The 72089-nt window shown below is 38.0% G+C and overlaps 1 protein-coding gene, 1 non-coding gene and 3 pseudogenes across 2 annotated transcripts; 1 reads left to right on the top strand and 4 right to left on the bottom strand.

The window, feature by feature from the left end:
* Nucleotides 1–12412: 12412 nt before the first annotated feature.
* Nucleotides 12413–13437, top strand: LOC141416152 (olfactory receptor 7A17-like; annotated as a pseudogene).
* Nucleotides 13438–23979: 10542 nt separating this feature from the next.
* On the bottom strand, nucleotides 23980–24948 carry LOC109674486 (olfactory receptor 7A40-like). Its single transcript, XM_020151437.2, has one exon. The coding sequence runs from the start codon at nucleotides 24946–24948 to the stop codon at nucleotides 23980–23982; it is 969 nt and encodes a 322-aa protein (XP_020007026.1).
* Nucleotides 24949–33244: 8296 nt separating this feature from the next.
* Nucleotides 33245–34178, bottom strand: LOC109674485 (olfactory receptor 7C1-like; annotated as a pseudogene).
* Nucleotides 34179–46979: 12801 nt separating this feature from the next.
* LOC141416962 (U1 spliceosomal RNA) lies at nucleotides 46980–47145 on the bottom strand. Its single transcript, XR_012441609.1, has one exon. It is a non-coding gene; the product is annotated as a U1 spliceosomal RNA (small nuclear RNA).
* Nucleotides 47146–49653: 2508 nt separating this feature from the next.
* On the bottom strand, nucleotides 49654–57621 carry LOC141416151 (olfactory receptor 1571-like; annotated as a pseudogene).
* Between the last annotated feature and the right edge of the window lie 14468 nt (nucleotides 57622–72089).

The raw sequence follows: 72089 nt of genomic DNA, 5'->3' as shown, positions 1-72089 counted from the left end.
TATTCACTTATTGGATGAGAAGCTGCCAAAGATTTTCTCCCATTCTGTGGGCTGTCTCTTGAGTCTGGTAACTGTTTCCTTTGCTTTGCAGAAGCGCTTTAGTTTGATGCAGTCCCATTTGTTCATTGCTTTTCTTAAATGGCTGAGACTTTTGAGTTCTGTTTAGGAAGTCATACCATTTATCTATCTGTTCCAGTCTACTTCCTACTGCTTCTTGGAGTTCTTTCAAAGTTTCAGGCCTTATATTAAGGTCTTTGATCCACTTTGAGTTGATTTTGGTCCTGGGTTAAAGACAGATAACTACTTTCAGATTCTACATATGGATATCCACTTTTCTCGGCAGCATTTGTTGAAGAGGCTCTTTTCTCTTTATTGTGCTTTGGCCTCTTTGTAGAAGATCAGTGGACTATCAATACATGGCTTTATGCCTGTGTCTTCTATTCTGATCCATTGGTCATCCTATCTGTTTTTATCACAATATCATGTTGTTTTTATTGGTTTTTTTTCTTTTTATTTTATTATTCATATGTGCATACAAGGCTTGGGTCATTTCTCCCACCTGCCCCCATCCACTCCCTTACCGCCCACTCTGCCCCCTCCCTCTCCCCTCAACCCCCTCAATACCCAGCAGAAACTATTTTGCCCTTATTTCTAATTTTGTTGTAGAGAGAGTATAAGCAATAATAGGAAGGAACAAGGGTTTTTGCTGGTTGAGATAAGGATAGCTATATAGGGAGTTGACTCACATTAATTTCCTGTGTGTGTGTGTTACCTTCTAAATTAATTCTTTTTGATCTAATCGTTTCTCTAGTTCCTGGTCCCCTTTTACTATTGGCCTCAGTTGCTTTTAAGGTGTCTACTTTAGTTTCTCTGCGTTAAGGGCAACAAATACTAGCTAATTTTTTAGGTGTCTTACCTATCCTCACCCCTCCCTTGTGTGCTCTCGCTTTTATCATGTGCTCATAGTCCAATCCTCTTGTTTGTGTTTGCCCTTGATCTAATGTCCACATATGAGGGAGAACATACAATTTTTGGTTTTTTGAGCCAGGCTAACCTCACTCAGAATGATGTTCTCCAATTCCATCCATTTACCATCGAATGATAACATTTTGTTCTTCTTCATGGCTGCATAAAATTCCATTGTGTATAGATACCACATTTTCTTAATCCATTGGTCAGTGGTGGGGCATCTTGGCTGTTTCCATAACTTGGCTATTGTGAATAATGCCGCAATAAACATGGGTGTGCAGGTGCCTCTGGAGTAACCTGTGTCACAGTCTTTTGGGTATATCCCCAAGAGTGGTATTGCTGGATCAAATGGTAGATCAATGTTTAGCTTTTTAAGTAGCCTCCAAATTTTTTTCCAGAGTGGTTGTACTAGCTTACATTCCCACCAACAGTGTAAAAGGCTTCCATTTTCCCCGCATCCTCGCCAACACCTGTTGTTCGTGGTGTTGCTGATGATGGCTATTCTAACAGGGGTGAGGTGGAAACTTAGTGTGGTTTTAATTTGCATTTCCTTTATTGCTAGAGATGGTGAGCATTTTTTCATGTGTTTTCTGGCCATTTGAATTTCTTCTTTTGAGAAAGTTCTGTTTAGTTCACTTGCCCATTTCTTTATTGGTTCATTAGTTTTGGGAGAATTTAGTTTTTTAAGTTCCCTATATATTCTGGTTATCAGTCCTTTGTCTGATGTGTAGCTGGCAAATATTTTCTCCCACTCTGTGGGTGTTCTCTTCAGTTTAGAGACCATTTCTTTTGATGAACAGAAGCTTTTCAGTTTTATGAGGTCCCATTTATCTATGCTATCTCTTAGTTGCTGTGCTGCTGGGGTTTCATTGAGAAAGTTCTTATCTATACCTACTAACTCCAGAGTATTTCCTACTCTTTCCTGTATCAACTTTAGAGTTTGTGGTCTGATACTAAGACCCTTGATCCATTTTGAGTTAATCTTGGTATAGGGTGATATACATGGATCTAGTTTCAGTTTTTTGCAGACTGCTAACCAGTTTTCCCAGCAGTTTTTGTTGAAGAGGCTCCTATTTCTCCATCATATATTTTTAGCTCCTTTGTCAAAGACAAGTTGTTTATAGTTGTGTGGCTTCATATCTGGGTCCTCTATTCTATTCCACTGGTCTTCATGTCTGTTTTTGTGCCAGTACCATGCTGTTTTTATTGTTATTGCTTTGTAATATAGTTTGAAGTCAGGTAATGTGATACCTCCTGCATTGTTCTTATGACTGAGTATTGCCTTGGCTATTTGTGGCCTCTTGTGTTTCCATATAAATTTAATGGTAGATTTTTCAATCTCTTTAATGAATGTCATTGGAATTTTGATAGGAATTGCATTAGACATGTACATTACTTTTGGGAGTATCGACACTTTTACTATGTTGATTCTACCAATCCATGAGCATGGGAGATCTCTCCACTTTCGACAGTCTTCCTCAATCTCTTTCTTCAGAAGTGTATAGTTTTCCTTGTAGAGGTCTTTCACATCTTTTGTTAGGTTTACACCTAGGTATTTGATTTTGTTTGAGGCTATTGTAAATGGAATTGTTTTCATACATTCTTTTTCAGTTTGCTCATTGTTAGTGTATAGAAATGCTAATGATTTTTCTATGTTGATTTTATATCCTGCTACCTTGCTATAGCTATTGATGATGTCTGGAAGCTTCTGAGTAGAGTGTTTTGGGTCTTTAAGGTATAGGATCATGTCGTCTGCAAATAGGGATATTTTGACAGTTTCTTTACCTATCTGTATACCTTTTATTCCTTCTTCTTGCCTAATTGCTCTGGCCAGGAATTCCAGTACTATGTTGAATAAGAGTGGAACCTTGTCTGGTTCCTGATTTTAGAGGGAATGGTTTCAGTTTTTCTCCGTTAAGTGTAATGCTGGCTGTAGGTTTGCCATATATAGCTTTTATAAAGTTGATGTACTTTCCTCCTATTCCTAGTTTTCTTAGAGCTTTTATCATGAAATGGTTTTGGATCTTATCAAAGGCTTTTTCTGCATCTATTGAGATGATCAAGTGGTTTTTGTCTCTGCTTCTGTTAAGGTGGTTTATTACATTTATTGATTTTCATATGTTGAACCACTCCTGCATCCCTGGGATGAAGCTACTTGGTCGTGGTGAATAATCTTTTTGGCATGTTGTTGAATTCGGTTTGCCATTATTTTATTGAGGATTTTTGTGTCAATGTTTATTAAGGAGATTGGCTTATAGTTCTCCTTTTTGGAGGTATCTTTGTCTGGTTTTGGGATAAGTGTAAAACTGGCTTCATAAAATGTATTAGGCGGTTTTCCTTCCTTTTCTATTTCGTGGAACAGTTTAAGGAGGGTTGGTATTAGCTCTTCTTTAAAGGTCTGATAGAATTCAGCAGAGAATCCATCAGGTCCTGGACTTTTCTTTTTGGGGAGACTCTTGATTGCTGCTTCAATTTCATTTTGTGTTATAGATCTATTCAGGTCATTAATTTCCTCTTGGTTCAGTTTTGGATGATCATATGTATCTAGAAATCTGTCCATTTCTTTAAGATTTTGAAATTTATTTGAATATAGGTTCTCAAAGTAGTCTCTGAAGATTTCCTGGACTTCCATGGTGTTTGTTGTTATCTCCCCTTTTGCATTTCTGATTCTACTAATTTGGGTTTTTTGTCTCCTCATTTTAGTCAGGTTTGCCAGGGGTCTATTGATCTTGTTTATTTTTTCAAAGAACCAACTTTTTGTTTCATTAATTCTTTGTATGGTTTTTTTGGTTTCTATTTTGTTGATTTCAGCTCTCATTTTTATTATTTTCTCCTTCTATTTGTTTTGGGATTTGCTTGTTCTTGTTTTTCTAGGAGTTTGAGATGTATCATTAGGTCATTGATTTGGGATCTTTCAATCTTTTTAATATATGCACTCATGGCTATAAACTTTCCTCTCAGGACTGCCTTAGCTGTGTCCCATAGGTTCCGGTAGGTTGTGTTTTCATTTTCATTGACTTCCAGTAACTTTTTAATTTCCTCTTTTATTTCATCAATGATCCATTCTTCATTAAGTAATGAGTTATTTAGTTTCCAGCTGTTTACATGGTTTTTGTCTTTACTTTTGTTGTTGAGTTCTACTTTTACTGCATTGTGATCAGATAGTATGCATGGTATAATTTCTATTTTCTTATATTTGCTGAGACTTGCTTTGTGCCCTAGGATATGATCTATTTTGGAGAAGGTTCCATGGGCTGCTGAGAAGAATGTATATTGTGTAGAGGTTGGATGAAATGTTCTGTAGACATCAACTAGGTCCATTTGATCTATTGCATATTTTAGATCTTGGATTTCTTTGATTTTTTTGTTTGGATGACCTATCTATTGATGACAATGGGGTGTTAAAGTCTCCCACACCAATGTGTTGGTGTTTATATATGCTTTTAGGTCTTTCAGGGTATGATTGATGAAATTGGGTGCGTTGACATTGGGTGCATACAGGTTGATGATTATTATTTCCTTTTGGTCTATTTCCCCTTTTATTAGTATGGAATGTCCTTCTTTATTCATTTGATCAATGTAGGTTTGAAGTCTACTTTGTCAGAGATAAGTATTGCTACTCCTGCCTGTTTTCGGGGGCCATTGGCTTGGTAAATCTTCTTCCAGCCTTTCATTCTAAGCATATGCTTATTTCTGTCAGTGAGATGGGTCTCCTGTAAGCAAAAAATTGTTGGATCTTCCTTTTTAATCCATTTTGTCAAGTGGTGTCTTTTGATGGGTGAATTAAGTCCATTAACATTAAGCGTTAGTACTGATAGGTATGTGGTGATTCCTGTCATTTAGTTGTCTTAGTTGTTTGAAGATTTGATTGTGTGTACCTAAATTGAGGTTACTCTCTACTGTCTTGCTTTTTCTTTTCCTGTGGTTTGGTGCTGCTTGTCTTTTCATGGTTAAGTTGGGTTTCACTTTCTGTGTGCAGAATCCCTTGCAGAATCTTTTGTAGTGGTGTCTTTGTGGTCACATATTGTTTTAGTTTCTGCTTATCATGGAAGACTTTTATTGCTCCATCTATTTTGAATGATAGTTTTGCTGAGTAGAGTATCCTGGGGTTGAAGTTATTTTCATTCAGTGCCTGGAAGATCTCACCCCATGCTCTTCTTGCTTTTAATGTTTCTGTTGAGAAGTCTGCTGTGATTTTGACAGGCTTACCTTTGTATGTTACTGTTTTTTCTCTCTGACAGCCTTCAATATTCTTTCCTTAGTTTCTGAACTTGTTGTTTTAATGATGATATGTTGTGTGGTAGTTCTATTTTGATCTGGTCTGTTTGGTGTCCTGGAGGCCTCTTGCATCTGTATGGGAATATCTTTCTCTAGATTGGGAAATTTTCCATTATTATTTTGTTGAATAGATTATGCATTCCCTTAGCTTGCACCTCTTCTCCTTCTTCGATGCCCATGATTCTCAAGTTTGGTCTTTTGATGGAGTCAGTGAGTTCTTGCATTTTCTTTTCACAGGTCTTGAGTTGTTTATTTAATAATTCTTTGATTTTTCCTTTCATTACCATTTCATCTTCAAGTTCTGAGATTCTGTCTTCTGTTTGTTCTATTCTGCTGGATTGTCCTTCCGTTTTGTTTTGCAGTTCTGTTTCGTTCTTTTTTCTGAGATTTTCCATATCCTGGGTGGTTTCCTCTTTAATGTTGTCTATTTTTGTCCTGAGTTCACTTATCCATTTATTCATCATGTTCTCTCTTTCACTTTGGTGTTTATACAGTGCTTCTATGGTTTCCTATATTTCTTCTTTTGCTTTTTCAAATTCTCTATTTTTGTTGTCTTGGAATTTCTTGAGTGTCTCCTGTACATTTTGGTTGACCCTATCCAGTATCATCTCTATAAAATTCTCATTGAGTACCTGTAGTATGTATTCTTTTAAATTATTCTGTTGTTTTTATTGTTATGGCTCTGTATTATAATTTGAAGTTGGAGATTGCAATGCTTCCAACATTGACTTTTTGCTCAGAATTTCATTGACTATGCCAGGTCTTTTGTGTTTCCATATGAATTTCAAGATTGTTTTTCTATCTCTGTGGTAAGGTTTGCATTTAACATGTGTGTTGATTTTGGTAGGATGGCTATTGTCACAATGTTGAATCTATTTATCCCTGAGCATGGAAGGTCTTTCAACCTTCTGAAGTCTTCTTCAATTTCTCTCTTCAGTGGTTTATAGTTTTCATTAAAAAAGCTTTTGGTTTATTTCATTAAATTTCTTCTAAGGTACTTTATTGTTTTTGAGGCTATGGTTCCCCTGATTTCTTTCTCAGTCTGTGTGTTGGTGGTATATAGAAATGGTACTGATTTCTGCATGTTAATTTTATATCATGCTACTTTACCAAAAGAATTTATTTCTAGTAGTTTTCTGGTGTAGTTTTCTGTATATGATAATGTTATCTGGAAAAAGGGATAGGTTGGATTCTTCTGTCCCTATTTGAATCCCTTTTATTTCTTTTCTTGTCTTAATGCTATCACTTGGAATTCCATAACTACAATGAATAGGAGTAGAGAAAGTGGGCAGCCCTGTCTCATCCTGACTTTAAGAGGAATGGTTTCATTTGTTCTCCATTTAGTATGATGTTAGCTCTAGCCTTTATTATGTTGAGGAACATTTCTTGTATTCTTAGTTCTTCAGAGCTTTTATTATGAAAGGCTTTTGGAATTTGTCAAAGGCTTTTTCTGAATCTTTTGAGAGGATCATATGGTTTTTTTTCCTTGCTTCTGTTTATATTCTGCATTTTGTTCAATATCTTTTTGTCTATATTCATTAAAGATATCCTTGTCAATAAAATTTTGGAGTACTCTGTGACCATTCTCAGTGTTTTCCTCTTCTTGAGACTATTTTCTCTTAGTCTAACATTACCTTTTCCCTGAGATTTTCATCAGTCAGGGACAAGTACAAAGCCTTTTTTACTTATGAATCTCCCCTCTTGTTTCTTTCATATAAAATGCACTGGATGTGTTATTCTTCTTTCCATTATTTTAAAAATAAATCTGATAAACTCAACTTTATTTTTTTTTATTTTTTTAATCATTTTGTAACATAGATTTCCTTTTTATTTTTTTTTTCATTTTTCTTTTATTATTCATATGTGCATACAAGGCTTGGTTCATTTCTCCCCCCTGCCCCCACCCCCTCCCTTACCACCCACTCCACCACCTCCCGCTCCCCCCCCCAATACCCAGCAGAAACTATTTTGCCCTTATCTCTAATTTTGTTGTAGAGAGAGTATAAGCAATAATAGGAATGAACAAGGGGTTTTGCTGGTTGAGATAAGGATAGCTATACAGGGCATTGACTCACATTGATTTCCTGTGTGTGGGTGTTACCTTCTAGGTTAATTATTTTTGATCTAACCTTTTCTCTAGTACCTGTTCCCCTTTTCCTATTGGCCTCAGTTGCTTTAAGGTATCTGCTTTAGTTTCTCTGCATTAAGGGCAACAAATGCTAGCTAGTTTTTTAGGTGTCTTACATATCCTCACCCCTTCCCTTGTGTGTTCTCGCTTTTATCATGTGCTCATAGTCCAATCCCCTTGTTGTGTTTGCCCTTGATCTAATGTCCACATATGAAGGAGAACATATGATTTTTGGTCTTTTGGGCCAGGCTAACCTCACTCAGAATGATGTTCTCCAGTTCCATCCATTCACCAGCAAATGATAACATTTCGTTCTTCTTCATGGCTGCATAAAATTCCATTGTGTATAGATACCACATTTTCTTAATCCATTCGTCTGTGCTGGGGCATCTTGGCTGTTTCCATAACTTGGCTATTGTGAATAGTGCCGCAATAAACATGGATGTGCAGGTGCCTCTGGAGTAACAGTCTTTTGGGTATATCCCCAAGAATGGTATTGCTGGATCAAATGGTAGATCGATGTCCAGCTTTTTAAGTAGCCTCCAAATTTTTTTCCAGAGTGGTTGTACCAGTCTACATTCCCACCAACAGTGTAAGAGGGTTCCTTTTTCCCCGCATCCTCGCCAACGCCTGTTGTTGGTGGTGTTGCTGATGATGGCTATTCTAACAAGGGTGAGGTGGAATCTTAGTGTGGTTTTAATTTGCATTTCCTTTATTGCTAGAGATGGTGAGCATTTTTCCATGTGTTTTCTGGCCATTTGAATTTCTTCTTTTGAGAAAGTTCTGTTTAGTTCACATGCCCATTTCTTTATTGGTTCATTAGTTTTGGGAGAATTTAGTTTTTTAAGTTCCCTGTATATTCTGGTTATCAGTCCTTTGTCTGATGTATAATTGGCAAATATTTTCTCCCACTCTGTGGGTGTTCTCTTCAGTTTAGAGACCATTTCTTTTGATGAACAGAAGCTTTTTAGTTTTATGAGGTCCCATTTATCTATGCTATCTCTTAGTTGCTGTGCTGCTGGGGTTTCATTGAGAAAGTTCTTACCTATACCTACTAACTCCAGAGTATTTCCTATTGTTTCTTGTATCAACTTAAGAGTTTGGGGTCTGATATTAAGATCCTTGATCCATTTTGAGTTAATCTTGGTATAGGGTGATATACATGGATCTAATTTCAGTTTTTTGCAGACTGCTAACCAGTTTTCCCAGCAGTTTTTGTTGAAGAGGCTGCTATTTCTCCATCATATATTTTTAGCTCCTTTGTCAAAGATAAGTTGCTCATAGTTGTGTGGCTTCATATCTGGATCCTCTATTCTGTTCCACTGGTCTTCATGTCTGTTTTTGTGCCAGTACCATGCTGTTTTTATTGTTATACTCAACTTTAAATCAAGGTGTATTCACCTTCCTCCTTGGTATTTCCTTTTTCCTTCAGATTATTTTCTCTTTAAGATTTCAAACTTTCTTTGACAATAGGCTAGTTTGAGATTGAGAGAATGGCTCTGAGGACCTCAAGTGATATTTCTGCTGCTCTGTGTTGGAATTCCTCTCAACCATGTGACAAACCTACACCAGACAAATGGAGAAGGAAAAGGACAATAAGACAAACACAATGTCCCAGTCAAGAGATTCACCTGCAGTCAGCTGAGTTCCCAATATATTAGAAAGCTGAAACGTGATCAGTAGAGCTGATCTAGGTGACACACAGCTGACAGAGAAAAAAGATGAATTAATATTATCTACCCAATGTTAGCCCCACTGATAATGATGGTATATTAACCCACATGCTTTTAATATTTATTGTTATGTAATGACAGATAAACATTACAATATCTAATGGGAATACAATTTGGAGTTTTACTATTCAGCTACTAAGTGCATTCGACCTTTGCTCTGATATTTATTACCAACACCCTCACTACCCATCATTGAAATAACTGTATTTAAAAATGATGACATGGAGATTACTTTCCAGGGTGACTATGCAGGAAGTTTATAGGATGAAATCACATTACTGCTCAAGAATTGAGGTTCATTTGAAATTTTTGCCTTGATCATGAAGATTGAAATGATTCCTGATTGTGAAATAGATACATAATGAATTATACTGGTATTCCTCTTTCACTATCCCTCTAGTGATTATGGGAAAATACCAGAGGGAATATAATTCATTAGAAAAATGGAGAGATTCGTGTTTTCTATGTGGCACTGGTAGTTTTCAAGCAGAAACAAAAAGATAATTCAATAATAAATCATAATTCATGCCAATCAATCCTTATTTTTTGTTTTCTTTTTTTATTCTTTTTAAATAGCATATTATATTATACTTGTAACTGGGGTACACTGTGACATTCACAAAAGTGCCTACAGTATATCTTAGTTTTACTCCCTACATCTTTCTCCTTTATTTCCCCTCCCCCTCTCTTAGAACAATTTCAGTAGGTCTCATCCCATTTTCACACATGTGTATTTAGTTTTCACCCAATCAATCCTTATGGAATAACTCTTTTTGCATATGTCCAGCAATCTTGCAAAGGTCATTGATTATATTTACAATATGACAAAAATATACACATTTATCTCATTATATTTCATGTCCTCCCTAATTATGTGATCAAGTTAATTAATCTGTGAATTCAAGTTTGTCTTTCCATGTATACTTCACTTGAAAATACAAATTTGATAACCAATTCTTGCCCATGACTGTAGTAAGTACTATGAACATGAAGCAGAATAAATAAAAATGGAATAATGATTATGAGAAGAAAGATGGATGACTAGTTATAAAACAATTTTCACAAACCTACATTTTCAGGAAGAGTATTTAAGATAGTGATGCATGACCCAAAAGAATGTGACTAAAGTTACTCCAGAGGCACCTGCACACCCATGTTTATTGCGGCACTATTCACAATATCCAAGTTATGGAAACAGCCAAGATGCCCCACCACTGACCAATGGATTAAGAAAATGTGGTATCTATACACAATGGAATTTTATGCAGCCATGAAGAAGAATGAAATGTTATCATTCGCTGGTAAATGGATGGAACTGGAGAACATCATTCTGAGTGAGGTTAGCCTGGCCCAAAAGACCAAAAATCGTATGTTCTCCCTCATATGCGGACATTAGATCAAGGGCAAACACAACAAGGGGATTGGACTTTGAGCACATGATAAAAGCGAGAGCACACAAGGGAGGGGTGAGGATAGGTAAGACACCTAAAAAACTAGCTAGCATTTGTTGCCCTTAACGCAGAGAAACTAAAGCAGATACCTTAAAAGCAACTGAGGCCAATAGGAAAAGGGGACCAGGAACTAGAGAAAAGGTTAGATCAAAAATAATTAACCTAGAAGGTAACACACACACACAGGAAATTAATGTGAGTCAACTCCCTGTATAGCTATCCTTATCTCAACCAGCAAAAACCCTTGTTCCTTCCTATTATTGCTTATACTCTCTCTTCAACAAAATTAGAGATAAGGGCAAAATAGTTTCTGTCTGGTATCGAGGGGGTTGGGGGGGAGAGGGAGAGGGCAGAGTGGGCAGGGGGGAGAAATGACCCAAGCCTTGTATGCACATATGAATAATAAAACATTAAAAAAAATAAGATAGTGATGCATGAAGGAAAAATGGACCCAAATGGCAAAACAATGGTCTTACAATTTCTTCTAACATGAAATTATATAAATAGTCATAAATTCAAAATTCCAAATGGGTATTTTTTAATAGTTGGAGGATAAAACATGTCTATAATTTTAGTAAAAACCAAACAAAAATAAATCCCGTGACCTGTGTCATTTGAGGGGAAAATACTCTTTTTCTGAATTATGTGATTAGTTAAATATTAGCTAATCATACGTGGTCTCATTTTGTTGCATCATTAGCAAATACTGCTTACAGAGTATTCCTTTGTGCTCTATTTTTTTAGTTATTCCACTTCAAAAATCAAATCAAATCAATGTTTGAAAATTTTAAATATTTTGACTTATCATACATTAATAATCTGAGATTTTATTGTTGTAATACCACACATGTTAACAGTATACTTTGAACAAGTTCATCAACTCCATTATATTCCTCCCATTTTCTGTTAGTGTTTGGTTTTTATTTGCTATCTGCATACATACGTGTGCTGTGTACTTCCATCCTCTTCACCCCATACTAAAAACTGAATCTATTTGAATAACTGTAGAAGAATAATTTAATGAATAACCAAAAACATTTCTTCTCTAAAATTTGTCTTTTTAGTTCATTTTTCCTAATTATTCCCCCTAAAATACACTCAATAATATCTCTCCATTTTTCTTAAGTAAAGAATATGCTATGTGCCATAACTTTCAGCAAAAGTCTTTTAGAAATCATAATCAGGCACCTCTTAGCTGAAAATTTTTGTCCTACTGTGATTCCCAATGTACTTTCTTGTTTATTTCTCCCATTTTCTTTCAAAGTCCTAACTCTCCTCACATGTTACCTAATAATTTCTTTACCCAAATGTTTTTTTCTTTCAATTCTTATACTGTTTGTCTCTTAGTAGATTTAAAATAATTTCCTTTTTTTGAGTGTAGTGACCTCAGCAGTACCTACAAAATGATCATCACTATATTACATTCCACAAATATATGGAAGTATTTGTGTTTAACATTTTGAATGCATGGCCTAATGGAAAGAGACAGAGTGGAGAAGAATTCCAAATTAGAGAATGAAAGTGGATTCCCTACAGAGGAGCAAATGCCTATGAAAAACCTGTGAATTCAAGTCTTTACCAAAAATATGGTCAGGTAAGTACTGAATAGTTGTGTCATACATTTTTTAATCTCTCATTTTTGTTAGGCACATCAGGCACATGGAGCCCAAGAATGAAGCAAGGATATAGAATTTGTTCTTTGGAGGATTTCAGAGGACCCTGGTTTGCAGCCTGTCCTCTTTGAACTATTATTTTCCATGTACCTGGTCACTGTGCTTGGCAACCTGCTCATTATCCTGGCCACAATCTCAGACATCCACCTGCACATAACCATATACTTCTTACTCTCCAACATGTCCTTCATGGGTATCTGTTTCACCTCCACCATTGTACCAAAGATGTTTGTGAACATCCAGACACAGAACAAGGTCATAACTTATAAATCCTGCATAACCAAACGTATGTTTCTATTCTTCTTATAGAGTTGGAAATTCTTCTGTTGACTGTGATGGTGTATGATGGCATTGTGGCCATTTCTCACCCTCTGCATTACTCAGTCATTATGAATCCCTGTATTTGTGGGTTGCATGTTCTGGTGTCCTGGATCATAAGTTTCCTGATTTCCACCTTACACAGCTCAATGGTGTTGCAGCTGTCTTTCTGTGATAGTGTAGAAATCCCACACTTTTTCTGTGAACTTAATCAGGTGGTACACAATGTCTGCTCTGACACCTTTCTTAATGATGTTGTGATGTACTTTTGTTTCTGGCTGATGGTCCTTTTGCTGGCATCCTTTACTTTTACTCCAAGATAGTTTCTTTCCTATGATCAATGTCTTCATTTCAAAGAAAGTACAAAGCATTTTCCTCTTGTGTGTCTCATCTCTCAGTTGTCTCATTGTTTTATTGTATTGGTCTCGGTGTGTGCCTTTGTTCTGTTGTGAGCAAAACCTCCCAGCCAAGTGCAAGAGCCTCAGTGATGCACACTGTGTTCACCCCCATGTTAAACCCCTTCATCTACAGTCTGAGCAACAAAGACATTAAGAGGGTTCTGGGAAGACCTTTTGAGAAACAAACTGTAAGAGAGCCAACTGTCCTGAGACTACAGGAGTGCTCAAGATTGCAGGGCTCATACTCTCAATGTCAGACCTGGGAATCTTTGATCAGATGGTGGAAGAAGAAATTTCTCCTTCTATGTTATTATGGAGTTTTCATTTCTCTGATTTCAGCTTCCATATGCAATTCAAATACCCAGCTCACTTTTTTCCCATTTCACCTCTCTATGATATCAAATCATCTCTATTTTGTAATTTTCAATTTTCTTAATCAATTGTAATAATTCATACTTTCTATTTTATCAGGAATTGTTACACATGTAGGACCATGTTCTGCATGAGCATGTTTAATCCAGGTGATATGCTCTTTATTTTTTGACTTTCCAAATTTTTTTATTAATGTTATACTGGGGGTACATTATGACACAGAAGTTTTAAAAATATATTACAGTTAAATTAATCCCCTCTATCATTCTCCATTATTTCCCCTCTCCTCCTTCCTGGAATAGTTTATATAGCTCCCATTTTTATATTTAAGTACATGAGTTCATAATATTTTCACCATATTTACCATCCTCATCCCTTTCCTCATATTCTTCCCCCTATCAATGGCATGTACCACCAAACAGGTCTTGTTTTGCCTTCCTGTTCTCCTTTTTGTGAAAAGATGACATTTTTGTTCATTTAAGACAGCTATACAGGGAGTTTAATTGTGACATTTCTACATATATAAGTATTGCAACATGAATTGGTTCATTCCCTCTAATTTTCTTTGCCTCAGAAATGCCTGGAGATTACCATTTATCTAATAGCACGTATTTGTAGGAATTATTTCATCTTAATTGACATATATCACACTAAATAATTTTTCATTAAATTTTACTAGAAATTGCCATATGGTACACTTCTTTGGGAAGGATTCCATTTGGTAATGCACCCCATATCTAGATTATAGTGCAAAACTCTGAGACTACAGTTTTTCACTCTGAGTTTTCAAAACCTTGGTGTTTAACTTCCAAGAAGACTTTAACATGGTACAATGTTCTATACTTACTCACAAGTTTTCACTTTCATATTAAGATCTCTACTATATCAACAGGAAGTTCTCAGGGCCTAACATAGTCATTGGCACATATGCCCCAAAGTTATCTTCTTTTCTTCCTTTCCTGGTAGATGTTTTCATAATCTGGATAGTATTTTTGAAGGATAACAATATATAAACGATGAATACATTGGTTGATCAGGCACTGAGGAAGTAGTGAAAATGTGGTAGTTAGGAATGGATGGCACTATGGTACCTTGAATTCAAAGAACTTTTCTGTATTATATATTTCATTTTACTTTAGATTAAGATACATTAATTTTACATATGAATGATATTTAGAGGAATATTTCCATTCATGCAGTGATCAAATCCAGCTTCCATTTATTAAACCTCTGCCTATCCCATCCCACCATCTGGCAATCAATAATATATATTCAGTTCACCTTTAAAAATTTTACTGTGTAAGTGACAGAACCTGTGGTACTTGCATTTGTGCTTCTAACTCATTCACTTAGCAGAATGTCCTCCAGTTGCATCCAAGTTGCCACAAATGACAGAATTCCATTCTTTGTTAATGACTGAGTAATATTCTTCATTCATTCATCTTGTGGTGTACATTAGGTTGATTCTATTTCTTATATATTGCTAATAAACATCGCTGTGCATATTTCCTTTTAGTCTGTGAAATTCCTTTCCTTGTTACCCATGTTAATATCCTGGGTGTGATGTTCTGTCATAGTTTTCCCCCATGCTATCATTATGGAAGCAGTGTAAGGTGTACCTGGATCTCTCAGTGTCATTTATTACTATTGCACATTAATCTACAATTATCTCAAAATAAACACCTTAATTTTATTCAAGGAAAGTAAAAATGTTCAGGACAAGTCAGTTATAAGGAGTTCAAATGTTGTCGTGACTTCCTTTTCCTATTCAACTCACCATTGTTTTTACTTTCTCCCATATAAACACATGCTGTCATAATATAACTGTGTTAGTCAATTTTTTGATTGCTATGATAAATACAAGTGAGTGTGGCGAATAAGATGCAGAAGCAGACAGCATGAGCTCCATGAATCAAAAATCTTGCTGAGATGCTGGAGCCACACTTGATGGAAATAAAGCATCAAGGAGAATAAAAACTTTGACACCCTGTACCTCTAGCCTGTAGAAAGCTTCTCCACACCACGTTACACCAAGAAAACAGGAGGGCTCCCGCTGCCACCAGATGCTGGCTCCAAACCTGTTTGGGAGACATTCAGCAGACTAAACAGGTGAGTGCCAAGCATCACATGGTATTCCTCCAACCACCCAGGAATAAACCAGCATAACCCACTGGGCATACTGATCCCCTCCCCCAGAAAAAACCTGAGTAAACAATGAACTGAAAACTAGCACACAGCAGAGGGGCCAGGAAGTTGAAAGCACCAGAGAAGCGGGGAGGGTCAAGGAGCTGATCTCCATGCAAACTTTCAGTAAACAGAGCCTGGAAAGGCAGGAGTGCCAAAAGCCACTGCATGAAATAGGGTAGGTAGTGATCCACAAAGCTCATCTCCTAAGCCAGTGAGAAACATCCAAGCTCAAAGGACACTGCAAAATGGAAAAAATCAGAAAAACATCACAACATGCTGACAGCAGGGGGTTGACCTTGCCCCAGAGAAATGGGACGAGGCAAAGAAAGAAGCCCACAATAATCAAGAACAGTGAAAACCCAACTCCAAAGCAGGACAGCTGGTGGGCTACAGAGTTGATTATGGAACCTGAGGACAACATGCAAACTTAGACTGCCACACCCTACTGAGGGAAGAGCTGACCAAACAGCTGCTGCTGAAAGACAGAAGAAAAAAAAACAAGCAAACACTACCCAACCACCTGGTGAAAGTATGACAGAGATTCTGCTTAAATACTAACACCAGGAACCTTCTCCAAAGCAAGCCACAGCAAATGTAAGAAAAAAGAAATCATCTCAAGCATTCTATCTAATCACAATGCATTAAAACTAGAACTCAAAGGGGGTGGGGGCAGGGGAGAGAAATGACCCAAGCCTTGTATGCACATATGAATAATAAAATAATAAAAAATAAATAGATAAGTAAAACAAAAAAAACTAGAACTCAACAACAAAAACAACAGTAGAAAACATGCAAACAATCGGAAGCTAAAAACATACTGCTCAATGATCAATGGGCCATTAATGAAAGAAAAGAGGAAATTAAAAGGTTCCTGGAAGTTAATGAAAATGAAAACATGACCTACCAGAACTTATGGGACACAACAAAGGCAGTCCTAAGAGAAAAGTTTATAGCTATGAGTGCATATATTAAAAGGACAGAAAGATCTCAAATCAATGACCTAATGCTACATCTCAAACTCCTAGAAAAACAAGAACAAGCAAAACCCAAAAGAAGCAGAAGGAGAGAAATAATAAAAATAAGGGCCAAAATTAATGAAATAGAGACCAAAAAACCATAAAAAGAATCTACCTTGAGAACCTACTTTTCAATGAATTTGAAAATTCTGAAGAAATGGACAAATTTCTAGATACTTATAACCATCCAAAATTGAACCAAGAGGATGTTAATCACCTGAGTAGACCTATAACACAAAATGAAATTGAAGCAGCAAAAACACAAAGTCCAGAACCTGATGGATTCTCTGCTGAATTCTATCAGACATTTAAAGAAGAACTAATACCAACTCTCCTTAAACTGTTCCACAAAATAGAAAGGGAAGGAACACTGCCTAATTCATCCTTTGAAGCCAGTATTACACTCATCCCAAAACCAGACAAAGACACCTCCAAAAAGGAGAACTATAGGCCAATCTCCTTAATAAACATCAATGCAAAAATCCTCAATAAAATAATGCAAACAGAATCCAACAACGTAACAGAAAGATCATTCACCACAACTAAATCAGCTTAATCCCAGAGATGCAGGTGTGGTTCAACATATGAAAATCTATAAATGTAATACAGCACATCAATAGAAGCAAAGACAAAAACCACTTGATCTTCTCAATAGATGCAGATAAAGCCTTTGATAAGATCCAGCACCACTTCATGATAAAAGCTCTAAGAAAACTAGGAATAGAAGGAATATACCTCAACATTGTAAAAGTTATATATGACAAACTTATAGCCAACATCATACTTAATGGAGAAAAACTGAAACCACTTTCCCTAAAATCAGAAATGAAACAAGGGTGCCACTATACCCAATCCTATTCAACATAGTCCTAGAATTCCTACCCAGAGCAGTTGGGCAAGAAGAAGAAATAAAAGGAATACAAATAGGTAAAGAAACTTTCAAAATATCCCTATTTGCTGATGACATGATCCTTTATCTTAAAAAACAAAAAAACTGTACCCAAAAATTCATAGACACAATAAACAGCTACAGTAAGGTTGCAGGATAAAAAATCAACTTACAAACATCATTAGCTTTTTCATACACCAACACCGAACAAATTGTGAAGGAATATATGGAAACAATTCCATGTACAATAGACTCAAAAAAATCAAATACCTAGGAGTAAACTTAACAAAGGATGTGAATGACCTCTACAGGGACATTACAAACCCCCGAAGAAAGAGATTGAGGAAGACTACAGAGGATGGAAAAATCTACTGTCCTCATGGATTGGTAGAATCAACATAGTAAAAATGGCTGTACTACTGAAAGCAGTCTACATGTTTAATGCAATTCTTATCGAACTCCTAATGACATTCATCACAGAGATTGAAAAATCTACCCTAACGTTCATTCAGAAACACAAGTTAACACAAATAGCCAAGGCAATACTCAGCAAAAAGAGCAATGCTGGAGGTATCACAATACCCTACTTCAAACTATATTACAAAGCAATAGCAATAAAAATGGCATGGTACTGGCACAAAAACAGTTATGACGACCAGTGGAACAGAATAGAGGACCTGGATATGAATCCACATAGCTATGCCCACCTTATTTTTGACAAAAGTGCCAAAAACATACAATATAGAAAAGACAGCCTCTTCAACAAATGTTGCTGGAAAAAGTGGTTATCTGCCTGCAAAAAACTGAAACTAGATCCATATTTATCACTCTGTACTAGTATCAACTCAAAATGGATCAATGACCTTAATATCAGTCCCAAAACTCTGATGTTAGTACAGGAAAGAGCAGGGAATACTCTGGAAGCAATAGCTATAGGCAAGGACTTCCTCAATAGAACTCCAGCAGCTCAGCAACTAAGAGAAAGGATGGACAAATGGGACTACATAAAATTAAAAACTTCTGCACAACAAATGAAATGACCTCTAAACTGTAGAGACCACCCACAGTGTAGGAGAAAACATTTGACAGCCATACATCAGACAAAGGACTGATAACCAGAATATACAGGTAGCTCAAAAAACTGAACTCTCTCAAAATCAATGAACCAATAAAGAAATGGGCAAGTGAACTAAATAGAACTTTTTCAAAGAAGAAATTCAAATGGCCAAAAATCACATGAAAAAATGCTAACCATCTCTGGCCATAAAGGAAATGCAAATCAAAACCAAACTAAGATTCCACTTCACCCCTGTTAGAATAGCTATCACCCAAAACACCACCAACAACAGGTGTTGGCAAGAATGTGGGGGAGAAGGAGCCCTCGTATACTGCTGGTGGGAATGCAAGCTCATACAACCACTCTGGAAAATAATATGGAGCCTTCTTAAAAAACTAAACATAGATCTGCCATGTAATCCATCAATCCCACTCCTAGGGATATATCCAAAGGAATGTGACTCAGGTTACTCCAGAGGCACTTGCACACCCATGTTTATTGCAGCACTATTCACAATAGCCAAGTTATGGAAGCAGCCAAGATGCCCCACTTCTGATGAATGGATTAAGAAAAATGTGGTATTTATACACAATGGAATTTTATGCAGCCACAAAGAAGAATGAAATCTTACCATTCACAAGTACATGGATGGAACTGGAGAACACCATCTTGAGAGAGGTTAGCCAGGCTCAGAAGACAAAAAAATCCTAAGTTCTCACTCATTTGTGGGATATTTGTGCCCTCATTTATATATAGGGCAAATACAGCAATGTGGTTGGACTTGGGTCACATGCTAAGGGGAGAGCACATATGAGAAGAACGGGGATAGGTAAGAAACCCAAAACTTGAAAGTGTTTGATGTCCCCACTGCAGAGGAACTTATACAGAAACCTTAAAGTGACAGGGGTCAATATGGGAAGGTGACCGGGAAGTAGTGAAGAGGTCAGGTACAGATGAATCAATTCAGACTGTAATACACTTGTGCATGGAAGCAATGCTAAGAATCTCTCTGTATAGCTATCCTTATCTCAACTAGCAAAAACGCTATGTCTTCCTTATTATTGCTTATGTCTTCTCTTCAACAAAATTAGAGAAAAGGGCAGAACAGGTTCTACCTGGAAGTGATGGGGATGGGGGGAGTGATGGGGTGGGGAGCAGGGGGAGAGAAATGATCCAAACAATGTATGCACATATGAATAAAGAAAATAAATAAATAAATAAGTACAAGTGAGAAACAACTTAAAGGAAGAAGATTTACTTAGGATCATGATTTTTTACATTTATGTCCAAGGTCAGCAGGCTCCATTTTTTCTTGTCTGTGATGACAGATAACAAAAAATCTTGGAGCAAAGCTGCTTATCTCATGCCAGGAAGCAGGATGGATTGAGGAGGAACAGGGGACAAGACGCATCTTTCTTGGCTGCATCCCCAATTACTTACCTCCTCTACTTGTGTCTCACTTGCCACTTTTGACCTCCTCTCATTAGTGACAACATCTTAGGAATCCATCACTAGATCACTCAATTGATTAGATCAGAACCTTCAGGATCCAATCCTAAAGCCCATCACATTATAGCCAGGTAACAATGCACGATTCTCTTGGAGCATTTTCTATTCAAACAACAGTAATATTCTATTTTAAAATTACTTTAGCATACTATTCTGATAAAAACAAATAAATAAAAAGAATGAATTTATGTTGATAATTTTATTCTGGAATTTTGAAATTAAATACTTTTATAGCAGTCTGCTAGGTACCTTTTTTTGTTCACATTTATTTTGATATGGTGATGAGGAAATTAACAGAATTTAGACTGCACCAAATGCCAGCACTTAACCTCCCATTGATTTACCTCCATTTGCTGTGGAGAAGCTGAGACAGACTGTAGTGCAGTTGTAATATTGACCAAATATGTTGATTTTATATAAGTGAATATTTTCTACCTAATATTTTCTATATAATAGGGAAATAACACACTTCATATAATCTTCCTGATGTCATGAAACTCACTCATTTTGATACCCTCATCAATAAAATTATGGTGTATTCTATGATCATTCTTATTGGTATTTCCTTGTCCTGGAATTATTTTCTCTTTGTCAAAGATTACCTTTATCCTGAGAATTTCATCAGCCAGGGACAAGTACAAAGCCTTTTCCACCTGAGTCTCACCTGTTGTTGATCTCATGTTGGATGATATTGGCTGTGTTAGTGCTAAATCCCTTATTATAAAAATTTGTCACAAACAACCAACTTTTGAATTGAGTGTATTCTGTGACCATTATAAATGTGTTTCTCTTTCCTTGGGATTATTTTCTGTTTGGATTTAAATTTTTCTCTGACAATAAAAGAAGTTGAGATAAACAATGTGCCTCAAGGGTCCTTAGGTGAAATTTCTGCTTCTCTGTTGGAATTTTTACTTACTCATGTGACAAACCCACACTATACAGATGGAGGAGGAGAGGACAATAATGCAAAGACAATGTCCCAGGCAACAGATGGGACAGCAGTCAGGTGAGTTTCTAACATATTAGAAAGCACAGTCATGACCAGGAGAGCCTCTCCAGCTGACATTTGATGTAGTCTAAATTCTGTTAATTTGCTCATCAACATTTCAAAATAACTGTGAACAAACTAAGGTACCTAGCAGACTGCTATAAAAGTATTTAATTTCAAAATTCCAGAATAACATAAACATAAAAGACAAGATGGGGTCAGAATATCTACCCAATATGCAGCCCCACTGATAATGATGATTCATTCACCCATTTGCTTTTAGGATTCAGTGTTATGCAACAACAGCAAACCCTTACAACATCTAATGGAAATAAAATTGGGATAGTTTTAATATACTGCTACTTCACATTTTAGACAATTGTTGTGAAATTTACGGTCAATGCCCATAGTTATCTTGCCATTCAAGTTTATTTTATGTTACTGTATTTAAAAAGGATGACATCGGGCTTACTTTCCAGGATGTGTGTGAAGAAAGTTTATGGGCTGAAATCATGTGACTAGGCAGAAATTATGCTCTTTTGCTCTTCATGTTTTAATTACAAAGTTGAACGGAAAGAGATGAGCATAAAAGAGATATAGATAAATGATATTGATATTGTGTGTTCATTAGCCTTTGTTATTGCAAAGTTCATGAAATAATTCATTAGAAAAATGGAAGGATTCATGTTTCCAGGGTGAATCTGGTGGTTCTCAAGAAGAAATTGAAAATCAATTGAATATTAAGTCATAATTCATGTTTATTAGCCCTTATGGATAGACAATTTTACATATAAACAGTAATCTTCTATAGATCATTACATTTACACTAGGCCAAATAAATATTTTGCATAGTAGCACAATGTAAACATTTATCTCATCACATTTCAGGTCCCTGCTCATTCTGAGGTGAAGTTAACAAATCTGTGAATTCAAGTTTGTCTTTCCATATAGACTTCACTTGAAGAGACAAATAAGATCAACAGTTTTTGCTAGTGACTCTGCTAGGTACTATGTACAAAAAGAAGAATTAAAAAATGACATTGTAATGATAAGAAGAAAGACAAGTGACTAGTTATAAATCACATCAATTTGCTCAATCTTACTGTCATGAAGATCATTTAAGATGGTGATGCATGAAGGAAGAAGGGACACACAAATGAAAAACAGTGTCTTTTTAATTTCCTCTAGCATAAAATTATATACATTGCCCTAGATTCAAAATGGGGAATTTTAATAGTTGGAGAACAATATGTCTTTGTTTTTTAGCAACAACAAAAGAAAAATAACTTGCTGTGACCGATGTCATTTGAGGAGAAATTTTTCTTTTTCACTGCATTATGTGGTTAGTCAAATATTAGTCTATTATACCCGGTGAGGATTTGTTGCATCATGAGCAAATATTTCTTATAGAACATAAGAGGATAATTCCTTTCTGCTCTAACATTTAATTTTCCCCATTCAAATACATAAAATCAATGTTACATGTTTTTCAACTTTATTTTTATTTATCATATAATAACAATTTGAGAAGACTTCTTTTGTCTTTTTTCTCCTAATCACATGCTAATAATCCAAGGGAATTTTACTGTGATAATTTGATATATATATATATATATGGTGTGCCTTTAACAAGTTCACCTCCTCCATCATTTTTCCCATTTAACCTCTCTCTCTCCTGCCTTCAGTGTTTGGTGGGTTTCATTATGCGGGTTCATATGTGCATATGCAGTGCACTTCCATCCTTTTCACCCTATGGCAAAAATTAAATCTATTTTAGGAAGCATGGAAGAATTATTCAGTTATTTAATGAAGAACCATCATCCTTTGTTCTCTCAAATTGTGCTGTTTGCCTTTTTTGCCAATTATTTAGCCAGAAACTACACTGAATAATATCCCTTCCTCCTTTTTTAGTGAAATGTAATCTGTTTAATCAAGAAAATAAAACAAAATCAGAAATCAGGTATCTCTTGCCTGGAAACTTTTTGCTACTGAGATAGGATGAGAATAGGTATTCTTATCCGAAAATTTATTAAGCTGAAATGAAGCTTATGAAGCTGAAATGGACAGATATTCTTCCCTGATATGCTACAACCACAACTATGAAAAGAGACTGTGACTCTGTGATCCTAAACTGGGCAAGTTGGTCTGTTTGCATTTGTTTTTTATATTAATTTGTTATCTTTAACATTTATGCTTAAGTCAATGAACTAAGGGAATTGAATCAAATTTTTTAAATTCCATGTGAGTTTAAATCAATATACAATAGATCTACCTGCATACACATATATATTGTAGCTATCTTCACAATACCCAAGCTGTGGAATTAGTTGAGGTGCCCAAACTGATGAATGGATGAGGAAAAATTGGGTCAAATAGTGAGTATCATTGTGACATTTTCATATATATTGCCAATATGTTTTGGTAATATTCACCCCCATTACCATCTTTTATTTCCATTCTCACCCCTTGGGCCTTGACCCTTTTCAAATAGTTCCCCTTCTGATTTTATGTCTTTAAAAATCTATTCTGCATATGATACTACATATGTGCTGTTATGTGAGTCTGTCCTTATCTACTGAACATCCTCCTTTCTAGTCCATTTGAATTTATTCTCCTGCAAATGAATTGATTTCCTTCCACTTAATGGTGGAATAACAACTCTATTGTATTAAAGGCTTTGTGTGGGATGCCTAGACACGGCATTCTGTGAGACATGAGTGGAGTTTGAACCATTGGGACCTAATTCTAACAAAGCAATTTAGAGATCAGTGGGGATTTCGAATATTTATTACACAAAATTAAAATATCTTTAAGGAAGCATTGAAATGATTAAGGGAGCACTGCTTAGGTGTCAGAGACAGCAGGAAGCTAAACACATTGAGCTGAACAAAATGTACTAAGGTTTTCAATAAAAGAAACAAAAGTTCCACAAAATAAACAGAAAGAGCAAATTCTACTTACAAGATTTAACAAAATATTGTTATTTATTCTTCTGAGGCTTCAAACCTTGTGGTCAACAGCACTTTTGTAGGTAAAAGTCAACTGCCAGTTTTATAGTTTCCCTACTAAAGAGTTTTTTCAATGCTGACTTGATGTCCTTATTTCTCAGACTGTAGATGAAGGGGTTCAGCATGGGGGTGACCATGGTGTACATCACTGAAGCTGTTGCACTTGATTTTGAACTTTGAATCACAGCAGAGCTGAGGTATACTCCCAGGAGTGTGCAATAAAATAAGGAGACAACAGAGAGGTGAGATGCACAGGTGGAAAATGTTTTGTACTTCCCCTGAACTGATGAGATTGTGCAGATGGAGAAAACTATCTTGGAGTATGAGTAAAGGATGCCAGTGAGGGATCCACCACCCAGCAAGGCAGCTACAAAATACAGCACCATGTTATTAAGAAATGTGTCAGAACAGGTAAGGAGAACAAGCTGATTAGGTTCACAGAAGAAATGTGGGATTTCTACCTCTGTGCAAAAAGACAGCTGCAAAGCCATGAAACTTTGTAACAAGGAATTCAGGGAACTTGTGATCCATGATACCAACACCAGAAATCCACAGAAGTGGGGCTTCATGATGACCATGTAGTGCAGTGGATGACAGATGGCCACAAAGCGGTCATAGGCCATCACAACCAAGAGGAAATTGTCCAGACCTATAAATAATGTAAAAAAATAAATTTGAATTATGCAGCCTTCATAAGTTATGGTCTTGCTCTGTGTCTGGACATTCACCAGCATCTTTGGGACAGTGGTAGAGGTGAAGCAGATATCCACAAAGGACAGGTTGGAGAGGAAGAAGTACATGGGTGTGTGCAGGAGGGAGCCTGAGATGGAAGCCAAAATGATGAGCAGGTTCCCAAGCATAGTGACCAGGTACATGCACAGGAAAAGTACAAACATAAGGGGCTGCCATTCTGGGTCCTCTGAAAGTCCTAGAAGAAGAAATTCTGAAGTTCTTGTATCATTCCCTGGTTCCATGTGGTATATGTCCCTACCAGGAAAGAGGAAATTAGCATCACTACTTTTTGTATTTTTTTCAGAATAGGATATTCCCTGTGCCATCTCTGATTAGGAAATCCTATCTCTTTATCTGGCTTTTCCTCAACATATTGTATGTCCTATTGTTTTCTTGCCTTTTGAGGAATGCAAATTAAGTACTAACCATGTTTCCAGCACATTCTGGACAATAAGCGTAGGTTGTTGAATGATAATAATCCCTGTAATCCAGTCATGGAGAAAGAATGAAAGATAAATTATTTTTGAAATGGAATTAGAAGAGGATTTTAATATTTTAAGCAAAAAGAAATGATAGATGTTTTATAAGGTAGGTTTGAACATTGCACAATGTGTATATGCATTAAAATACCACAAGACTCCCTTAAATATGTAAACTCTTTAAGTATAAATTACACATAAACAAGTTAAACACTATATTGCATTCTTCATAAGGCTATGAAAACAATAACATGGACAGGTAAAATGGAGAGTGAATTTGACCTCCCCTTTTATGAGGTCCAACAAAGAAAGGAAAACAATGTGACACTGAAAAAGAGATGTCAGAAGAGGGTAACAGAGCCATAAGACTCATGTGCCTGGGAAGTGGAATAAGCAGTACTAAGGCCCTGAGAACTGGACTTGGTCCATATATCCAAGTTCACAATGAAGACATGTGACAGGCAAGCAAACAAGAGGAAGGTGTAATAGAAATCCTGTCTGAGAGGTTGAAGGAGGAAGTGACTTCCATGATGCTGCAGAACCATGATGATTCTCAAGATACAGGGAGTCAATTGTTTCCAGGTTTCCCTTGTAACTTTGTTTCAAGCAGCTTTATTGAGGCATAGTGAAATATGAAGAATGGAACACATGTAATGGGTACAGGTAGATGAGTTCAGACATATGCAAATCCTGGTAATATCATCACCACAATCAATGTTACAGACATATCCATCATCCCCTCTCAGAGTGTCCTGTGCCCCTTTTTTGTTTTATTTTTCTCTGTAATAAAGGACACTAACATGGGTCACCCTTAAAGCCAAGGTTTGTATACACAACATCATATAGTTGCACTGGACCCCATGCTGTACAGCATGTGTCTAAAAATTTACCGTATTACGTAACACACTTTATACACATCACATAAACAGTTCTATATTTCTCCTCTTGCGCTCCCCTGACTCCACCACTCTACCACATGCATGTATGAATCTGACTAATTCAGATGTCTTGCGTATATTTGGATCTTAAAGGCATCTTTATAATTCAAAGTGGATGCTTCCTTAATTTCCTTGTTTGTTAGGAATCAGGGGGTCAGTATGAAAATGGTCACAGTCATATTACCCATGTCATTTTGGATTCTTTTCATCTGGATGTCTGAAGGCTAAACTACAGAGAAAAATAAATGGCAATCCACACGATGGGTTTAAAATCAAAATACTGTGCAATTAAGTTTTACTCACCCATAAAGAAGAATGATGTCATTTTCAGGAAAATGGATGAATTCTGTCTTCAATTTAGATATTGCCATGTTATGTGAAAAAAGCCAGTTTCACAAAGACAAGAATCATCTGCTTTCCCTCATATGTGAAAAGTATTATTAAAAGGGAGACTACTAGGGAAGTGGAAGAGGAAAATGGAGGGGGCATAAGAATCGGATATAGGGTGTAAATATGATCAAAGTACATGTAGGCATGTGTGGAAAAGACATAATGAAAACCATTATTTTGTACAATTATTACATATTACTAAAACACATACAACAAATAAAAAAATCACAACTTGAACAGAGAATGACTCTACAAAAAAGAAAATTTCTCTGATGAACATAGATGAAAAGATACCCATAAGAAAATCATAGCAAAATTAAATCAAAAATATGTTAAAAGGATTATTCATAATTTGGAAAACATGAGCTCAGGAAATCTGGCTATGAAGATTTCTCAATGTGCAACAGTTTCTATAAAATGCTCTGTCTGTCATAACAATCTCTCCTTTTTCTTTACAGGACTTATCCCTGAGGAGTTATACCATACCTGCATTTGTTCCATTGTGGTTCACAATTGTAGTTCAAAATTATATCCACTATAATGAAATAACCAACTAAACAGAGATATTACCTGCTTCAGCCTCTTTTTCTGTTTCACAAATTTGAATATTTATATAGAAAAAACAATAAATTAAGAGTTTATAAAATAAAATTATGAGATAAACACTATATTGCATGAAATTAAATAAAATCTAAAACTCTGAATGAATATATCTAAAACAATTAAATCACATGAGTGAATGTGATTCTCTATTTCAATATTTGATTGACAAATTCCTGCAAATAAAAGATGAAAAGATTCAATTTAGGAGAAGTGGAAAAATATATTTAAACTCGTAATTTCATACTATATAAGCCTTTATGAATTCAAATTTGCCATTGACACTTAACCTAACTCAAGGCAAGATTATTGAAAATAAGAAATGACTCTGCTTAAAATATGCTTAGGTTGCTTTATGATTCTTACTACACATGTGAGGTAGATGCATTGTATTCGTTATTTTACCCATTCCTTTGAGAAACAACACGAATGTGGTTATTTATAGCAATAGTGCAGAGGGAGAATCATTATAAATACAATGAAAATTGTATATGTGATGATAATATATTTATATCATTCAATAGATAGATAGATGGATACACTCATAGGACCCAGGCGTGGTGACATCCCTCAATTACAGCTGTTTGGAGTCCGAGGCAGTTCAACTCTAAGTTTGAGATCAGATTAGTCGACACAGTAAATCTTCATCTCAAAAATGTGATTTTGAAAAAGATGTATGTCGCAGGGGGGAGAACTAACCCAAACAATGTATGCACATGTGAATAAAAGAATAATAAAATTAAAAAGAGAAAAAGATTTATGTCATCCTTAGTTGAATACAAAAGAGTACATTGCACAAGATGGCAAATCTTGCTGCTTATATAAAAGAATACATCACAACTATCCAAAATGTAGTAATAAGAAAAACAAACATAAAACAAGATGGTTAAAGGCATAAAAGGGAACTTTTTAGCAATAATGATTCAGAAAAAACTCCCCAGAAATAAAAGGCAAGGGGATCATCAGTACAGCATTGAACTGATTAATAGATTTGATCATATGAAATTTATGAAGATTCAGATTATTTATCTACAAAATATATTCATGTATATACAAACTAAATGGAAAACAGCAGTGAAAATATCACATAATTGAATGAATGAAATAAAAAGGAACCAATACATATAAAAGCAGAAAAATTGGAAAAATAATTCACAGTTGTGAAAAACTCTGACAAACACCCAAGTCCATTCAACCTTAGTGGTAATGAAAGAATTGAAGCACTGGGCTGTTTAGTTTTCTTCTTTACCTATAAATAAAACTTTTTCATATTATACCAAGCACAGCAGTAGGTTCCGTGGAATCTACAGATCATGAACTATTTATTGTCCCATGGTAATGTTTGTAAGCAATCCTTTAATCTGATTTTTGTGATGGAAACTGAAACAAGTTCAACCATTCTCCATGTTAGCCATTAAAAGATAAAATACCCTTACTTCATTGTAAATCCCTTCAAAGCTAATACTGAATTTTTCTCCTCCCTAATTGCAAAACTCCTTAGTTTCTAATTTTATGGGAAACACTTTATACCACTTCTGAATTCATCTCATCCAATTAGACTTTTATTCTCATCACACAGTTGTCAACAATTTTCTATGCATTGCAGAGTCTGTATATCACTTCTTTATTCAAAATGTTTGATAAGTTGTCAATTAATGAGCCAAGTAAGCAAATGCAGTAACCTCTCAGCTCTGGACTAGGCTGTCTTTTTCCTCAGGTGACACTAGGAAAATTTTCTCAGCTCCTATTCTAGTTGCAAGACTTGTGGGGGTCTCTGACTCACTTGGACGGGGTCTCTGGGTAGTAGGTCTCCATGTGGAAGTCTGGGTTTCAACCTAGGTGTTAGATGAAGGAGTAAAAAACTTTTCCACAGACAGGACAGCGTGAGGAAGTAAAGCCTGGGTTTAAACTGTGCAAGAAGCCACCATGTCCAGTCCAGCCCAGGATTTTACTCTGAGTTAAAAATCCAAGGGAAATATTTATACCTCCCTACTTGCTCATTGTGTGCATTTCCTCTTGTTACTCCAACTTTAGAGCACCTGGTTTCCCTGAGAAGAAAGGAAAATTTTCATACTCATTCTATGTTCCCAGGAGGCCAGGTTACAGAGCAGGTGAACACAGTCTAATTATCCTCTGCACAAAGTAACCTGCCTCCATTACTCTAACCTCCTAATCACTTCTGCCCAGTTATTCACCACAGTTTTCTCCGAAGTCTGAGGTACTGGACTTTGCTAAATTCTTTGGACACCCAGAGCACTGACATACAGAAGGGACACAGCTCCTGACAACTTCACAAAATTCCTACTCTCTCTTCATCAAAGGAGAGAACTATGGTCATTTGTTGTAAAGCCATGAGAAATTGCTCCTGGCTTCAAGGTGATTTTCAGAAACATCAAGGACTTTTAGTCTTGCACAACAACTGAAGAAAGATCATTTGTTTTTATAACACAATTATGGTAGCATTGTTTAGATATTTTCTGCTACATGGTCTGAGGTTAGAATCTTAGATGAATTTTCCTATTTAATTCCTACAAAAGTGTATTATATTTGGTTAACACTCTTACTAACTCATTTTACACTTGCAGAAATAGACCTCCAAGTGGTTTAGCAATCTGTCCACCCTTATGAGGTTATGAATTTTGAGCTTAAATCAAAATTTTTCCAATTCTTATTCTGTAGGTCATTGTTCCTCCATGAGGCTGGTTATGTTTCCAAGAGACACTTGGCAATGTCTAGAGAAACTGTATTTATTTTTTGTTTGCATATAATAGTTGTGCATGAGATTCATTGTAAAATCTACATATGTACTTATTATATATCAAAATTACATTCAACACATCTATAATTCTCTCTCAGCTCTCCTCCCCCTTCTTAGAATAATGTTAACAAGTTTCTTTTTTCTATTTTCATACATGTATACAAAGTATATGACCTTCCTCTCTGTTTGCTTCCCCACAGACTGGTATCCAACACTACATAGAACCTGTATTACCTTCCTTTTTTCAGTTTTTGAAGTGTATATTGATTATTAAAGGGGATTTCACCTTGGCGTTTCACAAACATATATAATATATTTAATCTGATTACTCACTTTATCACTCAATGTTCATATGTTCAACAGTTTTCAAGTGCATTTCACCATAGTATCTTGATACACAAATATTTTGTGTTTCATTATTATTCATGTAAGAAATTTTGGTTGTTTCACTGAAAAAGTTAAAAGACCTATTTGTGCTAGCACCATGAATGAGGACCAACCTTCTATTATGCACATCCCACCCCAGTATCATCTAGCACAAATGGTTGACATTAGTACCTCTAGTACTTTAATGTTGATATGAGTCGTCTGGAGGAAGTTGTTCAAATGAAGGCCGTTATTCAGCAAGTGTACAATGGTCCAAAGATTCTGTAATCATAGCTACCACCCAGTTGAAATTGAGTATGCTCATTATGGTCTATGGACCACTCTTTGATGATGAAGGCTGTAGTCCTGTGTTAGAATAAAGTGTGGGAGTTTTGAGGGCTTCTGCACCAGCAATGCTTCCACCCACCTTGGTTCTGATTTTAGCAGATCAGATGTTTGATTTGGCAGCTCAGGTTCTGCGAAAACAAGTTTACAGTTGCCTCTGTGCACTTCCCTCATGACAGGAAATCCAGCTTATAGCCCTTGCCTCCTTATTGATACTCCTGGGAAATTTCACATATTTGAAGCAGTTTATATGTGAACTAAAAAATATTTAAAATTTCATAGTATATTAACAGTCATGTAGTGGATACTTATTAGATTTTAGTAAAGGTGACAATCACCTTTTTCCTTATGCAGTATGTTTAATGTGACAACATAAAGCTTTCCTGGGAAAGGAACTGCGTCTGGCATTGCTCTGCTCATGGGAGACAGCAATGGATATGGGGATGGGGTCATCCTCCCAGGATCCAGGTGCACAGCACAGTGCTTGAGAGTCCACCATACTTTGCTTTGCTACATCATAGACCTTGTTTCTGAACATTCCAACTAGGTACATATCTCTTTTTAGGTGTTTTACTATGTTACAATCTTTGGAATACCTATAAAGGTGATATTTCTTGGTTCGTCAAATTATTCCTCCCATTCTTATCGTCCTACTTGCAAATGTATAGCATGTAACTAATAAACTTTTGCTGTCATCGTAAGTGTGAACTTGCTTGCCTGTCTGTTTCCTCCCCAGGCAGAATTTCTTTGCAAATTTGGTTAACACTTCCCCATTTTATGTGAGAGCTCTGTAGAAACAGACCCACTGTTTTGGTTCTGATAACACTTATTCATATGATAATAGTGAATGTCCTATTTGAATAGCTTTGTACATGGGACAAGTAGATGGTTAATTGTGGCTGTCAACTTAGGTTCATGTAGAGAAGCCTAGAGAATTGGTTAATCATTGCTTCTGGTTGTGTATGTCATGGTGTTTCAATAAAAATTTGTATTGTTGTTCAGAGAACTGAGTGAGCAAGCCCTCCCTGAAAGTGGGCAACACTGTCCAATTTCCAAGAAATCTCTTTCTTTCAATCTCTCTCTCTTGCTTCTCCTCCCCCTCTCCCTCTCATCTTCTGCAGAAGGGCATGTTGTCTCTTGAAGCAAAAGTTGGACACCAGGCTCTACGTTCTTATTCAAACTTTTCTCTTTATCCTTGGTATCAGCACCCCTTAGGTTGATTGTAGGCCTCTCCATTGTGAAAATACTCAGACTCTGTCATCATGTGGATCAATCTTAGTTGTTCATTTTTCTCTTTCTTTGTTTTTTATTGTAATTTTTATATATCCATTATTCTGGGGGAATTCACAGTGGCAATTGTGATCTTATGTTGCCCCCATCATCTCTCCACCTCAACCCTTTCCCTACCCCATTAAAAGCAATTGCATGAGGATTTTTTAGATCTGTTTCATATAGCTTTTTGAAGTCCATCAACCATATACCAACACCTTAATCTCCTTCCTCCCCCCAGTGAGTACCCCCCACAAACACTGTGTCTGTTTTATAGTCCAGTTTTCATTATTAATATTTGAGTTGACATTCAAATATGTGTCTCAAAGTATGCCTTCTGTGGGTGTGCTTTACTTTGGTCTGTTCAATCCCTTCAAACACTCTCCCTTACGCCTTTACCTCCCACTCCCCATTTTTCAACAGCTTTCAACACACATCTTTATGTCCACTACCTTTTTTTTCTCTTTCCCCAAGTTCCATAGAGTAGTTCCACTGTTGCAAACATGTTCTACAACAGAGATTGTATATGATCATGTTTGTTTTTGTGTATTTGTTTACCTTTGGACCTATCTTTCATGTATAAGTGAAAACAAGTCTTTTGTGTTTCTGATCCTTGCTAACTTCACTTAACATGATATCCTCCAAAGTCAAATCTGCATTTCATGTACCTATGTGCTGAGAGTAGTAGATTAGTCACACAGTGTGATGTACAGAAGTGATTTTTTACCCTGCTGATTGGCAACTGACCTGGAGCTTTGATTTCTTTTTCTTTTCTCAGCTTTGTATCCCTCATCACTCACCAGGAAACATTAGCGGTCCAAAACTCTAAGCAGCATTTACACTTAACAGATATCAATGTTACATCATGAAAAATTTTAAAACATCAAGAATTAGGTAACATCTGTATTATTTAGTTTCTGGGCTCTAATATTTATTTTCATACAAAATTTTGTTCTATAGAAATGTAAAATATATTAAAGAGGAGAAAGTGGACTTTATTAAAATTTTGTAATTTTCCTCATCAAAAGAACATATAAAATATGTAAAATAGATGAGGAACACAGTTACTTAGATAAATTATATATATATATACATATATATGTGTGTGTACTTGTACATATATATACATATATGTGTGTGTGTACTTGTACATATATATATATACATTTATGTATCCAATAAAGAATTTAATATGTCCATATATAGAAAAGAAGAAAAAAGGATATAAGTTGAAGAGTGGATTTGAACAGCCTCTTCATATAAGTACATTGACAAATGTCAATGAGCATAACAAGGCAAGCATTAACATTTGAATCCAGTCAGGGAAACTACAGAGACCAAACTATTAAGTTCTCTGTTGGTCACACTTGTCAAGGCACACAGTGTCTTGAGGTCACCATGAGGTCAGCATGCTACACAGAAGCATTCTCACAGCCCTCTCCATGTCCCTGTTCCTCAGGCTGTACAGGAAGGGATTCATCATGGGATTGACCATGGTGAACAGGATGGATGCACACACCCCTCTCTGAGAGGCAGGTATCCATGTGGACCTGAGGTAGACTCCCAGGTAGGTTCCATACATCAGAGGGACAATCAAGAGTTGAGACCCACATGTGGAAAATGGTTTGTACATCCACCCTGCTGTTGAGATCCACAAAACTGAAGCCACAATCTGAGAATAAGTGTAAACAATCCCAGCTAGAGGGAAAAAGTGCATGGCACCTGTCGCAATGTATAACACGACATTATTGATGAATGTATTAGAGCAGGCAAGCTTGATGATCTCACGGAGTTCATAGAAATAGTGTGGGACTTCCACCACTATGCAGAAATTAAGTCTCAGCATAGTTAAACATTCAGGAAAGGCTCCCAGCATGCTACTGAGAGAGGTTAAGAGAAGTAACTGGGTACAGAGTTTGGGGTTCATAAGAATAGTATAGTGAAGGGGATGAAAGATGGCTACAAAGCAGTCATAAATCATCACAGTCAGAATAAAATTGCCCAAAATCCAAAAACTGAAAAAGTACATCTGGGTGATGCAGCCTGTGTAGGTAATGGCCTTGTTGTGTGTCTAGATGTTCACCAGCATCTTTGGGACAGTGGTGTAAGTGAAACACATGCAGAGAAGGACACCCCAGAGAGAAAGAAGTACATGGGTGTGTGCATGTGGGAGTCTGAGATGGTGGCCAGGATGATGATCAGGTTACCAAAATGTTTACCAGGAATAGTGACAGGAAAATTCCAAAAAGAATAGATTGAATCTCTGGCTTTTCACAAAGACCCAGGAGGAGAAATACTGGACTCACAGTGTTGTTTTCTGGTTCCATGTAAAGCATTGCCTGTAAGAGTTACACAGCAGCACGAATGCATTAGCAAAGCACTGGCAACTCAGAAGTGTGGCCACATTTATCTTGAACCCAAATGATTTATAATATGAGACATTTGATTAATGGTTGCTTCTCCTCTGTTTGTCAAGTTGAGATTTCTAAATGCTACCAACTTCCTTGTGTTGCCACCACTGCTGAAAAAATAGGACAAAAATATAATTGCTTGGAAGAGAAAATGTTGTATATATACAAAATGAAATTTACATAGCCATAAAGAAGAACAAATTATGTGATTAGCAGGAAAATGGATGGAACTAGATATCATCATGTTAAGTGAAATAAGCCAGGTTCCGAAGGTCAGGGTTGTAATAGTAGGACTATTTGAGGGGATGAGGGGTTTAATATTAAAAGAACAAATTCATAGGTTGTTGGGCACCTCAACTGAAGGGTGACGAGGATGGGATCAATATTTCTCTCTCTCTCTTTCTCTCTCTCTCACTCCCTCTCTCTCTCTCTCTCTCTCTCTCTCTCTCTCTCTCTCATTTCCTCACTCTAGTTTTCTCTCTCATTCTACACACACACACACACACACACAAGACAGTATAAGGAAACCCACCAAACGCTGTTTGAATAAAGGGGGAGGAGAAAGGGGAACTTTTGAATACAACAGAAGGGTTGAACTTGTTCAAAGTGCACTATATGAAATCCCCTGGCAAGATAAATAAAAAGTTTTAAAAAACTTAAAACATTCAAATAAATTAATTTCTTCATTCTTTCCAGAAATGCAAAAGTATAAACTAGGGAAAACAGCCTATATTATTTAGTACAAAATTATAAAATACACAATCCAGGGTTTGGTCGTTGAAAGTGATCAGGAAATGATACGAATAATAACTCACATTTACTAACACCAGCTGCAGAAACAATGCCAACCCCTTCTACTGAATGTCTTAATGTTTTCTCTCCAGAAATACAGGAAGGACAGAGTTCTCTTCCATGCACATTGCAGCATCACCTGCAGCTGACAGGAAACACAGGAGGGATGTAAGAATAATTAAGGAGCCAGGTACCTGTGATGAATAAGGACCAGTAAGTGTGCAGGGGACTCCAGCATTGGGTAAAATTTTGGGGATGCAGCTCAAGTTAGGTGAAAGGAAGCTCCTGCTGAAGAAGTAAAGGGCTTTTGAAAGGGGATGAGAATGAGCAAGGGGAGCAAAAGACATGCTGAGAGAGGAGAAGCTGCAGTTAAACCTGAGGCTTCCTTCATGCATAGCCCAGTGCACTCTTCTAGAATTCTTTTTGTTTTCTGTTTTGTATTATTGTTTTAGTTTATTATGTGTAAACTTGTAGCAAATCATGTTTTAATACCACAGATCCAACCCCGGGAGAATTCAGACATGAGGACGCTTGGAACTGATAAGAACACACAATAGACATATTAGGGCAACTGAAATTGAGACAGCATGTACAAGTAAACCAAGCCCACAATTTAAAAACCCCCTAGATTGGGACATTAAAACATCAGTAACCTGGCCGAATTAAGACAAATGGCATTCAACTGCTGCTAAAATGTCAGAGTATCACTGCAGTTGAAATAAAAACTAAATGCTAATGATATGTTAAAATAATAAAGCCACACTTACATAACAAATATTCCAACACCATTAATTATGTCTGGGATAAGGAAACTAGGCTTTTGGGCATTATATCTAATAAAATGATCTTTTCTTTCTAAATTCTATAGACTCAAAGGGACTACTCAAAAAATGTGGCAAATTTCAAAATGGCTTAATATCTGCTATAAGTATCAAGCTTATATGACATCCAGATAATAATCATATACACAGGGGATGTCAAATTAAATAATCTGAAATTAATTTACATTGCTTATGTATAATTTACAAGCTATGCAAAGATGAAAATTCTTTCTTTAAAGGCTATTGGAGACTTAAGCATGTATGAAAGAAATTTAGAAATAGAAAAAGTAACAATATTCTAATGTGGACGTGGTTGCACATCTGCAGTGTTCAAAAATCCTGATTTCTAACCTCATTCATTCCTCACTCTGAAATTCTGAAATAGGGAAACAATGGATTTCCCTATTTACTTATACCAGGCTATGCCCCAGGGGAAATGTCTCTTTGTCCTGTTATTTCATTGCCCAGGATTTGCCATGATTTCTTTCTTACTCATATGTGCTCATTTGCAGACTTGCTTTGTGCCCCTTTTCCTTCAAGACAGAGGGATCGTGGAGGGAAAAGGAGCAGTGTGCACAATGTCAGGGACATGGTGTCAGGGTTGGTTCCCACACAATATAAAGCTCTGTGAGGAGACGGAGAGATTTTGTATCTGCCTCCACATTGGTGAACAAATGGCAATGTTGGGAGATATGATGTGTATTGAATTCCAGAACCTGAATTTTGCATAGTTCTCATTAAATAAAATTTTCCCATGCTGTAATTGCTAGGCAATATAACTGCTAGGAAGCTGAGGATGAGAAGAAAATAGATAATGTCCAATTAATTTTTCTCCCCTGGGGATATATCTGAGTTCAAAACATATGCCACACCCCCATGGAATCATTATAAAATGCTTTCCCCTACTGCTTTCCAGGGTTTTGGGCTTCCCCAACATCTTACCTTGGGCCCAGTCTTCTACTCACCTACTGGCTCTTCCCCATAATAAGGACCTTGCTCCTTATGTACTCATAAATCCATTGTAAATATTATAAAAAGTTCAATTTCAGAAGATGATATAACAATTATAAATAAATATTCACTCAACAGTGAAGAATCTATGTCTGACAGAGTGGTGCAAGTGGTAAGAGTGCCTGCCTAGTAATCCTTAAGCACTGAGTTCAAACCACAGTGCTATCAAAAAGCAAAGCAAAACAAGCAAACAAAGAGTGAAGAGTCTAAATAAATCAAATACTGGAGGATCTGAAGGGAGAGATAATAAAGAGGTCTTTATTATTATTTCATGTTCCAGAACAGATCATCCAGATAGAAAATAATAAGGAATCACTGTGTGAATTTCCCTTGCAGGTAAAAAAAAAGTTTGCCTCCAAACTAGGATGGTTCGAACAGCTGATTTAATGAATCAACCAAATCCAGTGTGGGTGAGTAAAATGAGTTTAAAGAGGGGTGAATTACCGAGCAGTGAAGGACTGTATTTCCCCCATCTTGACTGTATCTCTAGAAATGTTCCCACTTGAATTCTCCCAATTCCCTGCAGCCTCCTCCTGTCCTCCAGCCACCTTCAAGGGTCTTAATTTATATAGCATTAGATCTGCAGCAGAAACATGACCTGGAGCAACACCTGGAGTTTGAACAGAAGTAAATACAACTCAAGACAGAATCTGGGAAAACTAGGACCTCCATCTTTGCTCTTAGCAAGGGTCTCATTGACCTTGGCAGACAGTGTCCCACTGAGAAGGAGGGCTTCTTGTGCTGCAGTCTGTTACACAGATCAGCTAAATGGCAGTTTGCTACAAGATGGAGGTACTCTGGTAAGGAGTTGGACAAGTTGCACTACAGAAACATTGGTTGTAGTAACACTTCAGATCCAATGGAACTAACACAAATAAGTGGAACATTCTATCCAAAAGCAATAGAAATCATATTCTTCCCAGGTACACATGGAGAATTCTCTAAGAGAGATCAAACCCTAACCACAAAATTGAAGAAGACACTAGACGATTGAACAAACTCTAATGTTCATGGATAAGCAGAATTGATATTGTTAAAATGGCCATATTGCCATTAATGATATACAGATTCAATGCAATCCCTACCAAAGTTCCAATGACAATCTTCACAGAAATATTTAAAGAACCCTAAAATTCATATGAAAATCAAAGACCACATATAATAGCAAAAAAATCCTGCCCAAATGTATACTACAGATTCACAGTAAGTAAATCATCATTGTACTGACAAAAAAGAACAACCCAACACATAAACCAATAGGTTAGAATAGATAATCTAGAAATGACCACACACATCTTTAGTCATCTGATTATTTTAAAAGGTGCCCAAAATTTACATCAGAAAAAAAGAAATCCTCTTTAACAACTAGATAATAAAATGATGAAAATGTACCCACATGTAGAAGACTGAGACTAAATTCCTAACCCTGATCCTGGGCAAAAGTTAACTCAAAATAGAAAGAAGACATTAATATAATACATGACTCATTGAAACTGCCTGAGGAACCCATGGAGGTACATTTAACATTTTAGCCATAGGCAAGGACATTTCGAATATCACTGCAATAACTCAAGAAATAAGAATAAGAAGGACAAACCAGATTGCATTAAATTAAATAACTTCTGCACAATGCAAGAAGAAATCAACATTTTGAGCAGGCAGTCTACAGCACTGAAAAAATTCTTTGCCAGTTATTATTGTAACAATGCTTTACATCCAGAATATTCAAATGACTGAAATAATCAAACAGCAGATAATCAAATAATCCTGTCAATAAATGGGAAATTACCTGTACAGAAATATTTCAAATGAGGAGTTACAAATGACCAAAAATACATGGAAAATAGTCAACATGCTTAGCCACAGGGAAATGAAAATCAAAACTATACTGTGATTTCACTTCACCCCAGTCAGAATGGTGGTTGTCATAAAGGCAAAACAACACCCACAAAAAACAACAACACAAAAAAATGGCGGCTAGGATTTGAGAAAAGAAAATCTTCACATACTGTAGATGGAAAAAGTAAATTAGTTCAATCAGTATGGAAATCAGTATGGAGGTTACTCAAAAAATTCTGCTAATGTACCCCAAAGTGTCAGCTTACTATACAGACACCTACACATTCATGTTCATTGCTCACTGTTCACAATAGACAAGGCATTGAATCATCCCAGATGTTTATCAGTTGTTGAATGCATAAGAAATATGTGGTTTATTTATTTATTTATTTTTATTGTTTTATTATTCATATGTGCATACAACGCTTGGGTCATTTCTCCCCCCTGCTGTAAAGAAGAGTAAAAGTAAGACCTTTTTAGGAAAATGGATGGAACTAGAAATCATCTGGTTACAACAAATTAAGCAAGGTACACAAAGACAGGTATCACTTTTTTTTCTCTTTGTGGAATCTTGGAGGAAGAGAACATGAACCTTAAAAATGAAGTATTAGAGATGTAGAAGGTAAGAAGATGTAAGGGATGAGATAAGAAATGAAATAGAGGGGATAAATATGATCAACATACATTCTCTAAATTTGTGTGTTATAATGAAATCCATTACTTAGTACAATTACTATGTACTAATAAAAATAAAAAAGAAGAAAGCAATGCCATCATTTGCAGGAAAAAATATAGAGGCAGAGGACATTGGGTTGAGAAAAGTTAGCCATATACGGGAAAATAATTATTGCATGCTTTCTCTCATATTCAGAAACTGAGAAAAGAAGGAAACTGTAAAGTAGAAGAGTGATTGTTAGGGATGGGGAAGTGCCTTAAGGAGTTTAGAGACAGGGTAGGAAAGGTGCAGATTGACATGCTCCATACACGGTGTGTTCATATACAATCAATTCCATTAACCTAGGGAAATTAATGTATTGATAACTATATTACAAAGATAAAATACTTCCACAGCTTCTACAGAAGTGCTATGAAGTGTACATCCTTTCCATTTAACTAGCTCATTCTAGTATTACTACATATCCTAAGATGCACATATTTGAAGAATAAAATTTGCTTATTTAAATGCACCATAAAAATACAGAATTACAAACTGCATGGTTCCATTTATTTTCACAATTCGAAAAAGTGTACAAGAAGCATTAAGTGCTTTCTGAACTTAAAGTATAATATTTCTGAATCTGAGGTTCCTTACTTCTGAAAGCAATATACAGTAATAAAATTTATTGAGAATTAATGTTGTTAGAAAGAACTGAAATGTGGAAAATGTTTTATTGAGTCAAAAATATTCAAGGATGTGGGGTAAGAATTTATATGTATATGTACATATGTGTATGTATATATATATTTATACTTTTCTTTTAAGTAAGCTCATTCAAATACATGTGCACACCCATGGTCTCATTTATAAGTCCATGTATTAGGTGAAAGGAAACATGACAGAATTTGAGAAGATATGTTAAATGAATAAATATTTGAATGAATTTAAGATAAATAGATGCAGTAATATTAATAGACATGGGTCAAACGCTAAGGGGAGGACACACACAGGAGGAAGAGGGATAGGTAGGAAACCCAAAACTTGAAAGGGTTTGATGTGCCCACTGCAGAGGAGCAAATATAGTAACCTTAAAATGACAGAGGTCAAAATGGGAAGTGACTGTGAAGTAGTGAAGAGGTCTGGTAGAGATGAATCAATTCAGGTTGTAATACACATGTGCATGGAAGCAATGCTTGAAATCTCTATATAGCTATCCTTATCTCAACTAGCAAAAACACTGTCTTTCTTATTATGGCTTTTGTCTTCTCTTCAACAAAATTGGAGAAGAGGGCAAAACAGGTTCTTCCTGGAAGTGAGGGGGTGGGGGGACAGGGAGAGGGCAGGGGCAGGAGGGAGAAATGGCCCAAACTGTATGCACATATGAGTAAATGAATTTTAAAAAGTAAAAAAATGAATAAAATAAAATTAACAGATTATATATGGAAAGTAAATTCTGTGACCTTAATTTCTATAGTAAATTAATTTCCTCCTTATGCCATCAAAAGTTTGAAAATTGGAATCACATTTCTATTCACACAATGAGAACTTATCTGTACCTGCTAACTGCATAAAATATCACTCAAAGCAAAATTGTCCTCACCCATGGAAAGCTAAATAAATGGATTTAGAGGCTTAAATTCAGCTCTGTTGAACAAAATTTTATTTGTGTGAATGTTAGATTCCTACTGTTTTTGGGTCTATTGCCAAAAAATTTATTCCAATTGAGAATAATGTCAGCTAGTTGGCAGAATGTCAGCTCTCGCCCTCATTTCTTCTCACAGCAAGTATTTTATTATTCATAGAAAAAGAGTGCCTTTCTATGAGATTTGGTATCTGGTAGGAAGTTGTCACATTCTAGTGGAGTCAAAGTGTGTCCTAGTTTTCATTCACTGAGCACAATACCCGAGAACATCAATTTTGAGGAGGAAATATTTATTTTGGCCCATGTTTTCAGACAATGGTTATATGGCTCCATTCCACTTAGCTGAGTAGTGAGGTAGAACTTCATGGTGGGGAGTGTGTGATGGAGCAGAGATGCTACCTCATAGACTCCAAAGGACAAGAAGTAGACCAGAGGCAAGAGAGAGAGAGAGAGATGACAAAATATGCCTTTCAAAGGCATGTCCCCAGTAGATCCCAGCTACATCCCAGCTCTTAGATTCTACCACCTTGCAATAGCTCATTAAGTTATAAGTCCATCAATGGATTGATCCATTGATGAGGTCAGATCACCCACGATCCAATCAACAAAACCCAAGTCTCTATAAGGAATACTTCTGTGTTGGAGACCAAACCTTTAACAGATATGCATTTGAGAACCACTTCAGATACAAACCTCAACAGAGGGCAAATATTTTGGTGGTGCTGAGAATTGAACTCAGGCCATTGTGTTGGCTAGGTAGATGCTCTACAACTTTACCCACACCCCTTGTTGTTTTAGTTTTAATTCATTTTTCATGGCCAGTCTTGAAGGGATTACAGTCATGTACCACCATATTCAGCACAAAGTGCCATTTTAGAGGACAGTAGCCTGGTACAATTATGCTAAATACAGAGTCCACTGCTGATCCAGCAGCAGCTCAGGATCTGACTCTAACCCCACTCGATGGAACCATAGTGGCAATCTGATCAAACTGGGAACCCAAGGAGAGAAGCATTTTTCTGTGCAGAATCCAGTCTATAAAACTGGAGTAGGCCCCATTTTAACACTGTTAGATCCATCATCTGCATAGAAAGTCAAGAAGGAAAAATTGGGCTTGAACTACACTTCAGACCAGATGGATCAATCAAACATACATGAAACATTCTATCCAAGAGTGGAAGAATATACATTCTTAACTGCACATGACATTAGGACATTACTGGCTTATGGTTAAGTCTAACATAAAGGCACATTTATCAAAGGCTCTGGCATTATTGGAAGGTAGTGGCATGTTTATGAGGCAGAGCCAAGTTGGAGGAAGTTAGGTCATTTGGGTTGGGCCATAAAAGAGACATTAGGATCACAGGTACTTCTTCACTCTTTATATCTTTACAGCCACCATGAGGAAACCAGCTTTGCTCCACCATGCACTCCTACCATGATGTACTGTGTTCCACAGACCCAAAGCAACTAGCTTAAGTGATCATAGATTGAAACCACGGTTCAAAATCAGCTTTTCTGTCAGGTACTTGTGGCTCACACCTATCATCCTAGCTAGTCAGGAGGCAGTGATCAGAAGGTCCATGGTTTGAAGCCAGCCTGGGCAAGTAGTTTGTGTGACTCAATTTCAAAAAACATCACCAACAAGGGCTGATGAAGTGGCTTAATTGATAGAGCACCTGCTTAGCAAGCCTGAGGCCTTGAGTTCAAACTTATTACTGCCAAATAAATAAGCAAATAAATGAATAAATAAACCTTTCTTTTTAAAGTTGATTACCTCTGATATATTGTTATAATAATAGCAAGCTAAGTAATATAGACACAGCATTATTCTTAAGAAATTTATAGAAGTTAGAATCATATCAAGTATCTGACCATAATGGTATGAAACTGAAAAGAAATAACAGAAAGAAAACTTGAAAATTCCCAAATATATTGAAACCACATAACATGCAATTGAATGAACAAGAACTTAAAGAACAGAAATTAAAATTAAAGATATCTTGGGACAAATGACATTGAAGTACAACATATCAAGTTTTAAGATGCATCAAAAACAGTTAAAAGAGATAAAACAATAACCATCTACCTTTACAAAAAAGGTCTCAAACAACCCAATTACATTCTAAGAGAAGAAAAAATGAACAAACTAAAAGGTGAAAGATATTGTGGTATTTCTAGGAGATTGAAAGAATAATGCTACTTTGGCCTCTCTTACTTGTGGAAGCAAGAAAAATCTAAGGACGTGGAATCAGAGAGTAGAATCACTGGTTACCATATCCAGGCATAGGAGGAAGGGAGATGTAGGTCAAAGGTTACAAGGTTTTAGAACCCTGGGATGAATAAATCACATGAGCACTGTACAAATAACTCTACCTTACATGCTGGGAATGTTCTAATGTATATAATTTAGGTGCTTTAACTCATAAGAAGAATAAGGTTCTTAGAGCTCAGACCTCTCCAAGGCACCTGAGTTCATTAACAAGGGAGATTAAAACAAGATTACTGATTGGTAAACTGGTATCTTTGGGAGCACAGAATAAGAAAGAATTTCTTTTCTTTCCAGTCAGTATCCCACAGGGAAATCAGGTGGTTAACTACATTATTCTACACAAACAGTATGAGGTAAGAAGAGGGTAATACACCTAGTGAGCAGAGATAGGAGCTGATATCATCATCTCTGAGGTCTGTAGGTATGTGTAGGCTTGGGCTGGAAACAACATGGTGGATTCTCTGTGGTGTTAAGTCTGCATAGGGGACCAACACTTGAATCTTTCCTATAGTATTTACTGAGTCAGGGGCTATATCTCCATCATTGTCCACCCAGGGAGAAACTTGTTCTTACATAGGAAAACCTTCTTCCCAGAGACTCTATCCAGGTAAGTCTGAGAATAGGTAACATGGCTGGAAAACATCAAAGAGAATGGAACCTGAGAATGTTTACCTGAGGTCACCAGAGAATCAATCCCACCTATGGCAGAGCTCCACTGCTGTGGTTTCTTGCTCTCCTCATTAACCATTTTTTGATATTCCTGCTTTTATTGATCATGATGCATTAGCTTGTAGTGCTGTATGTGTTCATAAAACTGAAATGTGATACCAGCATTGAATGGATCAATGAAGGGTTCATTTGTGACAATGAAATGATAGTAATAGAAGTGTGACAGGAAGAGGGAATAGAAGGTATTAATTGATTCCAGAAAAACCACGTTGTCCGAGGATCTTTGCAATTGAAGAAAGTGCATAAATGGTGCATTAGTAATGGAGGGAAATGCAGTGGGGTAAGGGTATTCTTATATTTAGGATGAGTACTGATGAGAAAGATGCAGAGAAAAGAATTTTTGCAAATGTTATCTTGCAACAGAAGTTCATGAGAATTAGTGATCAGTTTTGTTTCTCACTCTGCATATTCACATGAAAAAATGTTAACAGGTAAATAAATGTTTGCATAAGAGCCCAAGTTTTTAATTAATTTGATACCTGTGAGTCAGAATGCCTTATTTGTTGGGTTGTGAGTCACTTACTTCTCTAGTGAAAAGTACTTCTGAAAACTTTCCCTTGTATATGAAGATGGGGTTTTCTGAATATTCCTGCTTTCCAAGCAAGGTATAGATTTGTTTTCATTTGCAAACTTCCTCTTTGTTGTTTAGTTCTTTCATGAATGTAATGATGAATTTGGGGGTAATGTGTAAACATTTATAAATTTTGTGTGGTCAGATCTATGAAGGACTCATAAATGTTTGTCCACATTGATCCTTGTTTTTTTTAAAGAATTGAGAAATTAATTTAACTTTATGTATTTAGGGGTCCTTATTTTACAAAAGAAGGCAGTGAAGGTTGTATGGTAAGAAGTCATGTTTTATACATGTTTCCAACTTATTTCTCCTTTCTGTAATTCTTTGCTTTTTAAATTTTTGTGATTAAGTATATTTCTTAAATCTTAAAACACCACATGAAATGTATTCATTCTTTTTACCATTTGAATAAAGCTCATTTTATCATTATTAAGCATATTTGAATACACATATGTTTATGTAATATAAATTTAGGTCATGTTATTTTTTTTAATTTTGGAAGATTTCTTCTCATATTCTATTGTTCCCAAGTTTTTGACAATTTAATCTGAAGATACCAATGCATTGTGATACCATTAAATAATTGCCATTTTTTATTTTTTCATTTAATATTTTTCATTTAAGTGTTTTAGGTTTTCATTTAATATTTTCTCATTGCATGCTGTATGCATACATGAAATATACTGAACCCCATTAATATATATATATAATAAATTAATGTTAATAAAAATTAAATTATAAAGATGGATATGGTAGCAACTGAAATAGTGATCTCTAGAGGCTAGTAGTGTAGGGAAGAGAGAATGAGAGGTACCAAAAATATGGGTACACATTAGGAATAGGTTCTAATGTTCTACAGCATAGTAGGGTTATTATAGTTCAGAGCAATTTATTATAAATTTTTACAAGCCTATAAGTTTTATAATCAGAAGAAAAAACATAAGGTTACCTCTAAAATTCAACCTGAGATTTTTATCATGTGTTTTTATAAAGAATTAAAGATTATAATATGAAACATTATAGCATGAAGAAATAAACATTGCTTAAATAGAGGAAAATGCTAGTTAATTGATTTAATTGTTACACATTGTATGCATGAATCAAGTATTCACATCATATCCTATAAATATGTAGAGTTATTATGTGCCAATTTACAAAGCAATAACTAAAAAAATCAATGAGGGCGTAACAAATAAAAACTTAAAACAACCCTGATAGTCCCTGCTTACTTTTATGTTTTTTCTCTTCAACAAGCACCAGATCTGAGAGAAAATATGATGCTTGTCTTTTGTGAGACAAGGAAGAAGGAAAAAAAGAGAAACAAAAGTGACTACCTCTGGAAGAAGAATGGATGAAGAGGAAGGGAAGAATAAGAAATGTAATAGAGGATATGAAAACATTCCAACTTCAATGAATGTAACACTACTTTAGTTTTTTTCAGTGATAGAGGCTGAGAAAATATTTCTTACCATTTTCTTAAACAGCTAGTGGCATTGAACAAATATTCATACATTTTATCACCACTTTGATTTTCCTGCTATTATCATCTGTTCATTTTTCTACCGTTATTATTTCAAGTGACTTTTAAAAATTGTGGTTCCTCCCTTAATTTGGGGGGTGATAATTTCATTATAAAGTTTTAACATTTTATTTAGGTACCTTTGTCTACCTACTTACTACTGAGTTTGTTAACTTATAATGGTTTTTCTTACTGTGGATTTCATGTACATTCTCTGGGTGTTCATATAAAGTGACTTATACTTTTAAGTGAGGGCTCTAATCTTTCTAATTTTTGGTAAGATATATGAAGCAGGAAAACCTTTATTTTATTCCAGACAGATGACATTTATGTTAGCTATTACTCCAAAATTCAACCTTCTCCAACTAAACTGATATTTTTGGTGGTACTGGGGATTGAACTCTGGGCCTCAAATTTGCTAGTCAGGTGCTCTATCACTTGAGTCACATTGCAAGCCCTCTCCAACTATACTGAAATGAAACCTTATATGTCAAAAGACCACATTCATTGAGACTCAATTCCTGTTTCATTCAGCAAACAATAATGGTGTATGTACAACATGGCATAATATCACAATATTCTGATGTTACAGTGTGGTATGTCATGTTCTTTGTAAATTTAATTATGAATCAATGTTTATACCTTTATCTTGTTGCTGATTTATATCTTGCCTCAGTTACATGTTTTGTTTAATTTTGTTTTCTGGTGTAATGAATGGACCCCCCCCAGACTGGTGCTCTAATTCTGGGTCATGTCCCAGTCCTCATGATAGGTTTTTGTGGCTCCATTCAACTTTTAAAGTACTGTTGTTTGAAACAGCTCCACCAAACCTGGAAATAGTCATAAGTTTGGTTTTTTTTTTAGAGCGCAAACACAGTCCCCCACAACCACAAATTTTGCAGTTGAGTTTCCCACATTTGGGGAAATTGCAGAGGTCAGTACATCCAGAGTGCAATGGATAAGCCTGCCCTGGGAAAACCACCTTCGTGATCATGGTAAATGGTATCTCCCCTGCAAAGTAAGTATAGTTATAAGTGTTATGATAACTATAGATAAAGCTCACACTTGGCAATGAAGTAAATTTGTGCAGTTCTTCATAGAGGAAAATCTGAGACCATAGTTTTTCTGTTCTGCGTCTCTCATTCTTCATCTATGCTACTGTAACTGCTCTTGTATATGATGAGGAGTTTTATATATTAGTATATTTGATAACTGCTTATTGGTGTTTCTAAAAGTTCAATAATTTTATTGTGTAATCAACACAAGATATTTGAAGATGCTTATGTTCTACAGTGTGATTTTTTTTCAAATACTCAGAGTAATTAGGTTATTCATAACCTTGAATTTATGTCATTTCTTTATGGTCAGCACATTAAAAATTCTTTCTTCCAACAATTTTAAGATATGTAATGTATCATTGTTAACTGTATGTACCCTGAGGACATATTCCTCTTAACTGAAGTATTCTTCTCATTTTACAATCTTATTTCAATTTTGCTTGGTGTCCACTACAGTTTGAGGCAAAACAGATCACCAGAGGCAACACCATTTTTCTCAGCTGGATAATTTTATTCCCTAGATTAGATTTTTAAAATGTTAATAATATATAAATTATGAAGCAATTACTTGTTCTTAGTAATCAGGAACTGGAAATGGAGGGAGATTGATTTGGCCTTAAAAGGACTATACTGTGTTTCTAGGGTCAATAGAACACTTTCACATTTTGACTATTATCACTGGTAATATCCTGGGTGTGATATTTTACTATAGTTTAGTTGGTGTTGTCATTGGGGAAACAGACTAACTAGTGCACTGATCTCTACATGTTCTTTCTATATATGCATACTAATCTACAATTATCACCAAAGAAAATAATTAAAACTATAAATGGAAAAAACCCACTCAAAATAGTTTTTCCTTACCTTTCATTTTTATTGCCGTATATTAATTGGGGACTGTAAGGGATTTCATTATGACATTTCTACTCATGCATAAAATGTATTTTGAATACAATCACTCCTCTATGGCTCTCTCTTAACACCCCTCCCCATTTTCTCATTTCCTTCACCTTACCTATTGGTACCCTGTCTGTTTTAATGACTTCTGATTCTTTCCAGGCTACTCATGCAATCCAAGGCAATCTCATTATCTTTGGTCATCCAATTAAAAGTCCTTATTTCAATTACTACCTGATTTCCCTTTTTCTACATAGCCTCCCATAGTCAGAGGTTCTGGCAATTAGTATGTGACATCATTGAGACGTTATTGTTCTGCCCACTATGGTATATGGCACAATTTGGGTGGAGTTTGTGGGAAATATGTATTACATTTTTGAAAAATACAAACTCACAAACATTGTTAAGCAAAAATCAGAAAAATACATATTGTACTTTTTTAGATATATAAAGTTGAAAAGAGCAAATGGTACTGTGTGCCATGAGACATCAAGATGTGGGTACCATGTGGGGTGATGATTTGAACTAGTCACCAAGGTAGCTTCTGTGCAGCTTTTCATGTTCTGTATTTTGTGGGGTTCTGCTTACTTCAAGGATTTTCAGTTTGATTTGATCCTTTGAAACGGTATTTTACCTATGCATACTCTACATGACTTAAAAATTTGTTTATTAGACAACCCCATTTAACACTTTCTCCCCACTGTACTCAGGGAAGAATTTCCAAATTCAGAATCTCTGGGCTGATCCTAGGCTTGCCAAATTAGCCTCTGCATTTGAATAGATCCACAGGTGAATAACACACACTGAAAGTGCAGAAGTCTTGGATAGAACAATATTTCTCAATCTATTGTTGACATTTGTGGTAGATAATTCTTTGTCATTGGAACTGTCCAGAGTACTGTCAGATGTTGAGCGGCAGCCTTGGCCTCAACCCATTAGATGCCAGTTACACTTCCCTAATTGTAACTGTCAACATATACCAAAATACTTTCACAATTTCTTTGGAGGCAAAATCATACGTGGTTGATGACCACAGGTCTAGATCATGAGAAATAGAAAAATTTTTATTGGAGTTGCAATCAAATCCAATCCATTATTTGGTTCATAACTTTAGTAAAATCACTCAAAACTTCCGAGCCCCATTTCTGAAAATTAAGATTCACCTTCCCAATAGTACTGATGACCAGAGTAGACATTTTCCCCAGTATTGGACATTGAAGCCAGGACAATTTACATGCTAGGCAAGTACTCTACTACTTGAGCCATACTCCTAATCTTTTGATAATTATGAAGTAATACAGGGGAATAAATACACATGTCAGTGAGATCAGAACAGTTAACAAGGTAGGCTTACAGAGAAGTTGAAACTAAAGATATGTAAACTCCAGCAAATTAGTAGAAGTGAGATGTACTTCCACATTCTGAGAAAACATTTCAAGTTATTCCTCTAAGGATTGGAGTCTCATAATCAACAGCTCTGTCTTAGTGCCCTGAAAGTGGACAGTTTTGGTATTTTCTCAAAACAGTCTTTTAAGAGCCGTATGGATGGTTTTGTTCCTTGGACTGTAAAGGAGGGGGCTCAGCATGGGGTGACCACACTGTACATCACTGAGGCTGTGGTAAATGAGTGTGAGTTTTGGATTACAGAAGAACTGAGGTACACTCCCATGGCAGTGCAATAAAATAGACAACTGAGAGGTGAGACACACAGGTAGAAAATACCTTGTACTTCCCCTGAGCTGATGATATTTTTACATAAGGAGGAAAGTATGTTGGCATAAGATTAAAGGATGCCAGTAGGAGGGCCACCACCCAGTAATGCAGCTACTATATTCATCACAATATTATTAAGAAAATTGTAAGAATAGGCAAGGAAACCAACAGATTACATTCACAGGACAATGTGGAATTTCTACTTCTGTGCAGAAGTACAGCCTCAGCACCATGAAGCTTTGTAACAAAGAATTCAGGGCACTTCTGATCCAGGACACCAAACCCAGAAACCCACAGAACTGGGGCCTCATGATGAAAGTGTAGTCCAGGAGGTGACATATGGCCCCAAAGTGGTCATAGTACATTGCAACTAGGATGAAGTCATCTGACCCCCCTCAAAAAACACTAACAAGTACATCTGAGTGATGCTACCTGCATAGAAAATTACCTTGCTCTGTGTGTGGAGGTTCACTAGCATCTTTGGGACAGTGGTGGACATGAAACAGATGTCCACCACATGCACAGGAAATAAATGTGAGTCAACTCCCTGTATAGATATCCTTATCGCATCTAGTAAAAACCCTTGGTCCTTCCTATTATTGTTTATACTCTTTCTTCAACAAAAGTATAGTGACCAGGTACATGAAAAGGAACAGTGCAAACATGAGGGGATGCATTTCTGGGTACTGTGAATATCCTAAAAGAAGAAAATCTGATATTTTTGTATAATTTCGTAGTTCCATATGCTGTATGTGACTAGCAGAGATGACAAAAATAACTTGGTTATATTTTGTATGAAGTCTTCTTTTGACATCCCCTGTACCATTTATGTTTAGGAATTCTTATCTATATATACTCTTTACTCAATATGTTGGTTATTGTACAGTTTTATTAAGAAACTTTTATGCATTGAGGAAGATAAATTAACTTCCAGTAATGTGCATGCATTGTGTTGACAATGAGTTTAGGGTGCTGGGAAATCAATCATGGAGAAAGAATATAAATGGGTAGGGAAGTTTGCAATATTTAAGAGCTAGAAAAGAATTTTGAATGTTTTCTCCTTAAATATAAATGTAGGAGAAGATAGATGTGTTTGAACATTTTACAATGCATACACTTTTTTCAACATCACATATAGCATCCCATGAATTTGTTCAGATTTTTTGTCATTTAAAAGAAAAATAATTGTTATACAAAGGTCTAATTGCTATGAAGAATAGTAGGCAGGTTAAAAGAATAATGGATAGAGTTGATTTTCATGGTGTTTAGGCAAATCCAATAACCAAGATGATATTTGAACAGACTTCATTGAAGACAGCATTAAAACCACAAGATTATTGCAAAGGTTAGTGTCTGGCAGGAAGAATTAGTGCAAAAGTCCTAAGAATGGATTTTTTTCACGTTTTTCAGAATAAAGGCATCTTGTGACCAGAATGAGCAAGAGGGAGTTGAGTCAGAGATTCTGTCTGAGAATTTGAAGGAAGGAGGGTCCTCCCTGCTTCTGCAGAAATGTTAAGATTTTCAAGATGACGTGTGTCGTTCATTCCAGTGACATCCCCTGTATTTTGATTTAATAGCCTCATTGAAGAATAATCAGTACACAGATAAGTGCACATATGTTTCATAAACAAATAGACAGTATTAGACATATGCAAGCCCTGACCACACCATCACCACAATCAGTGTTACAAACATATCTCAATATCATTGACTGATTTGACCACACAGTTTATTAACTATCACACATTTCCAAATATATCTATATAAATGGGAAACATGGCATACAGAGAAGTTAGTAAAAATGCTATTCAATTTTTCCTTTGAAAAAATGCAATCAAATGATAAACACTCTCATTCTACATAAAACTACAAAACTTGCTCAAATTATTTCAAATGGCAAAAAGAAAGAAAAAGTCAACAAACAGTTGACTGAGCAGTAATAAAGAATTTCAGCGAAAGATATTTAGTTTTTCCATTTACCTGTCAAATAAAACATTCTGTGTTCATGTGAATCTCCACATGAGGGAAGAAACTGAGAAATGTACATCCCACTAGTGGCAGTGCCAGATAGTGTTCATAAGCAATGATTTAGTTAGATCTTTGTAATCAGTATGAATACAGGCTCATGTACATGCCTTATTAACAAAAACAGAAAATGGCCACATCTCACTGTATATCCTGCCACAACAAAAAATCAATTTTACTTCTCTCTAATTGCAACATGCCTTGGATATGTTCTAATTTTAAGGGAAATGCTTTACATCACTTCTTCACAAAGTCTCATCCCATTAGATTTCCTTTTCCATTACATAGTTGTCAACAGCAACCTATGCATTGCACAGTCTAAAAACAACCTCTCTTTGCAAAATATTAAATAAGTTGGCAATTAATTACTCCTAAGCAAACAAGCTCAGTGAGCCCTCAGCTCTGGGCTAGGCAGCTATGGTCCTCAGGTGACACCAGGTGAATTTTGTCTTTCCATTTATTTTTCACCTGTCTCATGGTATCTAGGAGTATCTCAGACTCACCTGAATGGTCAAGCAGGCTAAAGTAGGGCAAGTTCAGGACTCATAATAAAAAAATATTACATCTTAGATTAACCATGCTTTAGCTCAGGGACCACTCTCACTTGGCTGGGAACCCACATGTCCCTCCCTACTCATTGATTATTGAAAGTGAATCACCTGATCCTCCCCTTTCCACAGATTGTGGTAGGTTATAAAAGCACCTGAAGGGCAGAAACATGCTGTCTGGGCCCCACTGTGCTTCCTGTTGAATTTCTCTTCCCTAACTTTTAATAAACTCCTTTTACATCAATGTGTCCTTTTGTTGGAGACAATGTGGTTATTTTTTCTGGGATTTACTGTGTGTCTAGAATTTGCCTTAAATTCCCTAGCCAGGGGGCCACAAGCAGCTTTCTGCAAGCTCAGAATTGTCACAGACCTCCAGCTGGGCTCTGTGGTCCTGTGACTGTGACCACAGTCTGGAGGTGGGGGGCAGAAGGGAAACTCTGTACCAGCTTGTTTCTCTGTAACTGGCTTGTCTTTCTGACCACATGTGAACCATCTATGGCAAAAATCCCCTGTTACATCACCCACCTGGGGGATATATAACTCACCTCCTGACTCTGATGGGGCTCAGGGCTTTGAGAATTTATCTCCCCTGAGTCTGCTAGCATAATAAAAATTCCTGCTTCCTGCAAAGTGGTCTCAGTGACTTTGTTTCCCTCACCATTTACTGCAACACTTTCATGAATTGTTTCTGGTGGGATATGAAAAATTTGGAGTTCTTCTGATCACAGAGTGCATCAGCACCATTAACATTCAGTGAGCCAGCCAATGAGCTACAAAGGTAAAATGCTATTTTTATTAATTTGTTATCTTCTTAAGCCATTCCTCCCTGTCCCTTTCATGTCAGCATCCTACCCAGAGCATGCTGCTGGGGGATGGTTGGATGCAACCATCTTTATTAGCTCAGACCCATCTAGAACAAAGCATGTGATGCCTAGGGGCCTAGCACACTTGCAAGCTTATTTGGCTGCATCCTGAAAGAAATGCTGCTTGGGAGGATGGAACAACAGGGTTGGCCAGTGCTATGGGGCAATGGTCCACCATCTGACTCAGGTGGAGAGGGAAGGAAAACCTGTGAAGCCTTAAGTTATCTTTCTTGGTAGCTGCTCCTCTTTCCTAGGCAGCCATGTGTCAGCACCTTCCCTTTCCTTCCCTCTTCTTATTTCTGTTTGCTCCCTTTCTAATTCCAGGGCCCAGGCAGCCACATGGCCCAGGAACAATGTTAGCAATGGAGGCTTCAGCCCTGATGGCTACACTGTTGCATAAGAGGTTATGTCCCACCCACCGGCTTCAGGCCTTATCTCTAAAGTGAGAACAATGGGGTCAGATTTTAAGGTTAAAATATTTACTAAGAAACTCTTAGCTTTGGATTCTGTTGGCCCTGGGCTGTTTTTCTGGGTTTGGGTCATTGTCTTGTTAAGAGAGATACTGAATAATCCATTGGTTCCTGTTCTAATGGATGTAGAATTTTTTTTTGAAATCCATGGGTTTTACTCTGCCTAGCTCCTCAGTTTGGGTTTTTGTTTTTTCATTTGCAAAAACCTCCCTGTTCTGAACATAGTTGTTTAAGATGTGGATTGCTCTTGGGAAAAATGTGAATTAGGCTTTAGAGTGAATTTAGACTAACTTTAGCCTTGGGCTCTGGTTAACTAATCCTAAATACATATTTGTGAAGTCAGAAAGTAAAATGAGAGGGATTCTTTCATGTGGCCACCATTTTTCTACTGACTTTCAGAGGAACAAGGGATTTGCTTGTGTTCCCAGTATTTACCCCAACTGTCAGCACCAGCCTGGGGGTATCATCTTGTAGTCTGTGAGGCTTGAGCACCTGCCTGGGCTGCAACAGTGGCACTGAAGTGTTCCCAGGAGCCAGCCCCACCCACTCTGAGCCTGCAGAGCCCACCTCTGCCTTTACAAGCTAAAGGTGAAGAGGAAGATAGCCTTGAAACAGGGTTGTAAAACATGGTAAACTGTCAATTAAAAGCTGTAACCTTGGACAGAGCTGTGAGGAATTGCCCAAGAGAGCCATGCAAAAGTTTGGGACCAAGATGAAAGGCACCATGCAGAGATAAGCACCCATTCCTGCCTTCCTTTGTCTCCACTTGTAAATAAACTTTCCAAAGCAGGCCTCCCCCCTGCTCTTATCTAAACCTTAGGTCTCTAACCCACTAGTAGCCCTACTTTATGGGAGAGCACATTCCTTGTAACCTGATACCCTGCACTGCCTTTTAAATATCCTGTGAATCCTTTGTTCGGGGCTCAGACACTGGTACACGTCTGGGCCCGCTAGTGTAAAAATTAAAATCTGAGTTCTCCACTCCTCCGAGTGTTGCTTGGTTTCTCCTCTGACAATATTGCCACAACAAAGGCACCAGCTCTGGAGTGTGCTGTCTAATAAGAAAATTAATAAAATTTTGTTCTCTATAGCTCAAAGTACTATGTCAAAGTCTAAACTTGTTTAAGGTCATTTCCAAATTGTAGGTCTATAAACAGCAGTGTTCTACAGGATTTGGATTCTTGGCTTTCTAGGTAATAAGAAAGCCCCTTTATGAGGAACTCCAGGAACTAATTATAAACACCTGGAGTAAAGTGGACAATAACAAATCTTACCAAAAATGGTTTACTGCCATTTGCCCTTGTGACCAAGTAGTCATAGGCTGCAGAATTTTTCACTCTTTGAATAAAACTGAAAGATGGGACATTATATTCAAACAGTGAAAAGTTCTGCAGCCTACTACTATTTGGTCTTTTTGTTAGCATGCCTAATTCTTGGACACCTGTCTTTCAGGGGAAAATGTATTTACTCCTATAACAGATTGCTATTTTGAGCCTGTGTGTTGTATGTAATATGTCTCTATGTTCATTTGAGAGGCCCTTTGGAGAGACCGTGTGGTCACAGGGAATGCTGCGACCATGATGGAGCCACCACATGTCCTCCCTAGGAATAAGAAACTCATTGGTGATGCCATCTGGCCATCCTCTTGGAAAATTATAACTAACTTGCAATTAAAATTCTCTAAATTAATATAGTTTTTATACTTTAATCTCTTAATGGTAGGAATCCAGCTGATTAATCTTCTAAAACTAATGACAATGAAATAGTTTAAGAGTGCACTGTTTTATGTGTTATTGTGTGCTTTCTGTATGTCTTTACTACCAATTGTGGCCACTTAATTTTTTTCTTTTTTGAGCTCATTATGCACACTTATATCCTTTGGCATGCCTAGGTTATAACATATGTTTGTCTGTGTGTGTGTTTAGATGTCTTTAAGATAGTTCTTAAACTACTTTCATAAAGTTAATATGCACTGCTACCTCAAAAGTTATCTAAAGTTCTAATCCTAGCCCAGCCTGACTGTAATTTGCTTTAGGAATAAAGAACGTTTACAGACAATAATCTCAATCTGTTTCATTCTATAGTGAGTGTAATTTACATTTAATTCTTTTAATTTAATTTTCTTCCTAAATCTTTTTTAGGTATTATTAGGAAAACATCACACACCACACACAAAGGAGGCTCATGAGAGGTATCTCATGTCCAAAAGTTTAATAAGCAGGCTGGCTGGCCAAGAAAAATGGTGCAGCAGCTTCTCCCAGTGGGTCTGGCCTTGAGTAGCATTTGAGAGAAAGCAAGGGCTAGGGACGGGAAAAGAGAGGTGGCAGGAGATAAGGGACAGTGAGGCTTGGTTCTGCAAAGGATGAAACCAGCTGCGGCTCAGGCTGCAGAATGATGGCAAGGGGCAGTTCTTATCATTTCCCCATTTTTTGTTTCTTAAAGAGAGAGGGAGAAGAAAAGGGTTTGGTATTGGGGAACAGTTTGATCCTCTGGCTGCTTCCAGCTGGTGGAGGGTGGCACATGTTCTCAGGAGTCCTTAGGGTTTGGTTTCTTTGTAGGGGTTAGTGTGGGGGTCACCTCGATGGTCTCGGAGAGGTAGATACCCTTGGAGGAGGAGTTGATTGGATCTTTGGTTAGTGGCTGCAGATATGTGATCTAGTAAAAAATTTTGTGAAGTTTTTATAATGCAGGGGAGAAAACTCAGGAGGGTAAAGACAACAATAAGGGGCACTAGAAAAGGCTAGCGCCAAGAGAGCAGAGGGGATTGAGTCCAGTCTAGGACAGGGGAGCTTTTTGTCCTGTGAAGTTGGATTTCTTTACTTAAGTGAGACAGGGTATTAATATTTTGTTCTACTAGGCCTGACTCATTAATATAGTAACAGCATTCCTTTTGGAGGAAAAGGCAACTGCCTCCTTTTTCAGCAGTTAAGAGATCTAGGGCTCTGTGGTTTTGTAAGGCAACCTGAGCTAATGAGGTGAGTTGTTACTGAAGGGAGGCTAGAGAAAATGAGGTTGATTCAAGAGGTTGATTTTGCTCCTCGAAATCTTTTGCAGAGATGACACTATGGGCCCAGTGGCAGTGATGGAGGAGGCCAGGCTAATCCCAACCATAATGGGTAGGAAGGAGGCTCATGGTTGTTGGGTGAATATAACCAAAAGAATTCAGCCTTTCCATAGAGAGTAAGTTGGGGAACCATTATTACTGAAAGGCAGGGGCCTGGAGTAGAGGCATTTATACAGGTGTGTAAGGAGCCGTTGGACCAGAGGTATAGTCCAGAGGGTGGGAAGGTTTGAGTAGTTATAGAGTCATTAGAGTGACAGAACTTGAGGAAACTAGCTCCAGAGGAGAAGTGGACAGAGGTATAATAGCAGGTGTAGGAGGGAAGTGAGTATTGGTCTGGGTCAGGTTTCCATAGAGGTATAGAAGTCAAAGGGGCACAGCACTTAGAGCTTTGGGACATAGAGGTGGGGGCAGGGATAGAGAGGTTGATGGGTACTGCTGCCAGCAGGGGGCACTGGAAGGAGGCACACAAGAAACAGTGGGTAATGTTTATGGAACTGGTAGAATTAAGAAACTGTATAGAGGTTTCTATAATTTGGATCCAGGATGATAGGGTTGTGTATGTAGGACCTTTAGGGAGTTGGCCCTGGAATGTCTGTTTAGCCTTTAAGATGTTTGAGGAGAGTTCTATCTCTGATTGGGGAGCCATAAGCCATTCTCTAGATATAAAGAGGGTTCCTGAGGGTTGTAAACTAGTACATGAGTAGTACATGGAGACTTTGACCCTGTCCTGCCAATGTTGGTTCCAGGGATCAGGGATGTAGAGGAAGAAACCTGAGTCATTATAATGGGCACCTACCGTACTACCTGTTGGACACTTTTCTGAGATCCAGTGTTTTCTGCAGCTCCGATATGGGCAGCCTCCATATTCCTCTGACCATTTAGCACCCTTTTTAGGATATGGTTGGGTTTGATCAAAGAAGAAGCAGATATAAGGGAGGATGATATACATCCCCACAAGATGTGGTACAATGGACTTAGGTGTAAACAAGATGGGGAGAGCCTGACTACACCCCATAGGGGGGCAGTCCCCAGAGCCCATGTGATGTGTGATGTTGGCTGAGCCTGGTTTATAGGTTTCCCAGATCTTGAACCTCCAGAGATATGATGGAGATAAGGAACTGACCAGGAGGGTAATAAAGATCCAGATTATAAGAATAAGGAAAGTACAAGAAATAGGCCACAGGGGGCAAGATACCCGAGGCAGAGCACCATGTGGTTGAGCCAGTTCCATTCAGGTGGAGAAGTTGTCCATAGGCCTATGCTTAAAACAAGGGGAACGAGGACAATAATCATCCATAGGAAGGGATGGAGTGAAAGCATAGGTGGATTGGTTTACAGTAAGGCAAAGAGTAGGTTGGAAAATGAGTAGATTTCTTCAGGAGTAAAGTCTGAGAGTAGTACCCTGGAGATGAAGATTGGATATCCAATCTATAAAGCAAGGGTAAAAAAGATATGAGAAAGGAGGGAGGTTAACCATGTTGGGAGGTGGGAAGTCTAAAACCTCATAGTGGAGTGTATATATGAAAGAGTAAAAGCATGGGCAGGCACTGACAGGAAAGAATGGGAGAGGAGAAGTATAAAGAGTGAGTAGGCGAGATGCCAGGTCCCCAGGCATAGGGCTCCTGCTTATGCCTTGGGAGTGTCCGTGGGTGTGTCTTCATCTTCTGGGATCCTGGGGAGGCAGGAGATCTTTACTCTTGTTGGTCCTGTAAGAAGAGATTGGTAGGTCTTTTGTGGGGCTGCCAGTTTTAGATTTTGGACATGTAGCTAGGAGGGAAATCCTGCTAGCTTAGCAGCCGTGGGTATGGTGAGGATGACCTTAAGTGGACCTTTCCATTTTTGTGTTAGATGGCCAGGGGTGGCTGTGTCCTTTAGATAGAAAAGATCTCCCCCTGGAGAACTGAAGGAACTTTAGTAGTGTCAGAGGGTTGTGGTTGTTGATCATGAGTATAAGATGAAAGGAGAGAGCAAAGAAAGGTAAGGAGAGGATTGAGGAGCAAGGGGGGAATGTTGAGGGGCTTTGGCTGAACCATGATAGGGAGAAGTGGATAGCCATAGAGGAGCTCAAAGGGACTGAGCATAAGTTGTCTCTGGAAGAGTCCAGAGGCAGAGAAGGGCTAAGGGCAGGAGCTTTGTCCAGTCTAGATGGAGTTCGAGAGAGAGTTTGGTGAGAGCATTTTTGAGTGTGCGATTGGCACGCTCAACCTTGCCTGAGGATTGGGGGTGATAAGGGATGTGAAATCTCCAGTGGATGTTTAAGGCTTGTGCCAGTTTTTGAGAAATAGAGGAAACAAACTTGGGCCCATTCTCTGACTGAATGGAGGCCGGGAGGCCAAACCGTGGGATGATATCTCTGACCAGAATTGTTGCTACTGTAGAGGCCCTTTTATTAGTTGTAGGGAAGGCTTCCACCCATCCTGTGAAGGTGTTGACCAGTTCCAGGAGGTATTTCATTTTCTTTACTGGGGGCATATGGGTAAAATCCACCTGCCAGTCCATGGCAGGGAGGCATCATCTGGATTGGTGTGTGGGAAAGGGAGGGGGCCTAACATTGGAGTTAGGGTTTGTATGCTGACAGATTGAGCAAGACTGGGTGATCTGTTTAAGGTATTGTATGTCTTCTGTTGATAGGAAAAGGGATTGGCGGAGAAAGGTGTAAAGAGCATGAAGATTAGGATGAAAAAGCATATGTAAATAAAAGAGAAGAGTTTTAACCTCAGAAGAGGGGAGTGAAAGCTTAGTGAGAGGGGGAAGGGAGGCTGGGGTAAGGAGGTACATGGTCTGTGGTGCAGATTGGAGGGCTGCTCATTTGCCTCTGTATCTGCTCAGTTGTTTCCTTTGGTAACAATAGAGGAGTCAGTCTAATGAGCTTTACAATGGGTGATGCCTATTTGGGAAGGGAGGCATGAGGCTTCTAGGACCTGGGTTATTAAGGCAGCATTAATGATGGTTCCTTTTGTAGTTAGGAGTCCCCTTTCCTTCCAGATTGCAAAGTGGGACAACAAAGTGTGAAAGGCATATTTAGAGTTGGTGTAAATATTAATAGTTTTGGTTTTTTCCAAGGTTAGAGTTCTGGCCAGGGTAGTTAATTCGGCCTTTTGGGAAGTCATACCTAAAGGGAGGGGATGTGCCTCAATGACTATGGAATCAGAGACAATAGCATATCCTGCTCTTCATTGTCCATTGTGAATAAAAGAGCTGTAATCAATAAACTAAGTATAGTCAGCCTGAGGAAAAGCACCCTCTTGTATGTGATCTGGGCAAGGGAAGAACTTTTCCAGGGTTTCGGGGCAGGAGTGAGTCAGGGGTGTTGGGGAGAGAAGAAGAAGGGTGGTCAGGATAAGTGGAGGACACGAGATGAAAGATAGTGTGGGGTCCTCAACCAAGGCCACCTGGAGAGACAGGATATGAGAGAGGGGCATGCAGTGAAGTCCCTTATATGTAAGGAGCTCTGAGAGGCTATGAGAGGAGTAAACAGTAAGGGGGGACCCAAAGGTAAGCTTTTTACTTTCTTTTTTTTTTTGTCTTTTTTGTTTTGATTTTTTTTCTATTTTTTCCTTTTCTTTTTTTTTCGGTTCTGGGGACCGAACTCAGGCCTTGTACTTGCCAGGCAAGCACTCTTCCACTGAGCTAAATCCCCCAATCCCTTTACTTTCTTGAATTAGGAGAAGCAGCTGCCAGGGCCCTGAGGCATGGGGCCCACTCCCTGGTTGTGGGGTCTAACTTTTCTGAGAGGTAAGCTACTGGAGCAAAGGAGGGCCCTATGTTGTGTCCTAAAACTCCTAGGACAAACCATTGCCTCTCAGAGATGTAAAGGAAAAAAGGATGAGTGAGGTCTGGCAGGTGAAGCACCAGGATTTGTATCAGGGCTTCTAAGAGGGACTTGAAATGGCCTGACACAGGCCGAGAGGGGCCCAGGGGCTCTTGGATGGGGCCCCTGGATGCCTCATATAGAGGTTTGGCCATTACACTGAAGTTAGGTATCCAGGCTCTGAGGTAGCCTGCCAGGCCAAGAAAGGAGAGAATTTCAGCCTTGGTGGTGGGGCAGGGAGAGAGACTAATAAGGCCTTACAATCTATGGTGATAGCCTTATGAGTAGGGGAGTTAGATAGGCCCAGGTAAGTTACCTGGGTGAGAGACAGTTGAGCCTTGTTAGGGGACATTCGGTATCCCTTTTCCCCCAGAAAATTAAGCAGGAGGGCAGTGTGTTGTTGGCTATCCTCGAGTGAGGGGCTGCAGAGCAGGAGATCATCTACATATTGGAGGAGTTTACTCAGAGAGAGATGGAGGGTAAGGAGGTCCCTAATCAGAGATTGGCCAAAGAGGTGGGGACTGTCCAGGAACCTCTGAGGCAGAACAGTCCAGGTGAATTGGGAAGTACGAGAATCTGGATCAGTCCAGGTGAAGGCAAAGAGGTTTTGGTACTGTAGGTGGACAGGGATAGTAAAGAAAGCATCTTTTAGGTCCAGGACTGTGAACTGGGTGGTGGTACCGGGGATGAGAGACAGGAGAGTGTAGGGGTTGGGTACCACCAGATGTATAGGTGTCACTGCCGGATTGATTAAGCAGAGGTCCTGCACCAGCCAGTAAGACCCATTGGACTTTTTTACAGGCAGAATAGGAGTGTTGTAGGGAGAATGGGTTGGGCAAAGCAGTCCCTTAGCGAGAAGCTCTGAGATGATAGGCTTTAAACCCTGTAGGTGAGTTAGAGAGATGTGATATTGAGGTTGGTTTGGGAAAGTAGAAGGATCTTTGAGAATGATGACAACTGGCTCATGATGTGAGGCAACAGAAGGGTTTCTGAGATCCCATACAGTGGGGTCCACCAATGTTGCCGGTAAGGGCAAGGAGTTGGGAAAAGCTTGTGGAAGCAAGGTACCTATGATGGTGAGGAGGGACCGTGAGGATGGAGACGAGGAGTTAATGGGTCACAGTCTTGAGGGAAATGGGTGTAAGGTGAGAGTGGCCTGAAATTTTGTTAAAATGTCTCTACCTAAGAGTGGAGTGGGACAGTTAGGTAGCACTAGGAAGGAATGGGTAAAGAGGGTATCTCCCAGTATGCAAATTAAAGGAAGATTCATAAAGGGCTGGGTGGGAGTTCCCTCCACCCCAACTATGGAGGTAAAAGAAGGCTTGGTAGGTCCCCAGAACTCTAGTAAGGCAGAAAAACTGGCACCGGTATCTATGAGGAGAGAGATAGGCCTACTGTCAATGATGACCATTACCCTTAGCTCCCATGAAGTTATGGTCATTGGGCCTGGGAGTCCTGGGCTCTGTCAGTCTTCTGCCATGGTTGTTAGTCCTAGAAAACCAGTTAGGGAGGAGGAACATTGAGGGGGTTTAGACCCCCCACCTTGAGAGATGGAGGGGCAGTCCCTCACCCAGTGGCCCTCCTGTTTGCACTTAGGACATGGTCCTGGTGGGCAATGTATCTTAGGACAGGCATGGGCCCCGTGTCCCTCAAGGCCATACCTAAAACATGAGCCAGAAGGTGTTTGGGATTTTCCCTGGCCTTGTGAGTTGGGAGCCAGGGGGTTTTGCCAGAGGGCTTGGGCCAACATCTGGAATTTGGCCTTATCTCTCCTCTCCTTATCAGCCCTTTATTGTTCTTCTTGGTAATTACAGACTTTAAAAGCCACATTTAGAGTTTCAGCCCGTGGAGTCTCAGGGCCATTTTCTAGCCTTTCAAGTTTTTTTCTTATATCTGGGGCTGACTGGGAGACAAGGTGTGTCATAAGGATAATTGTCCCATCCTTAGTTTCAGGGTCAACTTTTGTGTGGCATCATAGCACCTCTGTGAGTCAGGACAAGATATTGGCTGGATTTTCTTTTTCCTCTTGTTGAACTTCCCTGAGTTTATCAAAATTAACAACCTTTTGGGCAGCCCTCTTTAACCCTGCCACTAGGCAGGTGACCATCTGGTCTCTGGAAGTTGTGTCATTAGTTTGATAGTCCCAATGGGGTTCTGTCTCTGGAACTACCAACATTCCCATGGGGTGGGCAGGGGTGGTGTGGTGATTCTCATCTGCATGTGTCTTAGCCACATCCCAAAACCTTTGTCTCTCTTCCAGGAGGAGGGTTGAGGAGAGGATAGTATAAATGTCATGCCAGGTGAGGCTATAAGATTGGGCCAAATATTGAAATTCTTTGATATAAGAGTCAGGGTCAGTGGTGAACCAAGACGTTTTTCTATTAGAGACAAGTCTGTAAGGGAGAAGGGAACATGGATTCGCATGATTCCCTCAGCACCAGCTACCTCCTGGAGAGGGTAGAGGGAAGCTGGCTGGCTAGGGGGTCTGTGAGAGCAGAGTGCATGGGGGACTCATGGGATCCTGTGGTTCTGGATTTGTGGGAGGGTGAGTGGAAGGGGGAGTGGAAGGAGGAATGGAGGAAGGGGTGGAAGGAGTGGCGGGAGGAGGGGCAGAAGGAGCAATGGGGGGAAGCACTGGGGGCTGGCTGCTAAACAATGGAGGCACGTGTCTGATAAGGTGGAGGCTCATCAGCAGGGTCAAAAGAAGGGAAAGCGTCAGAATCAGGGAGGGTAGTTGGGGTTTTTGTAGCCAGAAGGACCTGGGCAGGGGAGCAAGGGTTACAGAGAGAAGGTTTAGAGTGGAGGTAAGAGAAGGCCTGGACATAGGGAAACTTCTTCCACTTTCCAGTGTGCTCGCAGATGTTATAGAGATCCCTGAGAATGTTAGGGTTGAGCATGCCATTAAGTGGCCATTTTGAGTCATTGTCCAATTGGTATTGTGGCCAAGCTGGATTGGAAAGAAAAATGAGTTTTTGGGCTCTGAGATCAGGTGAGAGCCATAAGGGCTCAAGGTTGGCTAGTAGGCAGCCCAGAGGAGTGTCTGAGGGAACTTTGGAAGGTCCAGTCCCCATAGCGAGACCTAGTCCGAGGAAGAATATGGCAGGCATCCCCAAGATATTTCTTTCCTGGATGAAACAGAGAAGTGGAGGACCTCAAGGGAACATCTTCACCAAGAGGATTGTCCACACCTCAAGAACCCGGCTCCTGAGCCAATGTGAGTCAGGACCTAGTACTAGGATTTTGACCATGTGAGTGAGAGAGAGACAGAGAGAGAAACAGAGAGAGAGCGAGAGAGCCATGACTCACAGCACGACAGCACGAGGGAACTCACCAAGGGAGGACCGAGGAAATCAACTGGTGGTGGGCAAATAATGGGAGCACAGGCCTTGAGGAGGCTCCCTGGCCTGTGAGCGAGAGTGGCGATGGCAGCATTAGTCTGGGGTCAGGGGTCCTGGCAAAGCAGCTCAAATCCCAGTAAGTTTATCCAGGCTTAAGGAAGGCAGCTCCCACCTATGTGGCTTTGGCAGGCTGTTATAATTCCCCGGACAGGCACCCCTATATAGGGGATGTCTGCCTTGTGGCCAAAGTAGGCTTGGGAGTGCAGCATATATCAGGAGGGCCTGAATTTATTGACTGGGAGAGCAAGATCGATGTCAGAAGCTCACCTGGTCCCAGGTTTCAGCACAAAAATATTAGGAAAATGCAGCACACCACACACAAAGGAGGCTCACAAGAGGTATCTTATGTCCAAAAGTTTAATAAGCAGGTTGGATGGCCAAGAAAAATGGCACAGCAGCTTCTCTCGGTGGGTCTGGCCTTAAGTAGCACTTGAGAGAAAGCAAGGGCTAGGGATGGGCAAAGAGAGGTGGCCGGAGATAAGGGACAGTGGGCCTTGGTTCTGCAAGGGATGAGACCAGCTGCTGAAGCAGGGTCTAGGGGTGGTCAAAGGAAGGTGGCAGGAGATAAGGAACAATGTGGGCTTTGTTCTGCAAGAGATGAAACCAGCTGCAGCTCAGGCTGCAGAATGGTGGGAAGGGGAAGTCCTTATCAGGTGTAAGGTTATTAAGAGTTTTATTTGAAACAATGTTATCTAAATTAGGGTTTTTATAAAAATTATTTCAAGATATAAATTAAGGTCTTAAAGCTTATAAACTTATAGTTAAAATTTGCCTACAAGTTTTCTAAGGTCAAAATTTAAGGTACTGATGTGTTTAAAAATGGGTTTCTGTTTTATCGAAATAATGGTTAGGGATTTTGGGTGCTATAGGGTGCTATAAAATTTTACCAAACCAAACAAAAGTTCTCCCTCCAGATTAAATATTGGGGTGTCAATATCCAAGCCATGACTCTCAGTTGTTGGGTTTTCTAACTTTACGCTTACTTCCTTATCTCTGTTTCTGTATTTATTCATTTGAGATGGTAATCTTTTTGGCTTATTATTATCTTTTTAAAAAATATACTTGCTTCCCTATTCTCAGTTACAAGCTCACTACAACTCTATGGCCTCATGTGAAACCTGACCACAAGTGGTGGGTTTGTACCAGCCAAGATAACCTTGGTGCAATTTGGATTCTATACTGGTTATAATAGTTCCTATTTAATAGTTGGGTTGACATTCAGGATCAGCATCCCATTTAGGAGTCCTTATGCAGGGTTGTAAAGAGACTGGCCCTGTGGAGAATGGTAGGAAGTTGGAGGCTCTGAAACTTGTCCATGCAGAGATGACTACAGGGAGTGTTTTAGGCTAGTCAGGTCAAGAGGACCTGCAACTGAGACTTCCAAAATATTTTTTCAGGCAAGTGGCAAAGGTCATTGCCTTCACTAGCCAAAGAATTGGCCAGTGAGACTTGTTAGGAAAGAATGCTACTCATAAAGAAAGCTCACGAGAAAATCTCACATCCAAGAGCAGGGTTTAAAGTCAGGTATAAGCCACCTGGCTGACCTGGGAAATCTGAACAGGAAAGAATGAGTCTGGGCCAGGCATGGCCTTTCATAGAAGAGGGAGGGTAAGAAGTTGGTGCATGTGCAGGAATCTCTCATGGGGGCAGTGTTTGTCTTGGAGCAGGGGAAAGTTTGGTAAGGGTGGGGCTGTCCTTGGGAGTTTCTTTAGTGAGGTCTGATAAAATGGCCACTGGTTTATAAAATGGCAGCATTATTGTTCTATCAAGACTGACTCACGAGATGACAAGGTCAGCACTCAAGTAAGATTTATTAGAGAGAAAGGAAAAGCGACCCTTAGAGATGGACAGCGAGCCCAGAAAGTCAGTAGCTCCCTGTCATTCACAGGGAGGGGGGAGACTTTATTTGGTCCTTTTTGTTGGGAGGGGAGTTAGGAGTCAGGGATGGAGTGGCCTTTTGATATATCTTTGCAGAAACACTTTGTTGGGGGTGGGAGGTGCAAAAGTCAGGAATGGAGAGGTCTCTTAACATATCTCTGCAGGAACAAATACACAGTTCTGTGAAAGCCTCCTTCTTATCTGTCTTGTGGAATTTTAAGGCATCTCCAGGGGGCCATGACTTGTGAAACCATCTATCACTTTACAGGATGTGGGGTCCACAGTGCTCTCACAGGGGATGGGGGCACTGGCTCATTTTATCTTCTGATCCCCAGACCAAACAAGTCCACCTTCTGAGATGAGCAACTAACTGCTGTTGGGGGAGAAAGGGTAACAATTCATCTAGTTGATGCCTGCTGACATGGGGTTGGGGGGGAAGAAGCAGGAGGGGAGATGCAGGGGCTAATCTCAGGGCTTGACCCGTGTGGCCTCCAGGGTACTCTGATAGAACTGGATGGAGGGTTCTCGTGTTGGCAGAGGAGAGTATTCTTTAATTAAGAGCTGAAATTTTATTTTTTGTACCTGTCAAGATACAAACTTGGAAAGAGCATTTATTATATAATGCCCAAATAAGAGTATTAGAGGGAGCATAAATAGGGGGCCAGTCAGAGGTAGTGCCCAAGGGACCCAGCTCTATATGTTGTTCCCAAAGGACCATGAATTGTCTAGCTCTTGTCTCCTGGAAGCAGGACAGCCCTGGGCAATCACAGCAGACTGCTCACAAGCCACACCCTTTGGTTGCTAGGTGAATACTGCACAGGATAAAAGAGGGACTCAAATAATGCAGAGAAGATACCCTCAAAAGGTTGCCTAATGGCAGCATTAAGATTAGAAAGTCAGCTAAGGTCAAGATCTTTCACTGTTGATGGCATGATTAATGTTCTCAGAGTTTTAGAAATGATCCTTTTAAAAATTTTTATTTCATTCCTCACATTCTATTTCAATATTTTTCATTTGATTGTTTTTCTACAAAAAATTTTGATCTGATTTGTCTAAATATTGACATTTAAAATTTAATCTTCTTATACAAGTTCTTCTCTTTGATTCTCTTTCTATACTCATTAGTATTCTATGAAATTATTAGTGTCATGGCTTTATAATGCCTATATATAATGCACTTTGATCATGTTCAGCCCCATTATCCTAAATTGTCTCCCATCCCTCTGCCCACTGGACCCCTTTGTTTGCCCAATAGTTCCCTTCTACCTCCATGAATTAAAAAAATCTAGATTTCCCATATGAGAGAAAACACCAGATATTTATCTTTGTGAGTCAACTTATCTCCCTTAACATGATGATCTTCAGTTCCGTCCATTTTCCTGTAAATGACATAATTCTGTCTTTTCAGCTGAATAAACCTCCTTCTTATATTTACACCCTATATGTTTTAATATCCATTCATTTAATATCCATTCTGTTGATGGGTACCAAGGCTGATTTTGTACTTTTTTCTTTTCTTATTGGTCTAAAAGCTGTATTTGATAACAATGGAGAGAAAGAACACCTTTGTCTCTTTCCTGATTGTAGCACAAATTCTTCCATTATTTCCCCATTTGTTGGCAGTTGTTTTGTTGTATATAGCTTTTGTTATTTTGAGGTATGATCTTTCTATTTCTAGTTTCTACAGGGTTGTTAACATGAAAGGAGGTTGAATTTTGTTAAAAGGTCTTTTCTGAATCTATTGAGATGATCATGTAATTTTTGACATCTCTCCTGTTTCTGTGTTTTATTATGTTTATTGATTGATATATGTCAAAGCATCATTTCATCCTGGGAATGAAAATAACTTGATCATGGTGTATAATCTTTTTAATATGTTGCTTAATTCCGTTTGGAATTTTTTATTGAGGAATTTTGTGTCTATGTTCATCAGTGAAACAACCAAACAAAAAAGCTGGGGTGAGGGCAGTGGTCCTTACCCCATTCTGGTGTCAGAGCATTTCTGAGGCAGGAGAGACAGATGAGGAGAGAGGGAGCTTATATGATTTTAATAAATATTTAAAGGACCAGACTAAAACATTGGAGTGAAGAAGTAACAAATGAAAAGTCAAGCAACTAGTCCTCTCCCATCTCCTTTTAGAAGCTAAGTTACAGGAACAGGGAGAGATGTTAACAAGCTGTAAGAATCCTTGGATGGGTGGAGAATAATCATTTCTAGGACAGGGAAATTGTAATGCGCACCTATTATCCCTGCAGGCTGGGTGGCCAGGATGATCCCTCCCTGTTTGACAGCCATCTCAACTAATCAGACCAATTTTCTCTGGCCAACAGTCTTCACCCTGCTCTCCAGTATGAGACTCAGAGATGCAGGCCACCATTTTTAGTCTCTACTCCTAGGGAATATTTCTCCCTTTCCCCTCATTTCTCCTGTTATACTAAATTTCTTTCCAAATAAATATTACCATTATTTTTACTACACCTTTTGCATCTTGCTTGAATTCTGTTCCTGCCAGTTGCAAGAACTTCGTATTTATCAGTGCTATTTTTTTGGTTACAATACTGGCTTCATGGAATGAGTTTGGAAGCATTTCATCTCCTTCAATTTTGTATAGCAGAGTGAGGAGCATTGCTGTTAATGATTTAAATGTTTGCTAGAATTCAGCAGAGACTGCATTCATGTCTGGTAGGGTACTTTTTTATCATCACTTCAATATAGATATATTCAAATTACTTATACTCTCTTAGCTCAATATTTGTAGTCATATTGTCTAGAAATTTACCCATTCCTTCTAAATTCTCCTATTTATTGGAATATAGCTTTTCAAAATATTCCCTAATAATCCTCTGGCTTTCACCGATATATGCAGTAACATGTCCACATTCATCTCGAATTTTATTGAGTAGGGTCTTCTATCCCTTTCATTTCGTTAGTTTGGTTTAGGATTGTCAATCCTGTTTATCTTTACCAAGAACCAAGTCTTCGTTTCATTGACCTGTTTTATGGAGCTTTTTGAATCCATCTCATCAATTTCTGCACTGGTCTTTAGTATTTATGCCATGTACTATTGGAATTTGGCTACATACTGTTTTAAAAAGGCCTTGAGGTGTATCATCAAGTCACTTTTTTGATATATGTCTGATTTTTTAAATGTAGTAAACGACAGCTATAAAATTCCCTCATTGAACTGTTTTTGCTGTATCCCAAAGTTTTTAATGTTACTTTTTTCATTTTCATTGGATGTTAGGAATACTTTTCTTCCCCCATTTCCTCAGTGACCCACTAATCATTCAAAAGTGTGTTTTTGATTTCCTTGTGTTCATGTACTTTCTCTTGCTCTTTACCTATAATTTTATTCCATTATGATATGATAAGTTAAATGATATTATTTAAATATCTTTGTATTTGTTAAGACTTATTTTTTGGCCTAAAATGTCATCTCTTTTTGAGAATATTCCATGGGTTTCTTAGCAGAATGAGCATTCTGCATACCTTGGATGGAATATTCTGTATATATCTATTGTGTCCATTTGATCTATGCTGCTGTTAAAATCTGAAGTTCTTTGTAGATATTTTTGTCTCAATGATGTATCTATTGACAAGAGTGGATTTTTTTTTTCATTTTTCTTTTATTATTAATATGTGCATACAAGGCTTGGTTCATTTCTCCCCCCCTGCCCCCACACCCTCCCTTACCACCCACTCCGCCCCCCTCCTTCTCCCCCTCCCTCAATACCCAGCAGAAACTATTTTGCCCTTATTTCTAATTTTGTTGTAGAGAGAGTATAAGCAATAATAGGAAGGAACAAGGGGTTTTGCTGGTTGAGATAAGGATAGCTATACAAGGCATTGATTCACATTGACTTCCTGTGCTTGGGTGTTACCTTCTAGGTTAATTCTTTTTGATCTAACTTTTTCTCTAGTACCTGTTCCCCTTTTCCTATTGGCCTCAGTTGCTTTAAGGTATCTGCTTTAGTTTCTCTGTGTTAAGGGCAACAAATGCTAGCTAGTTTTTTAGGTGTCTTACCTATCCTCACCCCTCCCTTGTGTGCTCTCGCTTTTATCATGTGCTCATAGTCCAATCCCCTTGTTGTGTTTGCCCTTGATCTAATGTCCACATATGAGGGAGAACATATGATTTTTGGTTTTTTGAGCCAGGCTAACCTCACTCAGAATGATGTTCTCCAATTCCATCCATTTACCAGCGAATGATAACATTTCGTTCTTCTTCATGGCTGCATAAAATTCCATTGTGTATAGATACCACATTTTCTTAATCTATTCGTCAGTGCTGGGGCATTTTGGCTGTTTCCATAGCTTGGCTGTTGTGAATAGTGCCGCAATAAACATGGATGTGCAGGTGCCTCTGGAGTAACAGTCTTTTGGGTATATCCCCAAGAGTGGTATTGCTGGATCAAATGGTAGATCGATGTCCAGCTTTTTAAGTAGCCTCCAAATTGTTTTCCAGAGTGGTTGTACCAGTCTACATTCCCACCAACAGTGTAAGAGGGTTCCTTTTTCCCCGCATCCTCACCAACACCTGTTGTTGGTGGTGTTGCTAATGATGGCTATTCTAACAGGGATGAGGTGGAATCTTAGCGAGGTTTTAATTTGCATTTCCTTTATTGCTACAGATGGTGAGCATTTTTTCATGTGTTTTCTGGCCATTTGAATTTCTTCTTTTGAGAAAGTTCTGTTTAGTTCATGTGCCCATTTCTTTATTGGTTCATTAGTTTTGGGAGAATTTAGTTTTTTAAGTTCCCTGTATATTCTGGTTATCAGTCCTTTGTCTGATGTATAGTTGGCAAATATTTTCCCCCACTCTGTGGGTGTTCTCTTCAGTTTAGAGACCATTTCTTTTGATGAACAGAAGCTTTTTAGTTATATGAGGTCCCATTTATCTATGCTATCTCTTATTTGCTGTGCTGCTGGGGTTTCATTGAGAAAGTTCTTACCTATACCTACTAACTCCAGAGTATTTCCTACTCTTTCTTGTATCATCTTAAGAGTTTGGGGTCTGATATTAAGATCCTTGATCCATTTTGAGTTAATCTTGGTATAGGGTGATATACATGGATCTAGTTTCAGTTTTTTGCAGACTGCTAACCAGTTTTCCCAGCAGTTTTTGTTGAAGAGGTTGCTATTTCTCCATCATATATTTTTAGCTCCTTTGTCAAAGATAAGTTGCTTATAGTTGTGTGGCTTCATATCTGGATCCTCTATTCTGTTCCACTGGTCTTCATGTCTGTTTTTGTGCCAGTACCATGCTGTTTTTATTGTTATTGCTTTGTAATATAGTTTGAAGTCAGGTATTGTGATACCTCCTGCATTGTTCTTTTGACTGAGTATTGCCTTGGCTATTCGTGGCCTCTTGTGTTTCCATATAAATTTAATGGTAGATTTTTCAATCTCTTTAATGAATGTCATTGGAATTTTGATGGGAATTGCATTAAACATGTAGATTACTTTAGGGAGTATCGACATTTTTACTAAGTTGATTGTACCAATCCATGAGCATGGGAGATCTCTCCACTTTCTATAGTCTTCCTCAATCTCTTTCTTCAGAAGTGTATAGTTTTCCTTGTAGAGGTCTTTCACATCTTTTGTTAGGTTTACACCTAGGTATTTGATTTTGTTTGAGGCTATTGTAAATGGAATTGTTTTCATACATTCTTTTTCAGTTTGCTCATTGTTAGTGTATAGAAATACTAATGATTTTTCTATGTTGATTTTATATCCTGCTACCTTGCTATAGCTATTGATGATGTCTAGAAGCTTCTGAGTAGAGTATTTTGGGTCTTTAAGGTGTAGGATCATGTCGTCTGCAAGTAGGGATATTTTGACAGTTTCTTTACCTATTTGTATTCCTTTTATTCCTTCTTCTTGCCTAATTGCTCTGGCTAGGAATTCCAGTACTATGTTGAATAGGAGTGGAGATAGTGGGCATCCTTGTCTGGTTCCTGATTTTAGAGGGAATGGTTTTAGTTTTTCTCAATTAAGTATAATGCTGGCTGTAGGTTTGTCATATATAGCTTTTATAATGTTGAAGAACTTTCCTTCTATTCCTAGTTTTCTTAGAGCTTTTATCATGAAATGATGTTGGATCTTATCAAAGGCTTTTTCTGCATCTATTGAGATGATCAAGTGGTTTTTGTCTTTGCTTCTGTTAATGTGGCTTATTACGTTTATTGATTTTCATATGTTGAACCACCCCTGCATCCCTGGGATGTAGCCTACTTGGTCGTGG

This window comes from Castor canadensis, chromosome 14 (genome assembly GCF_047511655.1).
Source record: "Castor canadensis chromosome 14, mCasCan1.hap1v2, whole genome shotgun sequence".
Classification (NCBI taxonomy): Eukaryota; Metazoa; Chordata; class Mammalia; order Rodentia; family Castoridae; genus Castor; species Castor canadensis.
This window is presented reverse-complemented; position numbering and strand designations above follow the sequence as displayed.

Excerpts from the sequence above, each read along its gene's own strand:
- LOC109674486 (XM_020151437.2), bottom strand. The coding sequence starts at position 24,948 with ATGGAACCAGGGAATGATACAAGAACTTCAGAATTTCTTCTTCTAGGA.